The sequence below is a fragment of the Periplaneta americana genome, chromosome 4 (genome assembly GCF_040183065.1).
Source record: "Periplaneta americana isolate PAMFEO1 chromosome 4, P.americana_PAMFEO1_priV1, whole genome shotgun sequence".
Lineage (NCBI taxonomy): Eukaryota > Metazoa > Arthropoda > Insecta > Blattodea > Blattidae > Periplaneta > Periplaneta americana.
This window is the reverse complement of record NC_091120.1, coordinates 52,686,452-52,758,540: the sequence shown is the minus strand read 5'-3', so window position 1 is coordinate 52,758,540 and position 72,089 is coordinate 52,686,452. Positions and strand designations below refer to the sequence as shown.

Here is a 72,089-nt window from a genome sequence, read left to right as displayed (position 1 = left end):
GCAAAGCTGCAGCCACGTCTCTTCCAAGTAATGTAAGTACATAGAACATCCTTGTCATTATGAACATCCCAAATGTAAACATATTCTACATACATGGCGTATGAAATGTTGAACCATTTATATTTTAATTTATTTGAATACTATGTAGGACACATAACATAACGAAGTACATAAACTTAAAATCACAAACTCCTGGAGAATTGATGTTAATGAAGAACTTGTTCATTGTGGCCGCCGTTTTGCCGTAGTAGTTCTTCAAGATGAACGCACATATTCTGCAATACTTGTCGACACACATCTTCATCGATTGTGTTGCACACTTCCACAACACAGGCTCTGAGTTTCATCAGATCTCGAGGATGCTGACAGAAGACGTGTTCTTTCAAGAATCCCCAAAGAAAATAATCGCAAGGATTGATGTCGGTGGTGTAAGGTGGCTAAATTTGACCACATTGATGACGCTAAAGAAAGCAGTGGACATCACTCTTTCACCAAACGTTTGATGCAGGAATTAGAGAACAACATTGTATTTGTGTGGTCGGGCTCCAGCCTGCATAAACCACTGCGTGTGCATTGGAAGTCTAGTGGCATAAAGTGCAGGAAGAAAATGGTTTCGCAACATGCCATGTACCATTCCAAGATACACGTCGCCGTGTTGGTTCTGACACTGTTCCATTATTTTCAAATTGATGAGACAATCTGTAGATAGTGTTTTTAGCTGGGAGGCCACCTTGTGTTGAAATGTTGACGGAAACATGTCTGTATAACAGTCACACTCTTTGTTTCTTCTTATAAAAACCGTAACTTCGCTCGCTGTTGAATAAGCCGTCCTCTGTCCGCCATCTTAATCAACTGATCTGTGCTGAGCCCTAGCGGACTCTCCAGGGACTATTGCATTTACAAGCGCAGTTTGAAATATGTCGCTTTAATAATACAGCCACAACATCAAAATCAAACGGTTTAACGTTTCGTGCACCACCCTGTACATTTGTGACTAACGTGATACTTTCACACAGTTATAAAATAAGTTATGCAGTGACATCTGACTGAAAGATGCTGCATAACTATCTCAAAAATTAAATCTAAATTGTATCCATATTCACATACAGTAATCTTCACAATCGTCTGTAATCAATAGATGAGAATGGAAGAATGGCAGGATCGGACATTGGATTTTGCATTTATTCGTTTTTATTTATGAACATAGCCTACTCCTTCTCTTATTATGTGCAAGTAAATTTCCACAAAAGCAATTAGTTACAAGATCTGTCTCCTCACAGACTACTTAAACAGTACAATTTATAACTTAATTAAAATATCTCACTTTCTGGGAGTTTAAGGAATGTTTATTTTGTGTAATTTAGGAAATTAAAATGTGTTTTATTATTTTGGTGCAAAGAAAATTATTTCTTTTTTATACATACCGAGAACGCCAATAAAATATCAACGCGATTTTAATAATTAATAATTTTATATACTTCAATTAGCCCTATCATTGCACATGTTTAAAGACAATACATGGGAGATTCATGCACGACGTATAGCATTTTCAAAATGACCACCGCAAATGGCAATACTGTACAATGATTTAAACGTTGTTTAAAATTATTGTCAATAACTTTCTGGCACATGTGGTCAGATATAGACTCAATGAAGTTCTCCTCTTGTCTTCAACTCACAGATGGTTATAGAAGTGTTAAAACCATTTTATCTTAAACTCCCAAGCTTGCTTTGTGTTTTCCAATGGTGATATTAAAAAAGTTTAACATCCAGTTCTCTCATGTGTACCTATGTTAAACATATGTGGTATATGTCCATGGTAATTGCAAATATTACCTAGAAATAATTTAACAACTAGTTCGTCCAAACCGGTGTGAACTGGCTGAATATCACCACTGGTGTTCTCCAACAATACCATTTATATCCACTTCTGAACAAGAAATCATCTCTAAAGCTACAAAATTGCATGCTACTCTATATATCTCTATTACGACCTATACTGATTTACGCCTGTCCTGTCTGGGGTGGAGTTGCAATAAGTGAAATTAAACACTTCCAATCATTTCAAAATAAAATCCTACGAATTTCACTCATTTCTCCTGGGTTTGTCCATATCAGCCAACTACACAGAGAAACTGGTATTGACACAATCAAACAGTTTATTCATTCACAAACTAAGAAGTTCTATAACAACTTAGAAAATGTTCCAGGCGCTGTCCACTACTCTCTCGAAAGAAAGTTCACATTTCCCACCAGAATCAAGACCCGACTTCCAATGGACCTCATATTATAATCAAAATTTATCATCACACTTAACAGTTTTTTGTTCATTGAGGAGCCCAATCTAGGCTGGCCTCAATTCTATGTTCTGCATTGTATTTGTATTTCATTTAGAAGTTACCTGTATAGCACACTAAATGTGCTGATCGTTCAATAAATTATTAAAAAAAAAAACAATACCATGAACAAATGACTAATAGCTTCTCAATATTAACCAAATAAAATCGTTTATATTTTATTGGCGCTCTCTGTATTTTGAATAACTGTTCAAGAAAATAAACTATAAGCAGTAACATGGTAAAGGAAATGCGTAAAACGTATGAGAAGTATGTGTCATCCTCGTGACACTCATTTCTTTGTCGTGAACTCATATTAGCTTAAGCACCAATAGATTTGAATTCATCTTTGTAGATTATCCAATAAGTCGTATTATGATGAATGAGTAATGTGGTTTCAATGTTTCCGTCTTGATTTATTTATAATGTTAACCCAATTTTTTTTTGTTAACACATTTTAATTATTTATTTACTTTTACTTTTAATTAAAATGTGTTAACAAAAAAATATTTTTTTTGGGTTGACATTATAAATAAGTCAAGACAGAAACATTGAAACCCATTACTCGTTCATCTTAAGCACCAATGTTTTCTTCGATTGCCATGAAGAAAGTGTCAAGTATGATTGTTGATATTAATGAGTTTGAAAATTATCGTGAAATTGGAGTGAAGATACAATGATTACGCTTTCTTGCAGTTGATTCCCCCTCAGAGCTGGGTTTCTGCCACGGCACAACTGGCACACATGTCTGCAAGTGCCACAGGAAGCACGGAGAAGTCATCGCCCCCACCACATCAGCCCCCTGCCATTGCACCTGCTTCATCATCACCACCAACACCCCAGACCGATCCCGATGCACCCCTCAATCTAAGCAAGCCCAAGATGGGCTCTGGGACCAACCCCACTCACAGTCTCCCTCTGGGCCTTCATGGCTTGGGGGAGCAACCTGTAGCTGCAACGGCCCCTAAGCTCCTACCCCCAAGTCTGGTGATGCCAAGGGCCTTCCTTCCATACGCGGGCCTTCCACCACATCTCAGCCCTCTGCCCCCTTCAGCAGGTAAGGAAATATTTATCATATCCGATGTACTGTATGCAATTTGTTATGAGCAGGGTCCGGATTTTAATGACATATCTTTTATTTGGCATTATATAGACAATGCTCGCTTATTTTAAAGACTGATTATGGCCATTTTCTGCAAAAATGTATAATTAATGGATTATTTTTGGTCATATTTAGCAATTTTGGACATGAGTTTTTTTTTTTTTTCGTCGATAATGCAACATTTCCCCTTTCCATTTTCGTAAAAGTAACCTCTATTATCCGAGGTAATGAAAGGGGCGGGATGAATGGTTAATCGAAAAAATCGGATAATCTGTACCATAAAAGACTTTAATTAAGTGCATAACACAGTTTCGTAATTTTCTCTATGGCCTTGTGTTTCAACACGCTAGAGAAATCAGAACTTCTCTAATTTAAGCCTGGTTGTCAGCGACGGGATTTTAAGGGCAAAGGAAACTCCTTATGATGGCTGTCTGTGGAAAAATATGAATAGTAGGCCTACAGGTGTCATGTTGTAGATTTACGTAATTAATACACTTTACAGTTTCTTTCATTACATCTCGCACAGTTGTAACTTGAATCTCATATTCTGATGTGAGATGAGCCACAGTTTCTTTTCTACCAACTGCTCAATTATTTGCACTTTTTTTTATACTTAGCACAACAGTTTTCTTTTAATACCCATGGAAGATATTTTGCATACAGGTTATACACTACGGCCATTTGAACAGTAGACCATACTGTGTAAGAGTAAAGTAAAATAACCTGCTCTAAAAAAATACATACTAATATAGAGTATCCAATATCTTTTCTACAAAAAAAAAAAAAAAATGGACGAGAAAGACAGATAATCCGCCAATCGGTTAATAAGGTGACAGATAATCCCAAACACCTGCTATCTAGTAGTCACCTGCATAACTACCAGATAGGATAGAGATGCTGCCTAGTCAGTGCTGCAAGTCTCATAGGTGTTATTAATTAGTGGGCTCAATTCCAGGTCTTATATCCTTGCAAAATATCTTGGCTGTAGCAAAGAATCGAACCCATGACCACTCGGTTTATAGTCAGGCAAAATAACCACTACAATAAGGAGATTTCCTTCATATAACTACTTTGCCATTTTTTCTTCTGATTGTAAGTTCATCTAGAATTTTCATTTAATTACTGTTTTCAGCAATGTTTGTGAAAAGGGACTTCTAACGAAATGGATGTTATTGCAAGTGCTTTTTAGTGTCGTATCACAGCATTTCGAAATAATATAAATGTGCTCTAATACAAATCATTAAGAGCGTACATTATTTTAAAAACAACTACACATGTCTGCAAATATAATTTGATCGATGACAACTTTAAAATTAATCTATTTTGATAACAAAGAGTAACACAAATTCTTACTATTTCGATTTATGTTCTGCAGTTCACAGAACAGTGCTGCAACTGTTACGCGTTCGAAGTTAGAATATAGGTACTAAATTATTGAATGATCAGTTTGAGAAATATCATGAAAGACATAGAAAATAAGTTGGTATCTTGTTCTGTAGTGAATCAATTCTTATTCAATTTTAGGATGATTTCTTGTAAATTACAGAAACTTTTAGTGGTTTTAAGAACATTTTTAAAAGTGTTTATATCATCAGAATCCGGACCTTAGCTGTATTCATCACAAAGCCATATTACTATTTGTTTATGAAACTATTAACTACATTATGATATGAAATGTTTTAAAATTCCTCTCTCACTTTCCTACATTTTGCAAAATAGTTGGTTACCGTTTGCAGATAGTCCTACATAAAAATAATGAACATAAAAAATTTCACTGCATATTTTCTTTTAGTATAAAACTTGTGTCAATGGAATACGCAGAAATTTTCTCCAATCAAACTACATCCTCGATTTAGTGACATGAAGAATAATCAATAATCTTATGTTGTAGGTAAATTGGGGTTACCATCAAGTCCTGGCATGACACAAGGCAAGGAGGGACTCATCTCACCTGAGAAACATCCACACTTTCCTCTTCATATGTATGCACTGTCTGGCTCGCATCTCGGCTCCTCAAAATCTCGGGATGAATCTCCATTTAGCTCGGGCAAGGACGATACTGAATTAGTCAATTGTCAGAGTAAGTAAAACATGATGTTTTAGTGGGATTAGTTAACAGTATGATACGGGTAATCATTGTCGCTGTGGGGACTGACATTTTTTATGTCTTAATCATAAAATTCATCTGAAAATTCCAAAAATTTTTACAAGTTCGTTAAGTAAAAAAGAACTTTACGAGCAGTATTTTCAGTCACTTGAATTTATAATCATTTTTCTTTTGTCTTAAAATTTCGTATTTTTTTTTTCTCCTCTAGGAAACAAATGTCAAAAAATAATCGTCATTGTTGACGTCATATCATATAGCAGTACCTACTCAAAAAAAATTTGTATGAATGACAAATTCAGTGTGTAAAACTCCAACGAGTTGGTCTTTGGAAACATATTCATACGAATATTTTTTATTTAGTTTATAAATCGAAAATAATAAAATCTATTTTAGATTTTTATAAAACTAAATGTCTCCAAACTTGTTTACAGTTTGGGGTCCTGATCCAGGGTACAAAATGCCAGAAGAAAATAGCGAAAAAGGTTGGTGTTTAAGTTTCATCATCTGAAAAGTAAAAGCTCAGCTCTTAATAATTTTAAAAAGTAATTAACTGAAATAATTGAGTACAGTAATAATTTAAGTGTAAATTTGTTGAAAGCTTGATAAGAGTTTATATCGCTTTTCCACCATATAAAAATTTCACTTGTTTCTGCTGTTATGTTTGCAGAGCGGTACAATAAAATTGTTGTTTGCTAATGCTCTTGGCTTTCAATGTCCTCCATTTACCGTCTTGCATCCCAATAATATTTTCTAGCTGAGAATTTTCATCTGCATAATTTTTTGTGATAGCTTGACACTTGAGTACAATAAAACTAAATTAAGTTTTAATTAGTGAACTTGATAATATACTATACATGAAACATATATAGCTAAGCAGAAATTTTTCTTTTCCATTATCACCCTAATTTCTAATTCATCCTAAAACACAAAATTGAGTTCCTTTCTTGTTTATTAATAAATATAAGGCTTAAAACATTTACAGGCTTCAAATATGAACATCATTAAACTTATCAGAGAAGCTGGCATGTTATTTTAGAGCACAATAATGCATTATAACAAAATTAACATACTGAATATTCCAACATAGCAGAAAAATAAATACCATAGTTAGGAATAATATTCCTCAAGTAATTTAATACCGTCAGTGCTACATCTTCAATTGGTATCTACATTATCGTGCATTTTTATGAAACATTTCCTGACTTGCTGTTAAAAATTGAAATAACATCAGTATAGGCTATTCCCTTTCAATCTCGTCTCCCTTATCAGAAATGTAAGATGTTAGAAAATCAAATTTCTCGTTTTCTCTCTCCTCCCCCCTGTCACTTTCACTGAAAACAAAAGTAAATTGATGACCTAAAAATGTTTGTTCTTTTAATGTGTTTTCAATATTTGTTCAAATTAAATTAACGCTATAGCACATAGACGATTAAGAATCAAATACCATAGCTGCTGTCTACTGAAATATATTATAAACAGTTAAAATATTATATAAATTTGAAAACATTCAGTTCCTATCCTTAACGCTAAGAGACAATTTTATTTGTATCAATGTCAGGAAATTGTACCAATATTGAATCACTAATTTATATATGCAAGTAGGCCTGAGTCTGATGTTACTTATAGCATCAATTTTATAATTCTTGTTCATTTTAATCGGAAATGTTGCTTATTTATAGCTCTGATCACATATGAAAGAGAATAACCATTTGGATCTCCACTGTCGAAATTATTTTTTTTTGGTAACGACCGCTAGATGGAAGTACAGCTGCAAGCTATTACTCCATGCAATTCCATCAAGGTCATAACGTGACTTCTTTTGCAGTCGCTAGATGGCAGCATAGTGAAATTGATAAAAGTTGTCTTGAAAGTGTATTGGGTTGATCAGTCTGTTATATGTGATCAGGATTTACAGTCACAAAATAAACTAAGACGTGATATAACTGAAGCACAGTCTAGTATATACAGTCACAAAGCTTGAGGTGTGAGGGTGCTAGGAACAATAGACTGTGCCAGTACTATTTCACATTGTCTGTAATGAGACGATGTTAGCAATCCTAGTGGTTAGCAACTATCTATGGATGCATATTTATTACGTATTGAGCTTCGTGACTGTATATACTAAACTGTGACTGAAGTGTGTTTTTAATTTGTATTACTAATCAACTTTTAGGTTAAGATTTTTATTTCTCGTTTTCAGCTAAGATAGTCAGACAGCAGAAAAGAGAGAGTGAAAACAAACCTCATATAAAGCGACCAATGAATGCATTCATGGTATGGGCCAAGGATGAAAGGCGGAAGATTCTGAAAGCTTGTCCTGACATGCATAATTCCAACATTTCCAAAATATTGGGTAGGTAAATCTTATTTTACTTTTTAATTGTATAAAACACAGTTTTCTGCAGAAAGAATCTGATATCACCAAAAGAGGTATTTGGCATGACAACGTTGTGTGTAGAACAATTTATTCACATTCAAATCCTAAGTTGGAACAAGTTGAGGTTTTTCTGGGGTTTTCCTCAACTCATTAAGAGAAAATTCTGGGTAACTTTCGGTGCTGGATCCTGGACTCATTTCGCTAACATCACTATCACCTCACTCAGATGTTAGATAACCAAGTAGTTATAAATCGTAGTAAAGTAATCAATTAAAAACATATTTTACGTATCGCCCATAAATCTGTACCGGTAATAATGATGTATCGTAACACTTGGTTTCACCCCGATCCTTCCATATATTAAAGTCACTGTTGGCAGTCACTCCAGGATGAAGAGTTCAGTGTGAGAGGCTTGTAGCAGAAGCTTTTTTTGAGGCTTAGCCTACCCAAAAAATTTTAGTTACCAGTATTATACCTAGTAATAGTGGGCTATAAGTTTGTAATAACGATGTATCTCAACACTTGATTTCACTTCAATCCTTCCATATATTAAATTCACTGTCATTCCAGGATGGAGAGTTCATTGCTAGGCTTGTGGCAGAAGCCTCTTTAAAGACATGGCGACGATCTTGACTTACACGCTTGAGGGGGGGACCATGGAGGGGATATCGATTTATTACAGCTTGTGTTAGCCTCACTGTCACAATAATACATTGTGCTATATTGGTGTTATGTGAATTTGCTGGGTTTTTGAGTGTTAGTTTACTCAAAAGTGCATGCATGTGTATGTTACGTATTAATTTTGTATTAAATAGTTCATACTGAGAGAACATTGAGATCATTATTATTTTGTAGAAAGAGAAGTAGTTTTTTCAAGTTGGTCGTATGAAATAAAATGTACTTACAGAGTTAGGAGATTGACACCACATTTACATATTAAAATAGCGGATGAAGAAAGACAAAATAGAAATTTTCAATTTTCATGGTATGAGAAATATCTTTGGCTAATAGGGTGCTCTGAAACAAATAAGTTACATTGTTATACCTGTATTCTGTTTGGGAGTGAAAAAATGAGTGGTCGTCATCTTCTTGTGAGGTCTGTGTCACAAAAAATTTTGATAGATAAGCATAATAGATAAGAAACATCTGCTATATAAAAAGAAGGTAAGCAGATATTTTTCAGCCTACCTAGTATTTACACTTTAGCTTTGCCATTGTTACAAATCATGATTATAATAAAACTTTGAACATTTGTTTCTCTAAACTTTCTTTTATGCTCCCAAGCCCTTCTTGCATCTTACTCCTCAATTTCAATACTAATTCACTGAAATTCGAGAGATTCAGTATTTGAGAGAGAAATTATTATAATTATAGATCTTTTAGATTTTGCAAAACATTAATATTATATTTTAAAGAAAGACCTCAGTTCTCAACTTTATGAGCACAGTATGTAGAACAAAAGCAGTAACACTGTTTTAATGCATGTAAAATTCCATAGAATCTTTAAAAAAAAGGAGGAGAGAGGAAGAAAGAAAGAAACTCTCTGCATCAGCACTGGTAGCTTTAAACGAATAATGCATGCATGAGTATAAAACACTATTACCTGCATTAATATTGTATTATTTTTACGTACTACTTTAACCCCCATAATTTAGACCTACATATTTCTATAAATCGTGGTGAAAATGTATTGCGTAGAACTCTTATCTAAGAGTGTCAATATAAACAAACACTGTATCCTTCCTGTTTTCAACTTGAAAGTATATCTTTCCTTAGCAGAATTTTATAACCTTGTCAAGTATGACTGACATGAAAGCAGTTACGTCTCAGTTGTCAGGTGGTTATTACTTATTCTTGTTATCATTTAGCTGTGAAATGAGGTATACGTTGGACTGTATAGCCTACTTTTAAGTTATAAATTAATCTCTGATTCTGATAACATTGAATATAATTTTTTCACTAATTGTAGAGGAATTAAAATACCAAATAAAAATAATGATTACTGAAATAGTTATCAAGAATTCTTTTACAATTTTATCCAGTTAATAAATCCTATTTTTATCAATGACAAGAATGAAGGGTTGATAGAAAAAACCAGACAAGTCCAAAATATTAAATTTTTCAGAAGACGGAAAAAAACTGTCCCTCACGTTTCTCATACAATAAAATAATCTGACATATTTTTTATAGGTATCTCATATATCTCTCATTGGTAAAAAGTTTCACTGGATCTTTTATATGGTTTCTTGGGGAGGGGGAGGGGGAACATTTTGACATATCCACTTTTTACAGAACATTTTATTTGTACAGATATTAATTGAGAAAAAGTATATCAAATCATGTTTAATTTATATTGTCAACTGTATTAACATACAAACAAATATTTTATAAGTGTTTTATTAATTAAAAAACTTAATGTTGGCATGATTTCCTAAACAAGAAAAACAATATTGTTATGTTTATATTTTTCTCTTTCTAAATTTGTGTCCTTTAGTCTTTGAATTCTTGGCACATCAGGTATATGAAGTATTGAAAAATAATTATTCTAATAACAACACAATAAACAAATCAATAAAAATATTATTATTATTATTATTATTATTATTATTATTATTATTATTATTATTATTATTATTATTACTCATATTACAGGTGTTTTCACTCATCACATCCACACATTGTCGTATTCTGCCACCTCAACATTCTCCTTATTCTGATGACTTGCTTTTTTTGGATCTGGTTCATTTTGATCATTCATTTGTAAAACGAAATATTTAACCAATAACACCGACAATAACAGCTATTATGGCGATGAAATAAAAGAAGACTACAGTAATGCCATTTTCATGATATTTTTTTAACAAAAACTGGATAAGTTTATGACTTGTCCGTCTTTTGCTAGACAGACATTGGACTAATCCATTTTTTGCAGAAACGCTATACTTTCAAACACTCATTTCAATGGCACAAATCCGGTTTTGTAGAAACTTATATCAATAGATGCTGCTTGAAATGAAGTGAAAAGAACTGTACTATGCTCAAAATTGAAATTTTTGGACATGTCCGGTTTTTGCTATCAGCCTTTCAATTGTATTGGTATTTCTATTAATTTAAGTTGGGTCACAAATGCAAAGGAGAAAATCTTTCAGCATCGACTCTCATCTAATAAATTTCCTGACCAGTATCTTAATGAAAATGTTCGTCTCTCCTAAATAAAGTATGAGTAACTTTCCCACTCGTCCTAAGCTAGCAAACCATATGTTGCACGAAGCGACTGCGTGTACATGATAGAGTAATGTCCTGGCATGGCGCATGCGCTAGCGGAACTTCCCGAGTGCTCTCAGTAGCTTCGTTGCATTGGTTGAAGATGGACGTTCCTATTCCAGCTCCCGCTGCATGAAGTGCAGTCAGTGATAAAGTTTTTGAATGCACAGGGCACAGCACCGACTGAAATTGATCGTCAGCTGTGCCAGGTTTATGGGCCTAACGTCATGAGCAAGCAGATGGTGCGTTGCTCCACAAGGTCGTTTGTGATGATGGTTGGCCTCCCACTGCGCTCCTCGTCATGCACATTTTGGCGTCCTGCTGAAAATTGTTTACAGCAGCAACGCACCATCTGCTTGCCCATAGACCTGGCATAGCTGACGATCAATTTCAATCGGCGCTATGCCCTGTGCATTCAAAAATTTTATCACTGACCGCACTTCATGCGGCGGGAGCTGGAATAGGAACGTCCATCTTCAACCAATGCAACGAAGCTACTGAGAGCACTCAGGAAGTTCCACTAGCACATGCACCATGTCAGGACATTACTCTATCACGTACATGCAGTCGCTTCGCGCAACATATGGTTTGCTAGCTGTGGGACGAGTGGGAAAGTTACTTTATGGACGCGTCTCGTATTACATATTTAGTCATCTAAGTAGACACAATTATTGTCATTGTTTCTTGTTCACGTTAACTCTTGTTTAAAACTTAAAACTTTCGTATATTTCGCTATTCATATTCTTCTTTCAGTTTTGTTAACCAACACCTTAAATATAATTCATTTGTCTCCTATATCACTATCAAGAGTAAAATAAATTATCTGAATTACGAAATGATTTCCAGGTGCTCGCTGGAAAGCTATGTCAAATGCAGAGAAGCAGCCATTTTATGAAGAACAGTCCAGATTATCAAAGCTCCACATGGAGAAACATCCCGACTACAGGTATCGACCACGACCCAAGCGAACATGCATTGTGGATGGAAAGAAGATGAGGATCTCGGAGTACAAGTCACTGATGCGACAAAGGCGCCAAGAAATGAGGCAGCTCTGGTGTCGAGAAGGTGGTCCCGATATGAGTTTCCTACCACATGACATGGCTTCACCTGGGACCTCAGGCTCTGGGCGTCCTTCTTCCCCTTCAACTAATGGAGCAGGACCGAGCTCCTCAGAACATTCAACAGGTGGGAGTGGGCCATTCTACTACCCACCTGATAGTCTCTCTCCAACGGATGTGCTCAATTTCTCTCCTGACACGTCCATATCGGTGGCATTTGATGGGAGTCCCGGTGGCAGACATCACGATGATGACTGAGTACACAGACTGATTCCGGCAAGATATGGAGAAACATGGCTGTGCCGGCTGCCTCTATCATCACCCTGGTAGAGAGTAGCATATTAGTAACGTTAGCAACAGGTATCATTGTCAGAACACAGCAAGATGCAGAGGAGTAGCTAATTACTGGTCAAATTAAAAAGTTTTTAATTTGCGTTGTAACTTGAAACACTGTCCTGCATATTTTCTGTGAAACAGAAATATGATATGTAATTTTATTGTAAAAAATTGGAACTAAAATTGGTCTGTTTTAAGCCCGTGCAGTCCACGCCATGGTGTCGTGGTCTAAGGCATCCTGCCTAGAACTCTCATTATGAGATGCGTGCTGGTTCGAGTCCTCAGGGGAGAAGAAATTTTTTCATAAAATTTCGGCCAGTGTATGGGACCGGTGCTCACCCAGCATCATGATGCACTTGAGGACTACGATAGGTAGCGAAATCCAGTTGCGAAAGCCAGCTGTAATGGGTGGGGGGGGGGGATCATCGTGCTAACTACACAATACCTCCATTCTGGTTGGATGATCGTCCACCTCTTCTTCGGCATGTGAACGTGAGACCAGCAGCTGGCTGGTCGGTCTGGGCCCTTCAAGGGCTGACACCACGGATTATTATTAGGCCCGTGAAAATTTATGCTGAATGGAAAGTTTGCATTCTCCTTTTTTGTGGCCACATCATGAGAATTAACATCACTCTTTAGGAAAAACCCTCCGGTTAGTCCATTTCACACTATAAGGAAATAGTGTTGTCAAATTGTACAGCAGCTCGCATTCTTTGTTTCCAACCAGATGTCAGAACTGAGCAGCTTACATGAACTCTAAATTTCTATCACATTTGCTTCAGAAGCAGCAGCAGCAATGATAATAATAATAATAATAATAATGACAAAAGTCGTTGTTCACTGTCGTATTATTAATTTAAAAATTCCGTAAGACTAGGCATTATACATTGTATTTTAATTTAATTTAAAACTCCATAAATTCGACAGTGTGAAAAATACTCAGCACAATAATATGAATGTTATAAATTACATTAAATCACTTTGTTACACACTAAAACAACAACTAAGTTTGCAACAATAATTATGATAGTAGAAATGGAACTGAAAAGTAACAATGAAACTAACTGCCACACTGGAGCACAAACACACTTGTCATTACGAACCAAAGTTCTGTAGTATCGGGTACGTATGCTGTTTCTACGGCAATCCATTATTTCTGACATTGTGTTTCATTGATTGTTTAAGTTGTTAAACGAAGTTCATGTAAAATGGTAAAATTATCCATCCCTTTCTAATTTTGGATGGACTATAATAATGTAGATAATTTTCTTGTCTCGAGTAACAACACAGAGGTATTTCAAAAATATATCTCCAGGAAGTGCATAGTTTTAAAATATATCATATTGTTTTTATTGTATTTTATATCAGTATTGTTACTATTTTTTTAAAGAATACCAAAGTATGTGTCAGAATAAGATACATAATATAACTCAAGAATTTTGTAGAAGTACAAAACATATTCCTTACTTAACGTTTATCTACTGGCTTTTCATATATATATATTTTTTAGTATTGGCATCGTGGAAAATTGACTGAATTACTGTAAGGATATCCAAGATTACATTCATCAGTTGTATTCAAGTGAGAAATTTATGCAGTATTCAAATCTGTTTATTGCTGTGAGACTGTTGAATACAAGTAAATTTTGACTACTCTGTTATGGTGTTAGTAATTAACGCTTCTGTAAGAAATAACAGTAGCCTTTTAAAATATATATACCTTAGAGGTATGTATTTTTACCCGATTCTAATAAGCCATAGCATGTCGTGTTACAAAAATGAATGGATCAGTTTGTGGCCAATTTGCCAGTCTTTCACTTTTCTGCATCTTGCACGTGTTAAGTGTATGGTGTTGGACTCTTGGTCAGTTTCATAATAAAATCAGTAAGTTGTACACGTCACATAACGGTACTGTTTCAGTAGGCAGTGAACAAGTTAATTCTTACCGGATTGTTTAAACTCTCTTTCCTAGAATTACTTTCAAGCTGCTGAAAGTCTGGTTCGCAAGAACTTGATAATGTAGAAGAAAGAAGATGTATGGATTGTGATGGGTTCGGTTTCACAGTGCACTGATATCAAATATTTAAGTTATTTATAAAAATACAACCATAGCAAAATAATGTCTGTGTTCCCACAAGCCACTGCGCCGATCACAGCACCATCTTATACAGAAGAACATCACAAGGACACACAAGAATCTTCATCCTCCACTAATACTTTGTGAAGGTCTTAGGGCGAATTTGCTCGTGCCATTTTAACATACAGTAACGTGTTATCCTTAGGTTGTGATAAAAATTCAATGTGCCATGATTTTCCATGGTGTGAAGTTAAAAAGGATGCTGACAATTGTGCTCTGTGAAGCTATAAGCTTGGTTCCTTTTTTTCACTCCTCAGTAAATATCATTATTTTTGCGTTTGTCATTCTCAGAATATTTTCATTTCACAGCTCTATCCTCAAAACAGAGTTACGTTCAACTCCAGATAGCATAAGAATCAAATGTTTTCACCATTCAAATCATCACGTTTGAAAGGTACCTACATTTTCAAGGTAAATCCAATTTTACACCACTGATGTTTTCCATTGGGACTTAGACCGAGTAGGCTACCTTTTTTTCTAATGTCTACGAAATGCAATTATAATATTGTGTTTGCTTATCGTTCATCAGTTGTTGGACATAGAAGATTAGAATCATAAATATAAAGTGAGAGAATGGAACTCAGTGGCAATATATAAAAATATTTCATTTGATCCGCAAAGTTGTTTATGCTGAATTACATATTGAAATGGCTGGGTAGATAAATTATTTTTGTTATTATTGTAACAAAAAGGTAGAATTTCTTCACTGCTTTCTTCATAAACACTGAAAGAAATTTGAATCCAACAATTGTTAAAAGTGAAGTCCTAGATTAGGACAGTTTGTATTGACGTTATTTATTGAGTAACTTATCGCGCCGGCGCGATGTTAATTTTCATGACACTCAGTTCAGATACAGGAAACAATAAGATTTGTTTGCTTCGAGGAAAGCTGGTTACAAAATAAATATATTTGTAAGAAAACTGAGAACTCAAGTATCTACCCAACTACAATAAATAAGTGAATACGTGTAATATAGTTTTGTACGGACTTGTTTTTTTTTTTTTTTAACGGCAGTTTTCGACAGCGTTAATTTCATTCGGATGCAATATTTTATTTTAAGTTATTTTTGTGGTGTATTATATTTGTAGTTATTATTATGATTATTAATTATTATTATTTATATAATGTTAGTGTAATCAAAATGTAGAACAAAGCCACAAATGCAATACTCCTCTCACTAGTGTATGATAATGCATTATTCAAAGGCTACGAATGGGCATTATCTTACATATCTTTGGTTCCCCAGCCTGCCATAAACTGAGAGTGCATTTCTAGTATTATCTTAAATCCAACAGGCTTCACTTGAGGACATCAGATTCAAGAGTTGTGTACAGCATGAGCTCTGTACATTGATATTTCGACTGAACTGTCAAGGTAGGATGTGATATGTACTGTCATAAACCATAACCTTAAAAATTATGCACATTACGAAATTGTTTTAAACTATAATAAGAAAAGAAAAGGTTATTACAGAATACCAACAAGGAAAAAACCTTACAATATATACCCCACCCAGTTGTAATGTTGTCTTCAAGCCTTATTACCCTACAAATTGTGAATTTCTTGGGGAAGGGTTCAGATGGCCAGTAGTACTTCAAGCATGTTATACAAAGGAATTAAAAAAAAACATAATTGCAGATTATTTATTATTCCCAAAATGTGCTGACTGAACAATATGTTACGAAGAAAACAATATAGTTTTGTGTCTCTATTATGGCATCATTATATTTTATTCTCTTCTACAATGTTGATATTGCAACAGATATGACACCAGGTATTGTGACTGTTGGTAGGAATGGTGCTAATGTACTTATTATATTAAGTTGTCTTTCTCTCTCCTTTTCTTTTATTTTTTCACGAGACGTATCAGTCATTTTTCATGGATGTTAAGTAGAGATTCCAAAATTTTGTCTGTGTAATTTAAAACTGTGTAAATGGATAGGTATTGTAAAGCTGGTTGGTGACATTTTGTATGCAGACTTGAGAAGTTGCACTTCATTATTACTGTGTTACAAAATGGCGAGAACTAATTATTATCGGAGGTATTTTGGAACTCGCAGAAAATTGCCAGTCCATACAGTACCTTAAATATGTGATACATGTACATAATATGTAAAACTTTGATAGCTGCCATAGATATTGTTCTGTTTTGTGAATAATCCATTGTAAAACGAGTGCACTGGGCTGCAGTGCGAGCTCATGACTGGATGTCTCAGCCCCCAGCAGTCAACTTAGCATTTCCTGGAATGTATGGGCTCATGTTTGTGCCAAATATAGGAATCAACTTGAAGATAATGTACAAATTCCAAAGAAGTATGATTGCGAGCTTATGTGAATACGTAGCTTCATAGATAAGTGAAAAAAAATGTATAGAGCAAGAAGACACTTTGTTCAAATTATTATGTGGTGTTGTGATGTAGAACAAGAAATCAATCTAAAATCTCCCCCAATATATTGAAATTCATGTTGCCACATTTATGTTTGTAAATGGCTGCATGATACGACGAAAGCTCTGCCATTATAGATTTCAACCAGAAAACAGTCCCAACAGCTTGCCAGCCCTCATGTATTTATGCATACAAAAACTCACAAGAAACATTACGTTAAAAAGCTAAAAAATATGACCCAGTCCTATAATGTGGATGACATCAACATGTGTTACTGTCTTTATGTAAAATTCGTAGGCTAAATAAACAGAGATTTTCAAAATGTGGCCAATCTCATTGGCTACAGATCAGTACACAATGAGTTATGATTTAGAAATTACTTTCTTTTTCACTAACCATTAATTTTCCTTCCTTGAATATAGTCTCCTAAGAGTATAGTATACTGCTATACCATACTTCATATGTGATTATGATATAAGATGTATGTGCAGAGACCCGAAGTATAATATAATATACCTGCATTTGTGCCCTAACTGTAACCTGCAGAATTTTTCCTCATTTCAGCGACTTTTTTTTGAAATGTAGAAATTATGTTTAACTTTAAAAATGCAACAACAAATATCGTAGGGCTCAGGAGGATAAACAGACATCTTAAGTAATCTGACCATTCACTTATTGGTTAAGTGAAAATTATGCTAAAATGTTAAAATTCTTTTATTTCACTTCAGTATACTTTAACAGGGCAAATCTAAATGTATCAGAGGCGTTCAGTGTCCATTCATCTTAGAGTTTAATGATTAAATTAAAATTAACCTTAAATGTTTTAATTGACTTCTATTTATTTTTTATTGTACTATATTTTTAATTACTGGTCAGATTCTAAGAGTGTGTTTAGATATGTGCAGATGCTGTGTGTAAAATGTTGTGGTTTGTCTTAAAATCAAGAAGAAATCAATACAAATTAGTTCAGGAACATATTGTGTTTCTATAGAGTGTATAATTTAAATAGTTTTTACCCGTAAATTAATATTAATATAATTCTAATTTTCATACAAGCATAGACTTGAATAAAATGCTCGTATATTAAAGTGCATACTGAATTTAACGTTTTTGGAAGAATATGATTGTTAATAAAAAATATTATATACATTATTTCATCTTCGTCGGATATGGTTAAAGAATGCTGGCTCTTTCACATTTCAGTAATCGTTTAAAAAAGATATTATCCGAAGAAGCAGGGTGCATTATGCGTCAATAAGAGAAGCCCGACCTGAAATCTCCATGAGTCAGTGTGGAATTTGTAGTAAACAAAGTTGGTATTGAGACACGTTTTCTGGAAGTACTATTTCCCCAGTCATCATTCCATTAGTTTTCCAACTTCAGTTCATTGTCACCATTGCATGAAGAAATGCTTGCCCTTGACACAATATTGTACGAAATGTTGGGGCATATTTTTGGCTTTATACAAGGTGCAATAAATACAATTCCAAACTGCATTTGTATTTATTGTACTGTTAAACAAAGAGGACATGTGTGTGTCACTGAAGGTCATTGCTTCCATGCTTGTTGAGTCAGTCTATCAAACAACATCAGATTGTCTTTAAGAACTGAGCTTCTGCACATGATTTTGTGCAAATATGTCACTGAGGCAGCACATTATACTGCAGAAACGCTCTGCAGTATTTTCTTGTACATTGATTTCTTCTTCTTCTTCTTTTTTTTTTTTTTTTTTTTTTTTTAAGATTGATTTCCATAAATGTATTGTATATTTTATGTTTTTTACTGGGGGACATACTTTCCTCGTGGACCACACTGTATAGGGCTTTTACTGTATTTACCGGTACACATAAAACTCACAACAAATCCTCAATACACAACTGAATTTCAGAACACACACACCATTTAATTCCACACTACCTAACACATACGCACCTACCAGCAAAACCAGTAAGTCACTTGTACTCGAGCAAAACAAGTGGCGAAAATGGAAGATGCAAGGACCTCACCAATTCTGAAGATGGCTACTACTAAGCTTAAACTAGTCAAATAGGTATTTACAGACTTAGTTTACATTTAACATGTGAAAGCGATCATCATAAATATATTCCTAAAACTTCTTTATTAGTATTGTTCATCCAAGACACTGATATATACAGAGTGTCCCAAATTGATGTATACAAATTTTGAAACACTATTTCTCAGCAACGAGATGAGATAGAAATACGATTTTTGCAGTTTTGTATTCCTTAAGCCCGTACATATTCAAAATGACCCCCTTCCGTCACAGTACACTCCCAACAACGACGTACAACAGAGCAACATACCAACTGGATTGTTACTAATGGAATATCATTACAGGCATGTTCAATCTGAACTCTCAGTTCCTCCGATGTTTGTGGTTTTGTGATACACTGTGTCCTTTAGAGCTCCTCACAGGTAGAAGTCTGGAGGGGTTAAATCCGGAGATCGAGGTGGGAACTCTGCAGCACTTCCTCTTCGTCCTATCCATCTCTGATTGAGTGTGCGATCGAGAAAATTCCTCACATTGACATGAAAGTGAGCTGGAGCCCCGTCTTGTTGAAATTAAAACTCATTTTCATTCTCAAAGAGGTCATTAAGACGTGGAATCGTGGTTTCCAACAATTGAGCGGTTAATTGTGCCATTTAGTTTAAAATGTGGCTTCATCTGACCAAACAATTAATTCTTGAAAATCTTCCCTTTCATCATACATGTTCAAGAACACTCATAAAATTCCAGTCTATCTGGGTCATCCTCCATTTAGTGCATGGACAAGTCTCGAAATGTAAAGCTTTCATTTTTGAGCTCGCAAAATTCGATGAACACTGGATTTCCTGATATCAATCTCAAGAAAACATTGCCTCATTGACTTCTTTGGGGATTGTGCAGAAGCCTGCAGGACTGCATCAACACACTAGTTATCAGTGGAACTTCTCTTTCTTCCGCACTGCCAAACAATGTCTCAGTCTGCCATGAAATTTAAGTAATGTCTTTCGCACATTAATTAATTGAATTGCTCAGGCGCATCTAATTTCTGTTTCTTTGTTTCAGTTTTAACAAATCGTTGAGTTTATTGTGGTACACTCTGGATTTCAAGTAGCCCTACAGACAGGGTGTGAATTAACGGGGAGGGGATGGGGGATCCCCCCCCCTGTTGGAAAGTTATCCCCCTCTCATAAATTCACATTAACATCCCTGCCAGGGATAACTTCTATCCCCGCCTCACAAAATATAATTTTATTATTTTAATACGAGTATATTTTATAAAGTATAAAGTAAGCAAAGAAAATAATATTGATGTAGTATCATCACCAGCAAGCTGACAGCAATCAATAACTTAGGAATTACACATCTTATCTTAAGCCTGCTCAAGGATATAATTATTATTAAGATTAAGATGCAAGACAAGCAACTCAGTGCGACCAAGCGTTGAGCCGTATCGAATGAGGATAATAATAATAATTTTATGTATGGATTCTCTATCTAGGATTCTATCCGCCCTCATCAGAAATCTTAATTCACACTCTTCCAGGGTGCGAATTAACGAGGGGAATGGCAAGTTATCCCCCTCTCATAAATTCATATTAACATCCTTGCCAGGGATAACTTCTATCCCCCCTCACAAAATATAATTGTTTTAATACGAGTATATGTACTGTACTTTATAAAGTACAAAGTAAGCAAAGAAAATAATATTATCATCACCAACAAGCTGGCAACAATCAATAACTTAAGAATTACACATCTTATCTTAAGCCTGTTCAGGGATATAATTATTATTATGATCAAGATGCGAGACAAGCAACTCAGTGCGACCAAGCGTTGAGCTGTATTGAATGAGGATAATAATAATTTTATGTACGGTATTCTCTATTTAGGATTCTATCCCCCCCATCAGAAATCTTAATTCACACCCTGTCTATTACAAAAAAAGAAAGAGTAATTAGAATAATAGAGGGTGCCAAATCTAGGGAATTGTGTAGGACCATTTTCAAAAAACTACAAATAATGCTCAGGGCTTGTCAGTATATTTTTTTCTTCAATAAACTTCTCGTATGCAATCGTGAAAACTTTGTAACTAATTCAACAGTTCATAGCATAAATACTCGTCAAAAAATGACTTTCATACTCCATCAGCAAGTCTATCGTGCTGTCAAAAAGGAGTGCCTTATATGGCAGTAAAAATTTTTAATAGCCTCCCAATGGATATAAAAAATCAAACTTAAAACATAAGATTATTTAGGACCAAATTAAAGAATTACCTTATTTCTCATGCCTTCTATTCTGTAAGTGAATTCATGACATTCAACAACGCTTCATGAATATTTCTGTCTTGTATTAAGTATGATAGTAAAACTTTGTGTTGTATTAGTAGATTATTTCTAAAACTCTTCTGTATTTATTTCAACTAGATTGTGACTATAATTAATACTTTATAGTATTAAGATTTTCTTTTTCATTTGGCATGTTCCATATTCTAGCTGTGAAGCGATTTATGAATACTAAGGAATGTAAATAAATACAAAACAATACAGCTCTGCTATAAAATAAGTTACATTGCAATTACAGGCAATTACAGAGAGAAAATATTTATGACTTCAAACACTTGAAAAGTCAGAACAAACAAACAGTTAAAGCATTTAAAATTTAGAACGTAAGTTATTTCAAGAAAACGTGTTATTGCGTTGCATATATATATATATATATATAAATATAAGGTACAGCCAATGAACACGCTTATTAGAACTCAAATTACCAATGAGAACTACACTACACTGATAGTCAAAAGCATGGTGCTAACAACTGATATTTGATAGTATTTTATCCTACATTAGTTTCATTGCAAGGAGCTTTCTATTCCTCTCATTATTATATTACCAGTACTATTATTGCTCTGGAAGTTATTAGCGGTTATAGTAGGCCTACAGAGTGCTAAGGAAACATGGCAAGATTTGGATGTGGAAATATAGAAAGAATAAATGAAGCTATAAAGGATTTAAAACGAACTGGAAGGTCCGGGTTTTGATTCCGGGTAGTGTCGGAGTTTTCTCATTGCCAAACTTCCAGAACGGCCCCAAAATTCACTCAGTCTCTTATTAAATTGAGTACCGGGTTTTTCCCGAGCGCAAAATAGCTGTTCGAAAGTTTTCCCGACCACATTTTTTTTATTCTAGTGCCACTATCAAGAAAGCATGGAACTCTACCTCCATGCCCCCCATGCGCATGAACTGCATGTATAGGGGACATCTTTACCTTTTTATTCATTCATAGTTTTCTGTCCAAGGACAGGTCTTTCACTGCAAACTCAGCATTCTTAAATTTTTTTGTCTTCCTCTTTGTCTCCGCATATGATCCAGTTTAATGTCGTCTATCATCTGATACCTTCTCCCACCCCAAACTCTTCTCCCGTTCACCATTCCTTGCAGTGTATCCTTCACACCAGTGAAGTGATCAGTTTCAGCATATTTTTTCTTCAGGCACTCTTTCCAACACAGGTTTATTTGTAATTCCGTTTGTCCATTTACAGAGAATTTAAAAGCAACGAACATTAAAAGAAATAAATGAAAGTAAAACCTTCAGCGTACAGATTGCTATGGGAGTCAGCTTACAGCGAATGTGGGATATTCTACAATAACTGACCTGGTTGAGGTTTTTTCCAGGGTTTTCCCTCAACCCAATATGAGCAAATGCTGGGTAACTTTCGGTGTTGGACCCCGGACTCATTTCACCGACATTATCACCTTCATCTCATTCAGACGCTAAATAACCTAAGATGTTGATAAAGTGTCGTAAAATAACCTACTAAAATAAAAAAAAAACCTACAATAACTGAGATCATGTGAGAGTAGATACTGGTGAGAGAAGGAAAGCCAATTGCCATTGAAATGTAAGTGATGATGATAGAGGAGAAGCTAATAATCTGTACACTTAGTTTTACCAAAAATGAGTTTACAATAAAATTAATATTTTTAAATATAAATGAATTCTGTTTCACAATAAAGTAGTATGTATTTATAATCTCTGCTTTCACAGAAAAAATACTTTAATGTACTCATGTAGTAGGATTCAGTTGTTCGCAGAAGGAATTTTGTAGCTAAATTTCACATGTGCAAAATAGTTTTCACCAGTAATTTAATTTTCGTTTTAAACTTAGTTAAATTACGGTACCGGAAAACTATGTGGGTTGGAACTTTAATAGTGGAAACACTGCTGTAGAAGCGAAACGAGGTGGACTTTATTATTCTCACTTCTACCATATACTAGTCTATGTTTAACCTATCTCACAGTAAATGGACTTTCCCTTCTGACTCAAAGTGCATGCACTGTGGCAAGAAGAAGATAGTCTTGTGTGAGTTACTGATCTAAACTGTTGTGCATTTGCCATGTTCACAAAACAGGAACAGCGAAGTTGGTTGAAAATTCAATGTGCCCTTGGTCGCACAGCAAGACAATATCATGAAGATCTTGTTGAGACATGTGGGGAAACTGTGTTACCATACAGAACAGTGGCGAGGTGTATTAGAGCTTTCAATGAGGGACGTGAAAGCAAGGCAGATGTGGCTCAGCCACAAGTCGCCCTAGTGTCAGTGACGAGTAAGTGCAGGCTATTGCCGCGCTGTTAGACACAGATCGACGTCAGACGATACGTGAGTTAGGCCAAGAGATAGAATTATCGCATACGATTGTGCTGCCTCCCAACATTTTGCAGGATAATGCTTGGGCGCATATGGCACACACTGTAGCTGATCTGTACCATCGCTGGGATTGGGAAGTGCTTTTCCATCCACCATAATCACCGGACTTAAGTTCCTGTGATTATAACTTGATCCCAAAGATGAAGGAACCACTTTGTGGCATTCGATTTCGGACTGTTCCCGAGATTCTGCAGACCCAGTTCCAGAATGGTGAGTCAAAGACTATTGATTTTGCGTGCTCTATTATTATTATTACTAATATATTATTATTATTATTATTATTATTATTATTATTATTATTATTATTATTATTATTACCGGTATTATTATTATTACCATTATATTATTATTATTATTATTATTATTATTATTATTATTATTATTATTATTATTATTATTATTATTATTATTATGGATTTGAGGGAGGTGGGATATGATGATAGAGAATGGATTAATTTTGCTGAGGATAGGGACCAATGGCGGGCTTATGTGAGGGCGGCAATGAACCTCCAGGTTCCTTAAAAGCCAGTAAGTATTATTATTATTATTATTATTATTATTATTATTATTAAGTTACTATTATATTGTTATTAATATTAGTTTCTGTCTTGGTCATCAGTCGTCAATCTCATATCCTACATACAAAAAATATCACGAGTTGCCACCGAGATACCCTATGGCATTTTTAAAATGACGTTGATTCACGAAGACAGTATTGCATCTCGTAATAAGCCTAAATTATAACCCTTTTTAGACTTTATTGTCATTTCTTTATTCTCTCGACTGTCATGGTGTAATAAACTGTGTTAAAATGCATGACAGTAGAATTATATATACCTCATAAATTGTTTTCATTGTTCTATATATACTTTTAACACTTATATATCATTGATTAACTATTCAACTTCTTTACTGTGTTAATTTTTAGGTAATTACCTGGCTGACTAGTTTCGAAATGTTGTTTTTCATTGTCCAATTGGACAGTCATAGATTGTGTTTTTTTTTTGTTGTCTTCCACACTTCGATTTCCTTTCATCTGTTAGGTGGCGGGTTTTTATTGTCATGTAATACCATAGTTATATTTATGTCAAGTCTATTTTATATAGAGCAGCGTTCCAACCTTTTTTTGTCAGCAGGTCACATTGGCTAGGCAGGAATAGGTTTTCGCAGAGTACTCTCGTTTCCCCTACCAGTATTCCAGCATTGCTCCATTAACCATCATACGATGCACCAAGGACAATGCCTTCGTGATGGCTGAAAGAACTACAAGCTTCGGCGAGTCATCCAGTAGATGGGGCGCTTGTGTGAATGACTGAAGTAAAATGCCTGCCATTAGTTAAAAAAAATAATAATGTAAAGTGGAAATATTTAAATAATAATATAAAGCAATACTAATAATAATGATATGTAATTTGCTTCTAAGACGCAAAAAATTAAAAGGATGTATCACAGAAGCTGGAAATCGATACTGTTGGCAAACTTAAGAAATTCTGTATTATGAACATTTACCATTGAAGTTTTTGTTATTGACCATTTTCCACCTTCCTTCCCAATTCCGTTTTTGAGGTCATTTCTTACTTGTGTGTACATATGTGCTTACATGCGATACCTATCTACTTCACTTGCTACATTTAAAGCACCTATTGACTTCAACATAATCCTCACTGTTGCACATATTCCATCTAATTTTTATCTTTTTTCCAATTAGTTTTTTTCTCGTTTGTGAATTAACCTCGAGCACGAGGTTTTTTGCATTCTTTCTATCCTTAAAAATGAACTTCATCATTATCCTCGCTCATTCCATACACTACACTAACACGAACACTCACATGTTCATTCACCCTAGTACATGACGTATTTCTCCACAGATCTCGTTAGCCACGCCACAGATCACATCATGCATAGTGTAGCACTGCTGAAGTGGTGTGCAACTTGAAAATGAATCACAGTGCTGCCATCTATCTGCAGTATGCAGAACCAGAGTTTAAGATTAAAACAAATAACTGAGCAGTAATACTAAAAACGTTGTTAGAACTGTACCTCTAATATTAAAATATTCCACTATTATAAATGCTTAAGAAATAAAAGACGAGATTTGTTGGGGCTAATTCAGGAAATTGTAACAATGGCATATCATCCGGCAGTGTCTTGTCCCAATAGGAATACATTAGAAAATCTGGTGATTTAATATACTGCACAATTAGATGTTAATATTTTCAGGCATAGGCGGAGTTATGAGGGGGCATGGGAGGGCACTGCCCCTCCCAAACTTGCTTCAACTCTTTTTTTTTTCTATTAACGTTAGAAAATATTGAAATTTTGCATGAAGCAAGTAAAGTGATAGGTTTGGAAGTAAATCCAAAAAAGACAAAGTATATGACTATGTCTCGTGACCAGAATATTGTGCGAAATGAAATACTATAAAAATTGGAGATTTATCCTTCGAAGAGGTGGAAAAATGCAAATATCTAGGAGCAACAGTAATAAATATAAATGACACTCTGGAGGAAATTAAACGTAGAATAAATATGGGAAATGCCTGTAATTATTCAGTTAAGAAGCTTTTGTCATCTAGTCTGCTGTCAAAAAATCTGAAAGTTAGAATTTATAATACAGCTATATTATTGGTTGTTCTGTATGGTTGTGAAACTTGGACTCTCACTTTGAGAGAGGAAAAGAGATTAAGGGTGTTTGAGAATAAGGTTCTTAGGAAAATACTTAGGGTTAAGAGGGATGAAGTTACAGGAGAATGGAGAAAGTTACACAATGCAGAACTGCACGTATTGTATTCTTCACCTGACATAATTCGGAATATTAAATCCAGACGTTTGAAATGAGCAGGGCATGTAGTATGTATGGGCGAATCTAGAAATGCATATAGAGTGTTAGTTGAGAGGCCAGAGGGAAAAGACCTTTGGGGATGCCGAGACATAGATGGGAGGATAATATTAAAATGGATTTAAGGGAGGTGGGATATGATGATAGAGACTGAATTAATCTTGCACAGAATAGGGACCAATGGTGGCATATGTGAGGGTGGCAGTGAACCTGCAGGTTCCTTAAAAGCCTTTTGTAAGTAAGTAACTCTTTGCAGTAGACTGTGTGTGCAGCCAAACCCATATCTTTCGGAATTCGCGATGTGACTTTACTGTTTACAGATGTTAGGGTATATGTTCAGCTCTGGTTTGGCTAGGGAATGTCATCAGGTTTTTTAAATAACCGACGACAGGTGCAATAAATGTTTTCAGTTACACTTAGGAGTGGCTTTTACAAGTAGTGTTTATGCATTACCGGTTTTTCTAAATTTATTCTTTTAAAATTTTGCTCCAATAGAATATTGGCAAACGAAATCGAAAATTTTAGACAGACTAATTTTTTTTTAATTTGGCTGCATAGCCAATCACAAGAAACAAATGTCATGTGTCAAAGCAACAATGCCATTCAGTTAATTTCTTATGGTCAAGTTAACCCAGCGGTCAAGTTTACCCCAATTTGGGAAGGTAAAGTTCATTTCAGAGGAAATAGAAAGGTCGTGCACCACAAGATATACCCTATAAGATCATCTCTAAAAAAACTTGCCTACTCCTAAGCAAAAACTGAAATGACGCTCCTGTTTAAACACTCAATTGTGACAATTAGTCTGTCGTAGCTATATGGATACCGGTAGTGTGTTTGCTTTTCAATGAAGTGGGCCAATGGTTCAATTCTAGTGTTGGTAATGAGAGATTTATCTTCTATCCATGGGACTAGGTATTTGTCCCTTTTCATGTGCTGTCCTGTGTTATCTCGGCAATGGCCCTACACCATGCTGACCACATGGTCAGGGAGACCTGTGACGTGTGCCTGTCAAGTGTCGGTCCATTGCTACATACCTTCCTCTACACCGCACTGGATTGTAAGTCTATAGGAATGGAGGAGGTTAAACGGAAGAAGAAAGAAAACAATTGTAACAATTAAAATGTTGTCGTTATCCACGCGAAAATTTTCCTTTTCTAAAAGGGTGGGAGAGATGAATGAGAATAATTAAAATTTTCCAATGACGGACTAGCCACTTAAATCATAAGTAATTTTAGACGTGTACAGTGCTCTATTGAATTGATTGTCCAATCAAATGAAAATGTTTTTCTTATAAGGTGTTGCACAGGTTTTGACAGTAAGAGGGCTTACTTCATTTAATACAATAATTTATTTTCAGTTTCAGTAAACAGACGATTGCACAAATATAATGTATAATATAGGTGTCCTGCATGTAGTTGTCATTTTACTGAGACTTTCAAGATTGTCATACATGTAAACTATACATAAGTTGTGAAGCTCATATTTGTAATATTTTTACTTAAACAGAAATAATAAATTAGGTTGGCATTAAACATAATTGATTGTGAAAGGTTGGCTATCTTGAAAATGAGGGGTAAAAAAAGTTGCGAAACCAGTCTAGTGACTGAAAGGAACGTGAGAAGCGATAGCAATTATTTTTATCCGGGAAGTGTTTGTGGTAGTTGTTTCTACGCGTTCTCGCTTACTGTTTACTAGTTTAATAAATATGCAATATTACTTGACGCTCACGTGACGTATGCAGATTGTCTGATATGGAAAGATGATCAGTATATTAACTATAGTCGGCTCTGAATGAGAATATAGTATCCATCATGGTTAGTTCAGCTCGGTTGCCAAGAGTGCTGCTTCTGCGTAAGGTAGGTTGGATCGACCTATACAGTACGGTTTTAAGTTGTGTGAGATTTATAAGAAAATGACAAGAAAAGTATTATTCAAAACCTAATTTATATAATACACATAGGCCTAATAAAGTAACACAATCTAATGAAACTTGAGTTCGAATACAGGCTGATGCAATAAGTTTTAAAAATTGTAGGCCTACCTAATAGGTTATGACAGTTATGAATCCATACAGTTTAATATAAATTGTTACTGAATATTATGAATGTTTCCATATAGTTTAATATAATTGTTACTGGATATTATAGGCCTACAGTTCTAATTTGATTGTGTTGATTTATTAAATTATTGGAGTTGTGTTACACTCTCCATGAATGTAGAGATAATTTATTAAAGGAAATAATGTGAGTTGCTGTCATTGTCAGTGAATAGTTTCAGCAGTTATATATCAGAGAAAATAAATTCTGAGTGATGCCTCTGCTGATAGGTCAGGTCAACAATCTAATTGACAGTTTTATTGTAAATCAAAGCTTTATTATAAACTTTATACCTACTGAGAAATCCTTGAAACATTGTATTAGGCCTATGTACTCTATATTGTTTGCCAGAATCATGACAGTGTAAAATTGTAGTAGTTCACAGATTTACAGGTAAAAGATGAGCTATTAAGCAAGATTTTAAACAGGTTATCCTAATATAATAGGTACTGAATTAAATGGGCCATGAGAGTGACTAATACAGTGGCAGTAAATTGAGATGAGGTACCTAGGTATTTTATTAACCTATGGCTTGATTTGAATTCTGAAATGTAGATTCTGTTATTCTTTCCCTGCATTAAACGATTATCGCCAAATTACAATTATTACAACATTAAGTTTTCTTTTAATGTTACATTATGTTGTTAAATAGCCTACCTTCTAATCATTAATAATTAGCTACCGGTACCTATTACCGGGCTTGGGTTGGATCTCCCTTTGGTTTATGGTTTCTTCCGAGGTTTTCCACAGCCATGGGACTGAAGCCGGATGGTTTATGGCGAGTCCTCGGCATCAACCCCTTTGATTTGATTACCTGGTTGGGTTTTTCCGAGGTTTCCCCAACCAAAAGGCAAATGCCGGGTAATATTTTGGCGAATCCTCGGACCTCACCTTACCTCACTACATCTCGCCAAAATATTGTAAAAATTTGTAAGAATTGTAATTGTAATATTGTAAAATTTTGACTTGTTCCACATCTTAAAGCTTCATTGCTCATGTAAGATCTATGGAATAAAATAAATGAATTAATGAACTGATTAGCAGGTAGGTTACTTAATAAAGGAAGGAAATAATTCATGTACCCAACCTTCTGGATATTTTATTATACATACAGTGTCGTGCCATACCAGTATAACTTCATTTTTAATGAAACCTGAGATGAAGCACCAGTAAGAAATTTATTTTCGTTGGGCGTTGGAAGGCATATTAGCCAAATGAAATCAAGATTTGAATCCTGGTGAGACCCTAGGACAGCTTTTTTTGAGAACATTTAAATTTTCTTTGTCATCATTCTACAGTTTCTTTAAATACCCGTGATTAATCGTATAGGTGGATCAGAAAACATTAGGTAACTACTGTACTTCATCATTTCCCGAGCAATACGTAGGTCTAACCTTATATTTTCAAAAAGGTATCCTATAATCATTTCGACTTTGCTGCTGTTAAAGTTATAAATGTAAGTGAATTGTCGATGAATCCGTGGGAGAATTGCGTCGAATTTTTGGAAGAAGAAATATCAGCAAAAATTTGTGGGCCTCACGAAGTCCAGATTTAACACCATGCGATTTCTATCTATGGGGGCACTTAAAAATAAGTTTTATGCGAAAAACCCGCATACAATAAATGAGCTTAAAGACTATATAAGAGCTGAAATCGAGTCAATCAGTGAAGCAGAACTTCTTAAAGTAGGCTAATTAACAATTTTATAAGAAAGTGTCAGCAGTGTGTAGCAGTTGGTGGGAGACATTTTCAATGTCAACTGCCATTGGACATATACGTCAACTTATGTGCCTAACTTGGAGTCAGGCCACAAAGAGAAACATTGAAGGAGGAGGATTCGGTCCGGTGCTGTGGATTGAATTCGGCGTAGCTCAGTGGTCAGAGCGCTTGGTACGTAGAACCAAGGACCCGGGTTCGATCCCCGGCGCCGGAGCGAATTTTTCTCCTTAAATATTAATTGTCAATATTACAGATATTATTCTGTAGGACAAATTAATAAATCTATAATATTCTCATAGCTGCAGTGCATATATCTGTACAGATTACTGTGCACGTAACTGCGGAACCCCGGCCAAACAAGTCACTCAGCTGAGTGCGCTCCTAGTATAATGGCAGTTGACATTGGACATATACGTCAACATATGTGCCACAATCAGGCCACAAAGGGAAACATTGAAGGAGGTGGATTTGGTCCGGTGCTGTGGATTGAATTCGGCGTAGCTCAGTGGTCAGAGTGCTTGGTACGTAGAACCAAGAACCCATGTTCGATCCCCGACGCCGGAGCGAATTTTTCTCCTTAAATATTAACAATTTTTAGGTTAGCACATGCTTATGTTTGCTTTGTCATGTCTGTTACCTGTCAGATCTGTTACTCCATGTCATGTCTGTTACATCATTCAAAGCAGTGCCTTAATTTTTTCTAATTATCTATCATTAAAGAAACTAAGGCTGAAATATCTTCTCCTTAAAGGGCAATCTACTAAGATAATTGTCACAGAAAGAATGGTTTTCTGTTAGTTACTGAAGAAGTTATCTTCATATTAGGTAACAGATCTGATATTAAGATATTTAAAATATTTGTTCAGTTTTGATCTGAAGTTAGTTCTGTTACTATTCTAAGACCTATGCACTGTTTAAAGAATATCTGATATAAAAAATAAAGGAATTCTATTTCTGTAAAAGCTCCATTGTCTTGTTCTGTAACACACTGACATTTAGTCATGCCATCAAAGATTCATTGATACTTGTAGAGAATACTGTAAAGCAAGGTGAGTATACAGTGGCTGGTTACTATGGCAGAGACATTGCACTATATTAATACATGCAGAATATGCACTGAATAGTACATTAATTTTGACGTTCTCAATCGTCCATTCATTATACAAATTTTGCAAATGACCCATATACTGTATTAGTATTTTGAAATAAAAGATTAAGTTTTGATTAATTCATGTGCATTTGGAAAGACAATCTGTTACTCTGAAGTAATTTTCTTTCAGATGTTTGACTCATGAATGAACTCTGTAGTTTCTTTGCAGAAATGTTGCTACCCACAAGGTTAAACCAGCACTTTCGTTTTCAAATGAAGTGCAAAATACTTTTAAGGTACGTAACTTAAATCCAAATAAAGTAGTATTATTATGTAGATTTTTCATATAAAGTTTCTAATGACATGTAATTTGAAATCCGTTATGTAACATTTCGATTTCATGATTAGTTTACAGACTTAACTGTGCAGCTAGCATCTCCAGAACAATTGCAGCCGAAACCAGAAGTAACAGATCTTCAGTTTGGAAAAAATTTTACTGATCACATGTTGAAGATTCTGTATCATGAATCCCTTGGTGGCTGGCAGAGACCTGAAATTGTTCCATTTGAGAATATAGTACTTCATCCAGCAGCTAAAGTTTTACATTATGCGACTGAAGTAAGTTAATATCTGTTTTATAAACTTCATAGCGTTGGCTGCAAAATATTTTAGAATTGAAGCTTTTTGCATATGTTTCTTGAGACTTACTCTCTGATCATCCAATTAATGGTTATCTTTACTTTCAATCTTCACACTTAACCCATTGAACCTAGCTAAATTAAATAAGAGGAAAAGCATATGCGTACATATGTGAGTCTTCAGTATCTTGGTTAAATTCTGTGAAACTAAGAATGAATGTGTTTCCGGTTATGTAATTAAATTGGCTAATAAGGAAGTACGAGCAATTTAAGTTGTAGATAACTTACTTGTGAAATGTAGGAAAATGGAATGATTAGGCCTAGTCTAGTTTTAAATAAATTCTTAAAAAAAACACACACACACACACACACACAATAAACAAGTAGCTGATGGAAAGTAATAAAACAGGTTTTATATTTCATTATTACAAAATTCATAATTCTTGTTTCATTTTAAAATTCTCAGTCATTAGAGAGTAGTATTAATAGCTTGATTGATAATGAAAATTGACAGAATATACTTTATTTTTAAATAAGAGCATATATTTTATATAAATCATCATCGGCAGCTGAATGGTTACTATACTTGCTATTAGTCTTGAAGTCCGTTATTCAGTTCTTGTTGGACGGGCAAATTTTTAAGTACAATAAAAGTGCTTACTTCGGGATAGAAATTTAAGATACATTAATTTACTTTATCCTAGGGTGAGGGAATTTCAGGCAAAACTAAACTCAGCTTAGTTAAATCATCAATCCTTATTTCGGGGTAATGAATTCTCTCTGTAGGTACCCGACATCAAAAATGTGTTTCTCCACACCAACAACAAGCTGAGTGTATAATGTAGTCAGTTAATTTCACAGATAAAAGTGGTTCAAAACTACCTGACATTCATAAAATAAAGAATAAAGAAACATTAGGTTGGATTATCAAATGCTTCAGCTATGTGAATCAGGAGTATATGTAGTTCACGAACAAGGGAAATACATGTGGGATTAATCAATTACACACCTGAAGTTCCCTGCCTACTTGTGCCTGGACCTTTAACCTTTATTGTTCACGTCTATTGTACACTCTGTTCTTGTTACATCACGTTTCTTTTATAAAGACTGCATAGTAGTCAAACCCACAAGTTCACTTTTTCTTATTTATTTGCTGCTAATTAACATTAATGTAAGTATTTCGTTTCTTATTAAAATGAAAGACGCAAATTATTTGCCAAATCTTACGGAAATAAATTAATCGTTTTTTATTTAGAATTGTGCAAATGTACGCTCCTATGAAACAAGTTGCTAATTTTCAATTTAAGAAGTGAAAGAAATTCTGGAATGTTGTAGAGAGAGAAATAGAGAGAGAGGGAGAGACCGCTAAATTGAATAAGATTTCTGAAGGATTATTACGTCATACAGTACTTACTTACAAACTGAGAGAAAAAAGTCTTGAAATCGACAGAGCTTTCATTATCCGTTTTAACAATTCAATTATTTTTCATGTTATCAGTGATATTTCCATTATAGTTAATTTGCTTGAACTGTTATTCGAAAGACTTCATAGATGAAGTCAGTTGTTCACCAAAATAAGAAAACAAACTTTTCGTTTGTGTATTCTACACGAAAGTAATGTTTTATATTTGCATTTATAAGAAATGGATTCGGAACACCTCAAAATCTGTGCTTCATTGGCTGGTCATGATAATATCTTTGAAAAATATTGGAGTGCAAGAGGTCAAATGACTTTATTGTCAAACGCCTGGCATTAGAAAACAACAACATATTTGCATTTATAAATTGTGTTAAGTAATGTAATGAATTTGACACAAGTCATTGGTTGTTTATAATTAGATTTCCGGTATTCCACTTGCGTGTCAAGTAAATAAAAAATATTATGAAAACAAACTGTGAAGGGGAAATTTGTAAAATGTTATTGTATTAACTGACTTCTGTCTGCATAAAAAGGGAGCTTCTATATCTAATGAGAACTTAAAAAGAGATACCCCAAATGGTACTGCTGTTCTATCTGACTTAAAATATTATATGATGCAAGAATCTGTTCTGAAAATACATTTGCAACTTCCTTTACTGAATATGATGTTTTCACAGGAAAATACATTTTATTTTACTTCATTTCCGTGACAATGAGAGTTATACTTCAGTCAAAATTATTTTGACTGGCTGGTCGAAATAATGTTTACTAAAGCGTGCACTAATTGTATGAAATTACAAACTACCCACCCATTGAGGGTAGCCCTTACAGACTCAGTATATCCTCAAAAAATAAATATACATATGTAAACATAGATAATGAAATTTTAAAAAAGGAACAAAGAAAAGGGTATAAAAAATTACAATTGCTGTTAATGTGGCACCATGTGCTTAATCAGGATTTAACAGGATTTTTTTTAACATTATTATCACAATGTCATCCCTCAGAGATGTTGACAGAGCAAATTGCTGTCAAAATTCTTCGAAATAAGCTGGTATAGTCCCTCGAGTACCTATGAGCAAGCCATATACCTCAACATGAATTAAGGCATATTTCACCTTGAAATAGTTCGACTTCTTCTCATGATGGTCCTCGACTGACTGGTGACATCCTACTTCAAAACGTATCATGGGGTCCACAATGATGCCCTGTTTAGTGTCAGCATTGTACGCTAAAATATCGACTCTTGTCCTTGATCCATTTTCAGCTAGACAAGAGATTTCTTCTTCTACTATCCAGCCCTTATTTCTTAATGCGGCAGCAATTTTGGATCTTATAAGATGACTGTAAATCCTAAAATATTTGAAGTTTTCATTTGGGATTATATTTCTGTATGGCAGTTTTTTTTCTCCTGAAGTTCTAAATTGGAAGAGATATACATTTTTTCTCTCTCTCTCTCTCTCTCTTGTACGGAGGAGGAACCTGAAGGCTTGCATTCCAGCCTGAGACTTATTGTGCTTACCACTCCTATACTGTGAATGTTGGGTAGCCGAATGGCCACGCTCTTGTACAAGTACAGCACACTGCACCGTGAACTGAACCCAGGCTACGATATAGATGATGATAATGATGATACGCAAATTAATCATGGCGAAATGAGTCCAAGATCCAATGCCGAAAGTTACCCAGCAATTCTGTTTCAATTGGTTGAGGGAAACCCCTAGAAAAACCCAACCAGGCAACTTATCTCAAACAGGATTTGAACCCAGGCCCGCTCGTTCCACCTCAGACGCGCCAACCATTACTCCACAGCGGTGGACTATACTTTATGTTAGTGTTAATTAATTTTTTCCCATATGTACAAAGGGTTTTGCAGACATACTATCTACACTGTTTAATTTATTAATTACCATATGCTAAAAATATGAAAAAGAAATTCGTTAGAGTTGGTTTAATGTACATTACCACTGTATAATTTTTTTAAATAAATATATCTTAATTGATCAGTAAAAGTGATCATATTTCATGTGCATCATTCCTAGCTGAATTGACATAGACATATTGAATATGAATAAAATCTATCCAATAGTTCAGGAAAAATAGCTGTTCGTAGACACGCCCAAACCAACTTTGTCAGCACCAGGAATGCTGTAAACATGTATTTCCCTCATATACAGAAATATTTGTGTGCATTAAACTCATAGATGACCAGAACTAATCGTTATAGACTTTTCTGAAAAGAATTCTTTCTGTTGGAAAAAGAAATAATTATACTGTAAGTTATCCTTTTAAGCAACTATGCATTTTTAGAGGTTTTGGTAATTATTAACACAGGTTTCACTCTAATATCATCCACATCGTTGAATTTATTGATTTTATAGACAGATTAATATTAATTTTCTTATAGTCCAGCATTTATAAAAACTAGGAATTTGGTTTGTGAAGTTGACTTGAAATTGGAGAAGAATTAACAATTAGAGATACATTGCTAGCACTAATTTTAGACATTTCACTTCATAATTACTTGAACTTCTTGAATTTTATGAACTGAAAATAACTATGTATTTTATGACATTTTAGCTGTTTGAAGGTATGAAAGCATACCGTGGTGTGGATGGAAAGATAAGAATCTTCCGTCCAGACATGAACATGGAACGTATGAATCGTTCAGCATTGCGAGCTGGTCTTCCAACATTCGATGGTGAGCAACTCATCAAGTGCCTTTGTCGACTCATCAGCATAGATCAGGAGTGGGTACCCCATTCTGAATCGTCCAGTCTCTACATCCGTCCAACACTCATTGGCATTGATGTAAGTTGGCTTTTTCTGCTTTTGTGTGTATGTGCGTGCGTGCGATTTTTTTTTTTTTTTTTTTTTTTTTGGCAAATACAGTATCAAAAGTAAAATACTGATTTTTTTTATTGGTTATTTTACGACGCTTTTTCAGTTGCTATGGTTATATAACATATGAATGAGATGAAGGTGATGATGCCAGTGAAATGAGTCCAGGGTTCAGCACTGAAAGTTACTCAGCATTTCCTCTTATTGGTTTGAGGGAAAACTTCAGAAAAACCTCAATTAGGTAACTTGTCCCAACCAGGATTTGAACACGAGTCCATTTCACAGTTAGGCATGCTAACCTTTACTCCACAGCGGTGGACCTAAAAGACTGTTGAGTGGGAACAAATGTTGAGAGTTTTTTCGTTATTAAAAACTATGGCAGAAAACCTTCCACTGGGCATAGTAGTAAAGTAATGCATTTATTAAATTCAAATTTCCTCCCCCCCACCCCTCCCAAACTTCTAGTTCTACTAAGAATGAAAGTTCGAAAGTTTCATATTCTCGAGGTGCAACCTGTTTCTATGAACAATACTCTGGGAACCGAGTCATGGTGGTATAACCATTACATCATGCAGTATACATTAGCTTATCCGGAAGCCAGAAGGTGGCAATTCCACCACTGGACTTACGTCCTTCTTGCTAGCAACTAGTAGTAGGGAAACTCTTTTCCTTGTAAGTTTACAAATAAACACAGCTGAATGGAACACATTTACGAACTATCTGCTAATAGTAATTTTACAGAATTTTAGCTATTTGAAGTTTGTAAATATTTGTACCAAGATCTGATAAGACACTGTCATGAAGTACCTCTGCTGTCTGGGTAAGTGGTGTGTGTGAAAGTTCCTAAAAGAAAACCTGTGCATTGTTGTCACCTCTTGTGTTACCTCTTGAAATAATTCTTATAAATCTATTGACACCCTAAAATTTTTATGTAAAGCAGCTTTTGATTTGAAGTTTACTTTTTTGTTAAAAATTATTAAACTCAATTTTGAAAACTCAGTGACCATGTTGTTTTATTGCTTTTAAGCTCAAAGTGATATCCAAAAAGAAGAAAATTTCTGTAACCAACTTTAATGAAACTTTTTGTGATATTTTTACGTGAGGCTTTCAAATAAACTACAATAGAAGTGGTTGTATATGATAAACATACATTCCAAATCAATTGGCTAACAAATATTGAATATTAACAAAATCTGTCCGATAATTGAACAGAAAAGTCTCTACCTAGATGAACAGAACAGATGTAATAGCACACCAAAAGCAATTTAATTATATTCACTTCAGATTTGTAAACTGCAACTTGATGCATTTATTTTAGTAGAAAAAACATATTACTGAAACAAGAGACACCTCTCCATCTTTCCCAAAAATTTTGCAACTCATGAGCTCAGAAAAATCCGAGATGTCATGCACCTTATGAATAGCTGGGAAGTTAAATTTTGTTTAAGTTGACAGATGATGAAGATTGCTGTTCCTGAAGTTTAAATGCAATAAAATCTGAACAGTACAATCATAACATAGAAGAAAAGAAAAAATTATTTTTTACTCAGCCCTAAAGGAAATATATCAAAATTAATGTAAAATTTGGCCTAGAGATAATCGGAGACAAGAAAGGCGTTTTTCTCAGAAGTCTTTGACGCCCATTGTCACGTTCCAGTTTTGAAATGTGGTAATACTGACGTTTCGATTTCGTCATAGGGATATCTTTCTTTTTTATTCATGACGTTGATTACCATCCTCTTAGGATGGAGATCAAGGTCAGGTCAGGCTATCAGTTTGAGGTTAAGAAAACATATATGCATGGTAATTCCAACAGGCTCGTACATCCAGACACATGTAATTAAGTATAGTAAAGAATCTTCGAGAATTAATATTTTGCTAATATTGGCACTCATAAATTATGTTAATTTTCGGTATTGTTTACTTTACGAATCCTGCCATTATTTGTATTCTTATTAGATAATTAGTCTGTTGATTGATATTGTTTTAAATTCAGAATTCGTTAAATGCTGAACCGGAAATGTAATATTCTGTAGACGATGCATTGACATTGTCATATCTTACTTCATTCCATTCTGATTAATATTAATCGATATTATATATTTTATACTAAGTTACAGTGTACATAATTGCTTGGAAAATGTTTAGAAATACATTACTAGTGTGTAAAAGTTAAATGTTTAACCTCTCTTATATTTGCGTGATACGAAATAACATTGTATTTAAAAGCATATTAAGGACACCTTCTTCTTTGTATTCTTTTTCTTCTCCTTCTTCTGCTGCTACTCTTCTTTATCCTCTGATTAGGATGTTAGCCTGTTCAGGTAGGTGGAGAATCAAGCCATCTTTTACAGAATCATTCTGTTTTTTTTTTCTCTCTCTCTCTTCCTTTTGGGATGCCACAGCCGTCAGGTAAGACAAGGAAATGGAAACTTATCTCTTGTAATGTTAGCATGTCTTACCATAAAACGACCCAGGTTCAAATCTGGTTGAGACAAGTTATCTGGTTGAGGTTTTTTCGGAGTTTTTTCCTCAACCCATTAAGAGCAAATGCTGGGTAAATTTCAGCACTGGACCCTGGACTCATTTCGTTTGCATTATGACGTTCATTTCATTCAGATGCTAGACAACCATAGCAGTTGATAAAGCATCGTAAAATAAAATAAATTAAAAACTTATCTTTTGTATCGTTTACCAATAGCTTTCTCCAACTATTTTCTTTAGAGCATATGTGAGAGTTGGTTTTATTACAGTTTTTCTAGGAGAATAACTCACAGTAATGCTTTGCCTGATGTTGGTGTCGATATATACTGGGTGTTCAGTTCAAAATGTGTCATGGCTCGCTGTATGCCGTCATGTGGCTAGCCGATGAGCCTAGAGAATTCAATCTTCCTACACTTCCGCAGAGGTGTATAACCTGTGAGGCAGAGAAGTTGCCTAGCAAGTACAGCATTCATTCTGAAGAGTCCGTACCGATACGTACTGTAACGCCGGTAGTGGCAGGAATGTGAACTGTTTGGAAATACGTACTGTCGGGATATGGGGAGAGAGTTAAGACGATTACTTATGTATTTGTTGACATTAACTTCGACGGTCAACATGGACACGGAGCATTTGATTTGTGTTGTGGAATGTTACCGTACGCAACCGGTGATAACAAATACCCTGCGTACGACTTGCCGGCGCAAAACACAGTTCGAAAGAGATTATGGTAGCACACAGACCGTACAGACCACCATCTGTTGCTACGACGTTCAAGTTATACCGTACACGTTCTCAAGTTCAGATTGAAGAACGCCTTAAATAATAGGCAACTTCTCTGACATATAAGCTGAAACTCGTTTCAAATCGGTGACCCAACAACAGTGACGTCATGACACACTTTGAAATGAACACCCAGTAGATTCGTAATTTTGGATGTTTCTACATGTATGATGAGATCCAGAAACATTTTTGTTTTGTTGATTAAGATTTTCGTGTTTTACATGTGACAATTCAACACGAAAAGATAAAGTAAGTAATCTGTAGTGTCCATTATCCACAATGAGGACCGCTTTTTTTAGAACAGTTTGTTTTAATTCCTTTGTTACCGGTACCAATTCTATAGCACTCTTTGTGCTTGATACCTATTATAACCATATTCATAACTATGCTAACTAAGCAGTGAATTCCGCAATTAAGGAAATTTGTGATTGCGAATTTCAAGGGGTATTGAAGTATTAAAGTTCTTTTCAAATTTAAATTATCTCCATTACAAAGCAAGGTTAGTGATACAGATACAATCTCAATATTTCCTTAACATATTTTATTCTGAAAACTATACAGACATATTCTCATGATCCCAGTGTAATGAGTAATGACATTACAGCATAGTGGCCTGGTATGAAATTAAAATCTTATTGTCTCTAGGTTTTCTTTTCTTTTCTTCAAAACCATGATTTCATAATCATTATTTTGTATATAGTAAATACGAAATTTCATTTGTATTATTACAATGTTTGTTTTTGTACAGTAAAAAATTACCAGTACGTGTAACATTGGATTTTCTAATTCAAGTATATGTGATTAAACAAGTAGAGTACAACATTTTAGCAAGAAAATTGTTTTTAAGTGGTACAAACACTCTGTAGTGTATATAGAAATGATGTTGCAGATATGCACTGACCAAAAGGAAAGAGAAAAAATAAAATCCAGCAATCATAAACGAAAATAAATTAGTTGCAATAAGACATTTGTTAAGTTACAATTGTTGGAGAAATTTTAAAAACAGAACTGTTGAAAATGCAAGGAATTCAATGGGAAATGAAATGATCCAGATTTATTTCTTGGTTATCGCAGAAGACCAGCTGTTGAAAAATATGAACTTGTCACTGAACTTGAGTCTTTCTATAAATTTATATAGACTGAAAATATGAATATCTTCAAATTGATGTTACTTAGTGAACCTAAACAAATGGCTATAGAATTTATCAACCTCTATGTGAAACTATAGCAGTCAGTAAAAAAGCACTACAAAAAATATTGGAATGCAAGATAACAAATACCGTAATTAACATATAGCAGAACATTAGGTATTAGCTATTAATAAGCTAATAACTGAATGAAAGAATTACATATAGAAAGGAAGACATTTTAAGATAATAATATAAGCGTGTTTCTTGACTCTTGCAGAAGATAGTAGTATTCCTCTTGATATAACTTGTTTGTGCATTTCTAGATTATGTTTGAAGATAATACGTTACTCGTATGTGATTTCACAACCTGCATATTGTGAAAGTGCTGTCATGGCCATATTTGAAATTAAGTTGCTTAAAGAATTCCATTCAAGGTTTTAAAATTCAGATTTTCACAGTGGCTTTTATAACAATCCTTGGGTTGTTTCCATGTGTTAAGAAGTAACTGAAACATATTCCAGTTTTATCAAGAAGGGAGTTATCTTGAATGACCCCAACATCAGAATTGGCAGTTACACAGTGTTAGCAATGATAATGTTATCCACATTGATTTGTCGTAAACTAAGAAACCTATTACTGTTAAGCAGTTGCTATCTGGACGTGCGAATGTATTTTTAGAATGATTAATATGGTATGGTGAAATAAGTCAATTAATTAATTAATACATATTTCAATTTGTTGTCCACAATGGTCTAGTGGTTATTGTACTTTCTCTGGACCCAAGTATCTTGGGTTCAAACCAGTCGAGAATGATGGATTTCTGAGACAAAAGAAGAAATCTAGAGACTTCCTTCGGGAGGAAAGTAAAATTGGGGTTCATACATCAGACTAAGTTCGTAACATATAGGAAATTTACAGCATTTGTCCAATTAATGTCATAAGCAAAATATTAAACTGTTTTTGTATTATCCATTTGCATTTCCTGATAAGGCACAGATGGCTTTGACAGAAAACCTGTGATGACATCCCTGTGTTAAAAAGAAAAGTAGACACAATACGAAAATTGCCATTATCTACTAATTACAATTCTTGTCTCTCATTCTAATTAATCCTTTCCAGCAAGTGCCTTCATCTCAAGTGAAATTTAACTCTGTTAGACTAACATAATAAAATTATAGAAAAATATTAGGTGATTGTGTCTGGAGATATTAGAAATTAATATTTCAGTTTTTATTCTGTTGCATAGTTCCTATTTTAGACTAAAATTCATACGAATCTTGGCAGCTGTTTGTAGATGATGCTTGTGAAAGTGTAATTTCGAAGGATAGAATTAAGATTATTGTATTTTTTGTTAAAAAATGTAATTTATATCTGTAGATTATAAAATGTAGGTAGCAACGAAACTGGCATGTCATTTGCGAACATGTTTTATTAATTTTAAGAATAACTGTTGGACTTTCAAACACATTTTTTTTTTTTTTTTTTGTTTTTTTTTTTTTTTTTTTTTTAGGGAGAAGATAATAACTTTGTCCAAAATAGTGTTTCTGAAACTTTACCAGTTATATCCATTTCTAACTAAATATAAAATAACCTTACTTACTACTTACTGGCTTTTAAGGAACCCGGAGGTTCATTGCCGCACTCACATAAGCCCACCATTGGTCCCTATCCTGAGCAAGATTAATCCAGTCTCTATCATACATATCCCACCTCCCTCAAATGGTCTCCCCAAAGGTCTTTTTCCCTCAGGCCTCCCAACTAACACTCTATATGCATTTCTGGATTCGCCCATACGTGCTACATACCCTGCCCATTTCAGACGTCTGGATTTAATGTTCCTAATTACTGTATATTAGGTGAAGAATACAATGCGTGCAGTTCTGTGTTCTGTAACTTTCTCCATTCTCCTGTAACTTCATCCCTCTTAGCCCCAAATATTTTTCTAAGCACCTTATTCTCAAACACCCTTAACCTATGTTCCTCTCTCAAAGTGAGAGTCCAAGTTTCACAACCATAAAGAACTACCAGTAATATAACTGTTTTATAAAGTCTAACTTTCAAATTTTTTGACAACAGACTGGATGATAAAAGCTTCTCAACCGAATAATAACAGGCATTTCCCATATTTATTCTGTGTTTAATTTCCTCCCGAGTATCATTTATATTTGTTACTGTTGCTCCCAGGTATTTGAATTTTTCCACTTCTTCAAAGGATAAATTTCCAATTTTTATATTTCCATTTTGTACAATATTCTCGTCACGAGACATAAATCATATACTTTGTCTTTTCGGGATTTACTTCCAAACCTATTTCTTTACGTGCTTCAAGTAAAATTCCTGTATTTTCCCTAAACGTTAGTCGATTTTCTCCTAACATATTCACGTCATCTGAATAGACAAGCAGCTGATATAACCCATTCAATTCCAAACCCTCTCTGTTATCCTGGACTTTCCTAATGGCATACTCTAGAGCAAAGTTAAAAAATAAAGGTGATAGTGCATATCCTTGCTTTAGCTCGCAGTGAATTGGAAACGCATCTGGCAGGAATTGACTTATACGGACTCTGCTGTACGTTTCACTGAGACACATTTTAATTAATCAAACTAGTTTCTTGGGAATACCAAATTCAATACCTTACAGTAATTAAATTATTGCTATGATTAGCACTTGAAAGAAACTGATACTTTTCAAAGAGCATTTTCCCTTTGAGGAACTGTAAATGGTAGTTTTAGTCAAAATTTTTATCATACATATGTTTTTATGTCGTTTCATGGAATTATATATTTATGTCTATTATTGACATTCTAACTCCATGATATTATTACCTTGTGCTGTGAAGTCCATAGCTTTATTGATGAAACATTGGTATTATTTTTGCAGCCATCATTGGGTGTCGCAGCGTGTGGTTCAGCAATGCTGTATACTATTCTCTGTCCAGTGGGTTCCTATTTTTCTGGTACTGGTGAAAACCCAGTGTCATTACTTGCTGATCCTCGCTTCATACGTGCGTGGCCTGGTGGTTGTGGAGACAAGAAGATGGGTTCTAATTATGCCCCAACCATCCAGGTTCAGGTGAGTAGGGAAGCATATTCTTGTTCAAGAGTCCAGAGAAAGTAGCAAACACAGCTATACCTTTATCAGTTAATTAATAGCATGTCCAATGGATTGAAATATGATTCTCAGTCAGGTTCTCTACTATAATCTTTTCACTGTTAAGATACTAACTACTGCTAGATAAATTAGATTATTATGGAATTAAAGGTGTTGCAAACCAATGGTTTCACTCATATCTCATAGATAGGAAACAGAAAGTTGAAATCAATACAACTATGAAATCTGCATCGACATGGGGAACTATTAATAATGGAATTCCTCAAGGATCATTATTAGGTCCCCTACTTTTTCTAGTGTTTATAAATGATCTTGCCCCCCCTAATAAAAGATGTAGGTCATCCCATATTATTTGCAGATGACACAGTAATTACAGCCAATAACTCCAACACATCCCAATCTTCAACAGAGGAAATTCTCTTCAAAATATGTGACCGGTTCTCAGTCAATAAATTGGTATTAAATTGTAACAAAACTAACATAATTCAATTTAAATCCTGTCCAAATTCAACCTCGCAAATTTCTAGCGCAATAATTAACAATAGATCCCTATTAGAAACAACAACAACCAAATTTCTTTGCTTAAAAATCGATAATGTGTTAAATTGGAAAAATGATATTAAAGAAATTACCCCCAAACTGAATTCAGCTTGTTTTGCTATTAGATCTATGCAAAAGATAGTAATATCAATACCTTAAAAACAATATGCTTTGCATACTTCCACTCGGTAATGAGTTTTGGAATAATATTCTGGGGAAATTCCACAGATAGTAACAGTATATTTCTATTACAAAAAAGAGTAATTAGAATAATAGTAGGTGCCAAATCTAGGGAATTGTGTAGGACTATTTTAAAAAAGCTACAAATAATGCCCATGGCTTGTCAGTATATCTTTTCATTAATAATCTTCCTTGTATGTAATCGTGAAAACTTTGTAACTAATTCAACAGTTCATAGCATAAATACACGTCAAAAAAATGACTTTCATACTCCATCAGCAAGTCTATCGTGCTATCAAAAAGGAGTGTGTTATATGGCAGTAAAAATTTTTAATAGCCTCCGTATCGATATAAAAAATGAAACTCAAAACATAAAATTATTTAGGGCCAAATTAAAGAAGTACCTAATTTCTCACGCCTTCTATTCTGTAGGTGAATTCATGACATTCAATAACCCTTCATGAAATTGATACTAAAACTTTGTGTTGTACTAGTAGACTATATTGTAAATCTCGTCTGTATATATTCCAAGTAGACTGTGACTATAAATTAAGATTTTATAATAGTATTAAGTTTTTTGACTTGTTCCATATTCTAGCTGTGAAGCAATGTATGAATACCATGGAATGTTAATAAATACAATACAATACAATATGTATTTACATGCAGAAGCTCAAGTGACACTAGCTTGTTACAAGAACAGACTATCTCCACAGTCTAGTATATACAGTCATGAAGCTTAATACATAGTAAATATGCATCTATAGATAGTTGCTAACCACTAGGATCGCTACTATCGCTTCATTACAGACAACGCAAAATAGTACCTGCACAGTCTATTGTTCCTAGTAACCTCATAAACTCAAGTTTCGTGACTGTATATACTAGACTGTGCTACCTCGGTATTACTCTTTGTATTCATCTGCTTTGTTAGAAAATTCATAGTATTTACAAATATAAACGTATTTTTTCTTTTTCATAACATTGTACTTATGAGTAAAGTTATATGTTTTGTCGTATATACAAACTAAAATTCAAATTTTCTTTTAAAATACATACAAGGTTATGGTCCTCAAACACAGATCTATATTTTCCTACGTCGTGTGAATGTTACAACTAGGAGCCAATCGTGGGTATGACAGCCACATGCTTGTGTTTACATTAGTATTATTCTAACAGTGAGGAGATTATAGACAAAATAAGTGACACATAAATTTCCTTTCTGTTTCTCTCCCAATCCATTTCCGAAATTACTTCATTGGTATTGCCATTGGCCATTTCCCTCTCATCCTTTTCTTTATAGAAGTAAATTGGTAGGTCTCATGTTATAAATTTGCGACATGTACAGGAACCGTGTCCTTTGTAGAGAACTCCATACAAAGACTCACATTGAATTTTGTCGCTGAATAAAACTACAGTTGAAAATGTCATTAAATAAAATACTACTAGTACTTGTCATTATCACCACCAAACCACCATCATCACCAATAATAATAATTTTTTTATTATTTTTGCCTCTATATTATTAATATTGTTCTAGACAATAGCTATTAGCCAATAATAGATTAGCAGAAAGATTACTATAATACAACAATATTAGTGATGATGATACCAGTAAAAAAAAAATAATAATAATAATATAGTACGATAATTATTTTATAAAATTATTTAAATTCTAAATTTATAAAATCATTCAATCTTCTTAATGTATCTAGCTGTTTGCTGACAACGTAAAGTTCACTATAGTCCACTGTAGTCTATTCACTTGTTTTTCACGAGAAATGAGGGGTATTTTGATCGGTATTCATTATAGATGCCTGTTGCTAGTAGCCAGAGTTGAGTGTAGTCAATATATACTGCAGGGCTTTGTCTTCTGAAACTGGTACTGATGATTTTAATTTATAAAATAAATTATAAAATTTATTGTTACACAAGTTGGTAGTTTTAATGCAACTGGAGACAAGGAAAAGAGATGTAGAATTACTGTTACAGAAAAGATTGTGAGTTCTTATCCCTGTTGTAGGAACACTGAAGCTAACCTTGCTTATCAGAGAAAGATTCACAGGCTATATTACTGTTAGGATTTAGAATAGAAATAGAGAATACAGATCAGAGTTTGGAATGTAAACTGTGACATTTTATATGATCACAGTTTTTCCCATAACTATTCGTGAAGTCTTTGGAAAGAAATGTGTATCAACATAATACCATATTGGCCTGAAAATAAATCGCACTTTTTATCCAAATTTCAACTGTGAAAACTTAAAGTGAGGCTCATATTCACTACCTTGGTTTTTACAACATATCATATCCTACGCTGTTTAAAAATGATGAAGTGAACAGTGAAGTCAGTAATGACAACATTGTGGACAGTAATAGAGCATTGAAAATGTATTAGGTACATAACAATAGGCCTACTGTGCCTTTATACTGGTATAGGCTTAGTCTCTGATAAAAAGGAAAAAAACAGTTTGTTACTACTGAAATTTAATCATTGAAACCTTTTCATAACAAAAAAAAAGAATGTGTTGAAGGAAGGAAAATCTTGCGGTAGATATATTGTTTTACAAATACTAGAAAGGTGTATGGAATAAAATGTATTTATCATTTATTTTCCATTGGCGAGAATTAACGATAAAGTCATTTTCTTTCTAGCTTCCCAGTACAATAGAAGAACAGTCAAAAAGACCAAAACTAAAAATCATCCTGGACCAGATAAAATATGGAATAAAATTGCTACCGGTAATTTTTCTTCTATTTCTCTGATTTTTGTCTTTTTCAATCCTCGAATTTTAAGGGTGCGGCTTATTTTTGGATTAATACAGTAGTGATGATGATGATGATAATAATAATAATAATAGTAATAATAATAAAACAAAAAATATTGATTATTTTTCTCATATACTGTCTGTGTCTCAGTATGAAGCCTTACTATGAGCTGGACGGTATTTTATATGTAGTACAGACGGAGAATTGATAAAATGATGGAAGGGGAGAAGGGAAAACTTCGAGGAAACATGCCTCAATATCATCTTTGACTAGCATAAATTCTACTGAACATCCCGGAATTTGAATCAGCATCTCTTATGCAGAATCTCCTGTCTTAATGTCATGATAATCATGATGATGGTGACAGTGGTTGTTCAAAAATTAATTTTTGTTTGTCTTTTGATTTTAGCAAGAAGCTCAAGGTCGAGGGTTGCAGCAGGTCTTATGGCTCTACGGAGAAGAGAATCTCATCACTGAAGTTGGTACCATGAATATTTTCATGGTTTTCATTAATGATAGAGGAGGTAATTTCCAGTTTCACTGTTTTTTTCAATTACTGATGCAGTTTATACACTCTTTGAATGGTTAAATTGAGAATAAATTCCATATCCTCACTCAACTTTAAGCAAAAATTCCAGAGCTACAGAGGGAAGCTTACAAGAAACGACACTAAAGAATGCAGGTTCACTTTGACTGTGTGTGATGTATTGATTAGACTGAGAGAAAATAATGGTTTATTTATGCCTTGGGTTTAACCAGTGAAAAACTGCACTTCGGTTTATTTCAGAAAGCCTAGTACAATATAACAATAAATTTGAAATAATTTACTCATAGAAATTCTTAAGACAGGAAAAATTGAACTAGTTCGAGAATGAAAAGTTAATGCTTTATTTACTGATGTAGATCATTTGCAATGTCATAGCAATGTGGTAAATAAAGGTCTCTTTCCTTGTTACTTTTTAAATTAAACTTATTGCTCTATAATATTTACAATAATGTGAATTAAATTTATTGATACAACTGCAATTTTAAACAATTATATTAGATTATATAAGAGATGCGACTCTTCATTTAAGCATTAAAGAATAGTAATATGCGTTACAAGAGCGGTATGTTGAAGTTTTCATGTTCGAGGAAAAGTTTGAAAAAGCGAAACGTAGTTGAGCTTTTTTAATTTCCGAGAATTGAAAGAAAACATACCGCTCGTGTATCGTACATTATTTTGTGCGAAGATCGTTTATTACATACCTGAAAGAAGAATTTCTAATTAGTTGCAATGAAATCTCCATCTTGGTTTCTGTTCAATGACGGCAAATTTGCAAAACAAAAATATCTATCTTCAACATTGTTGCTTTAAAATGTTTTCTGTGTTTACTATACTCCAGCAGGCCGTGATATACGTTTGTCTTTTTTTTTCCCCCAGTCTATGATGAGTCTGGAATCTTGTTGATTTTTTCACGGCTTCCTTAATGTTACTTGCATCACGAATGCAGTAACTTTAGTGGAGTTGTAGAGTTTACTTAATTTTTGCAAATATTTAAAAACAATAATTACTAGTGCAATTTAGGTGAAATTGCAGTGGTAAGTTTCCAATTTATAATTATTACTATATTGAACGTCTCTAAAAATAATATGTTAAAAACCTAAAGCAGTAAAATGAATATGTCACTTAAGCGGTAAGAAGAGGGAAATTGTTATGTGTGTTAGGTTGGGAATACTGAATGTGGAATTTTAGACTTTCCGCGGATTGGTTTTGTGCGGAAACCAAGCAAATACGCACAATCTCGCACAAAGAATCTTACAGGGTAATGAATCTCAAACCATATATATATAATTTTTTATTTGTAATCTACTGCTCTGGAGTAATGGTCAGCTTGTCTAACTGCAAAACTAGCTGACCCAGGCGTGAATTCTGGCTGGGATAAGTTGTCTAGTTGAATTTTTTCCGGGGTTTTCCCACATATCTCTAAGAGCAACTAACTTTTGGCACCAGATTCCTGGCCTTATTTCGCCATCATTATCGTCTTTATCTTCATAAATCCTGTCTACGTCTATACTCATTACTCATATCAAATCATACAAAGCAAACAGAGTTCGACCTATTAGATGCCTCATTCTCAGAACAGGATCTTCATCATAATTGTCAGAAAAGTAGGCAGGGGCACAAATGGCTAAATATCAATAAGTTACATACATACATACATACATACATACATACATACATACATACATACACATACATACGTGTTCTGCCCATGGGCAGGTCTTTCACTGCAAACCCAGCTTTCTCCAATCTTTCCTATTTTATGCCTTCCTCTTACTCTCTGTATATGATCCACATATCAATGTCGTCTATCATCTGATATCTTCTTCTGCCCCAAACTCTTCTCCCATCAATATGCTTGGCAAAAAAGAAAAAAGCTTGCCTTTTACATGCGTGTCAGTAACACTTCCCACTCGCATAAAATTAAGTTGTTAATGCTTTGAAATTCTCATTTTTTATCAGCTAAGGGAAGATAGAGTTCAAGTCATATAAAAAATTAAGTATGAGTTGTGATTAATAACAGGTATGATTGGTTTTAATTCTTAATTATTTTATACATACAGTGAAATCTTATGATTACATTTTTTAACATTTCACATTGAAAAGAAATTCTGGATTTAGAAACATTTATAAGAGCATATTGTTTCTTTCTACATTGGGCAGGAAAGATGTGCAAATAAAGTACTACGCAACTGAATAATGTACGTTTTAGATTCCATTGTTTGTGTAGAGTGTAGCAAAAGCAGAAACAGTGCTAGCTATCTTTGGCGTAGTGCTGTATATATGCAGTCTGTGAAGAATGAAAAAAACTATTACATAATGATATAATTTCACTTCTAAAACCTTTTACACAAAATAAAGTCTAGTAGTTACTGTATTTGTCCCTGGACCCATGTATCGAGGGTTTGAACTGGGCTGAGAGCAATGCATCTTTGAAAGAAAATTCTTAATAGTATAGTATTTCTATCACCATCTGTAGTTCCTACTTTGTTATGAGTAGGAAATATGCTAAAATTCTCTGCTAGTCAGCATCCTAGTTTATGTCATCGTATAAAAACAGTAACAGGTATCCCCATTTCAGAAATGGATTAGCAGAAAAGTCTTACTATATCTAACATTGGAAACAACAATTTTCGTACAAGATATTTTACTAAATACATGATAACACATCTGGTAGGTATTTTCTATAGTGAGTTTCTTTATTTCTCTTGTTACAGAAAAGGAACTGGTAACACCACCATTGGATGGTCTGATTCTCCCAGGTATTACAAGAGCATCTATTCTTCACTTATCACGTGAATGGAATGAATTTCCAGTGTCAGAACGCAGAATTTCAATGGCAGAAGTTATAAATCTTCTGGGCCAGAACAGAGTAAGTTCACCACCAGTATTACGTACTTCTTCATGCAGAATGTGTGATGTTAAAATAAACTTGTTTATTCCGTAGCATAATAGTAACATTGCAAAGAACTCGTAATATGTAATATTAATTGTTCTGTAACATATTAAGTGTAAGAATACAGTAATAAGCCCAGTGTAAATTGGCTGTCGTGATACATTGGCTTGACTTTTTGAGAATGTGTCCTTACACTTAGACTTGATTTGTAAATTACTTAGACCTAGGGCTAATTTACTAAAAGTCTGTAGTGAGAATTCGAAATGAGGTTCTACATTGTGTACATCAGTCATCTACACATATTGGGCCTCACAGAAGATCCAACCTGCAGAAAATGTGTGATGGTAATTGAGTTATCACCTCACATTCTGTTGAATTACCCAGGTTTAAGCCATTTCAGGCGTTGATACCTTTGGAAACACATGTTGTCTTCCTAGGAGATTCAGGAAATCAAACCCAGCACCATCATGAAGCTGGTCACCCACTGCATTCTCCTGGGATGATTGTTGGTTTATGGGGCACATAGTGGGCCATTTGAGCCTAAGTGCTTCTCTGTAATTGTCTACACCCTCATGCAGAAAGGAAGAAGAAGGAGAAATGCATGCTATGGAAGAAAATTCTTTTTGCAGAAGTGAAGGAACTTTACAAAATTTATATTCACTGATAAATAATGTTTTCGAAGGACATTCTTTCCACTGCATTCTATTCGAATTTGTTGTGTATTGGTCTTTTTTATATGGGGCTTTACTATATTTGTATTTATGAAATTACGAATATGTTGTTTTTGTTGTTTTCTAATGCCAGGCATTTGACAATCAAGTCATTTGACCTCTTGCACTCCAATATTTTTCAAAGATATTGTCATGGTTAGCCACTGATGCACAGATTTTGAGATGTTCTGAATCCATTTCTTGATTTGAGTTCCATTTTTTCCCTTGAGATTGTGTTATCAAATTTTGTTTGTTGAAGTCTAAGTATGTAGATTTAATAAATCTTTTCACAGAGGAATATGTAGATTTAGTAACAGGTCTGTAAGTAGCAGTGCTGCCCTTCTTTGCTAAAGCATCCGCATTCTCGTTTCCCAGGATTCCACAATGGGATGGTATCCATTGGAATACAATTCTTTTATTGAGTGTTATTAGTTGAGAGAGCATTTCATTTATTTCTGCTATTTGAGATGAAGGTGTGTGTCTAGAGACTATTGATAGAATAGCTGCTTTGGAGTCTGACAATTACGAATATACGAAATTGGGAGATGCAGGGTGAGGAAAAACGGGCAAATATGCACCCCAATTTTTGACAAAAATCAGGATACTTTTATATTTACATAAATTTTCAATCTAGTATACATTTTTTTCTCAAAAACGAGATCTAAAATTGGGAATATGACAAACTATTATGTATTTTTTTATTGATGCTACTTCCAGAAGTATAATATTCCAGCAATACTATTGAGTGGGTGATTACAGCTTTGGCTTATGACAGAAGCTTGGGTTCAACCCCCTAAACTCTATTTTGAATTCATAAAGCTCTTTAATTTTATATAATATGTAATGTATTAACTGAAAACTTGACAAAAAGAAAGTATCTTACAATTAAAAAAAATTTAGGCTAATTAAACACGAGATTCCTTTCTTACAAAACAAAACTTCAAACAACATCACGAGTATTACATTCCTGAAAGGAGCATCAGTAAAAAATATTTACAGTATTGTCATATTCTCAATTTCAAAATTCAGAGAAAAATGTGCATGATTGGAAATGTATATAAATAGGAAAGTATCTTGATTTTCACCAAAGAATTGCACGGTGGAGTGCTTGTCTACCATTTTTTTTTACCCCGAATAAATATAGTTTTTATTACAGTAATTGATACACAAGCTACAAAAACAAAAACTCATTTTAGTAATCTATGTTTATGAATTAATTTCCACAGTAGTATCATAACTGCCAGTAGAAATGTTAGTAATAAGTTGAGGAACACATAATGCTTAAGTATATTGTGTAGTGATATAGAAAAGTCATATTTCATGATCTCTCTGTTCATAAAAATAATGTGGATGGCGTAAATTCACCATAGATATTTAAAAAGTTACACTTGATCCGTAGATGTATGATAGATTTCTCACTTGTTTACAGTTGCTGGAATTGTTTGGTGCTGGAACAGCTTGTGTGGTGAGTCCTGTTGCTTCAATCATGTACAATGGTGAGAATCTTCAAATTCCCACAGTGAAACAGGAGTATCCTTTGTATGCAAGGTTAAGAAAAACATTGACAGATATCCAGTATGGTTATGTACCACATCCGTGGGCTGTACCAATTGACCCCTAGTGTGTACGCAATACCCTGTACTTAATTTATTTTATTCTTATCACTTGAAGTATAAGTGATAAAAATTATAGTTTTCAGTATACTTCAATTGTGACGAAAGACATGCTGTTTAAGAAATGTAGACTACTTAATGTGAATATGTTAAGTAGTTTTTGTTTGGAGTTCCGATTTTCATGCAGATTATTGAAATGTACACAGCTGATAATACATAGTTCCTAAATATGCCGAAAAATCTGAGACTGTATGTTTCAAGAATGTAGCAATTTGTATAGTTCAGTAAAAAAAAAAAATCACTGTAGAAGTGTGAATGTTCTGCACATTTGTACTATTTATATTCAATACATGCAGCATATTTTATGCTGTTAATTCTTATAAATTTACAGCAAGGCTGCAACGAATTTTAATCACTTTAACTTGTTACCTTGTGAAATTGAGTTTTAAAGGGTCCCTTACTATTACAAATCATGCTATGAAGGCATGTAGGGACATGGAGGTAAATCTCTACACGTACGTGTTCTTGACCTCTACTATAGATGAAGGTGTGTGCTCACCTTAGATCTCTGAACTGTTCGATTCTCCAGAATGAGAACATTGACGACCATGGGATGGAGGGAAGTTTCAGGCAAACTAATAACTAGATAACGAACACTGTATGAAGATGTAGAATTTGTAATAATGTTCACGGCTGATTGTTTAATCTGTATTGTGAGCAGTACTATACTGTAACACATTCCAGTAATGTGTTTTACACTTGATGATTGTTACAGAGAATATGGAAGCAGTTACTGCTAGTAAAATAATTGTACTTGTGTAAGATTATTTTTGAGGAGTCTGCATCTTTTGTGATGGTTGATGGTTCACCATTTTATCGTGAGCTAAAGTTTCGTATAGACTATTACTTTTTATACTTTAGTTCACACAATTTCTGGCTACAGTTGTGTAGTGGATAGCAAAACAAATACAAGGCACAGCTGTTCATATCAAATGAACTATGATACTCTCTGTAGTGTAACTATCTCCAAAGAGAGTTTTAACCTATATGAGTTGATTACAAAACATATAAACTTTTTCTATGTTTTATCTTCTGAAAAAAATATATTACATTATAAACTGAATTGGATAGAACAATTAAAAAGAACCAACAATGACAACGTGATTCATAAAAAGGGTGGAAATATTGACGAACTGGAAAGAGGGATAATTATATAAACCAAGAAAATGGTAGTGAGATCAGCTTAAACATTGAAGTGAAGGAAAATAACGATTCATATAGGATTATTGTTTTTTTTTATTTACATGTGCACATACACAAGAGACATTCGAAAATTTAAATTAACGTTTTTTATTGGGTAATATATTTAAATTATTCAGTTATTTTACATTAACATTGCTTTTCACAATGTTTACAAGCAGTTTCCAAAAGTATGTAATATAAAAGACAAGTATGACAATAATGGCAAATATATGTATAATGATATCAAAGAAAGAGGGGGGAGGGAGCTTTCGACAAATTATCTTCCATTTGGTATCTACCAATTTAAATTATAGTTTTAATTCTACTAGACTTTTCAATGGCGATATCTACAATTATAAAATCTATGTAATCTATTCCACAAAATTTTGATGCAACAAACACGTGATCCATGTCTCTTGCTCCTGTCCATATTTTAAACAAAATAAATTTAATAATTAAAAAGTTGTTATAAGTGTCTATTAATATACAATATTTATTGCATTTAAATGTAAGTTACTACAATAGAAATGGACAAACCTTGCCTTTATGACTAGAATAATGTCAGATTGTAGATTGCTAATGTCCTCAAACTCCTTTCTTTATATACACATATAAAAATTTGCGTTGGCTGGGCATACCTGGTTTAAAGTCATCAGTTTTTGGGTGTATTTGAAAAATGGGGGCTTTACAAAAATATAGTTCGAATTCAAACAATTCAATCTCTTTTCCAATGATAAAAGAACAAATTTATCAGCACATAAGATAAATGTGCCAAATGCTGTCATTTCTGTACTGACTTTGAAAGAGTTTATAGAATATGAGTACAAATTTGTGGAAACTACTGTAGACAATTATTATCCAGTCTCACAAAATACATTGTTCACACAATAGCTTCCTTTGATCATAGTTTAGAGAGGTTTTGCTTCCTTCATACAAAAGCTGAGCATTAATTACCGTCACCTTCCCACTGCCAAATTTTAATATAATGTCTTTTACTAACTTGATATCCCTATTTGAATTAATTATTGTGTAAAGTTAGTAAATATTTTAACAATAAGTAGCGGTCAGTTGGCACTATGTCTAGCAGTTTCAGAAGAGAGCAGATATGTTGGTAGGCACTATGGTGTGGTGACTTGAAGTACGTAAAATTTAATAGCAGCCATCCATCCAGCTAACCTCATTGAGTGAGTGTGCTGAATATGCTATCGTCCTAGAATTCACCAATAAAACACAAATAGCATTCAAAGAATCAGATCTACAGTCCCTATATTCAAAATATAAATCACGTGAACAATGAGTACAAATAGGAAGAGTCAATTCTTTTTCTAACTTTAGGAGAAATGGAGGGTAACGTGAAGATTGTCAATAACAATATTAAAGAAAAGTGAATATTATTTAAGAGAGTGGCACTCCAAATTTGGTGTTAGAGGGGGTAATAAGATGCTTTCTACTCCCCTCCCCAAATATACCTCTTAGGGAAAGACTGTTATTTTACTTCCCTCCCTCAAAAGAATTTCTCCTCAGTTTTCCAGCAATTTAACCTTAGGCAGTTGCCTGGTTTGCAATATATGGCTACCATGTGCCTTCATGACAGTTCTATACTACCCTCCGAAGTTTGGCATCAAGTTACAAAAGACCATTCAGTGGAGAATCGAATCAGTCAGCTATCCAATATCTTGTGATGGAGCATGTGTTTTGTGATATATCATGCCGCAACCACAGAAATTATTACCTATAATAAATCATCTATACGCGTAATAATGGTATTTCTGTAAACAGTGTGTCTTTTAATTATATATTCAAATAGTAGTTTGGGATCCTATTTTCCCATGAATTAAAAAAAAAAACAATAAATAACGTAAATTTACGATATTAATGAATTCTGAAGTCTTCACAGATTATGATAATGGCAGAGATCTTCTGGGTCTGAGAGACAGGGTAAAATATTATCGTGAAGTTACTTCATTAACTTCATAATCTGGTGAAATTCTGTATTTAAAAAACATGAACAAGACAGGAATGCACATTTATTTAATTTCAAGAAACGTGTGTAATAACAGATAAATGTCATTATTTTGTATCGTTTGGCCATTTACAATTGTTTCGTTTTATCATTAGCATTTTATTTTGTTAAAAAGGAGACGATGGGTGAAATTTGGTCATTTTCAGTCAAAAATCGCATTTTCGCTTTCTTGTAAAAAATGAATCTCTTATTTAGGTATATGTTGAGTAATTTTAATGCTCTGTGGTGCTCGAAAGCATAAAAATTAAGCACTTTATAAATGGCTGCACCCTTGAACTTCAATTCTTCAATTCCATGCAAATTTTATAAGCTGCTTACTCACACTTTTTTCAGCACATTTCGTTAGGTTCGAAGTGTAAAGGCTCTTACAGTTTTGAGGCTAGGAACATTAAATTTTTACTGCATGTTCTGTAAAGTATGGTTAACAAATTAGAGTATCAGATTTTTGATATGTTAGTTAGTTTTTAAACTAAAAAATAATTTGTATAACAATAGGTGCTGGAAAATTAAAAAAAATAACCTTTAACAAAATTATATTTCTTTTCTCTATTCTAAGGATATATTTCTAAAATATGGATGGATGCTTAGTACTTTTCTAGGTACATCAAAGATACTGTAATTTTTTTCTAGAACATATACTTAAAATTTATACGAAGAGAGAGATTTTGAGAATATGCCCCAATTTTTTTTTTCTTTAGAAAAAGGACATAACTCAGAAAATATCTGGGTGACATGGATGAAAATTTATAGCATGCATATATATCATATGTGTGCCAAAAATGAACCAACTAACTCAGAAACTACAGAAGTTATAAATTTCACCCTTCTCCTCCCTTAAGAGCAGTTTTGCAAACTGCAAAAGAGAATTTCATAAATAGTAGTCATATAAATCAAGATTGTAACATGTATGCCGACCAGTAATAATTAAGCATCAGTCTTTTATATGTTATTTTATAATTTTTGTATCAAAAGTTTTCAGTGTTTTTTCTCCATAAACGATTTTTGTTTCAGTCTAATCTTTTTTCTTGAGGTAGTTGTAATTAAACTAACCTTTGCAACACCGTGTACTCGTTAATATAATTTAATCACTTATTAAACCAATATTGAATAAACCATCGAAATGTCACTCACAATATTATAGGTTGAAATAAGTTTCATCTTTGATGTAATTTGTAAAAGTGTTGTTAAATTACTGTATTGGTATGTGGCAATGAAAACCCATTTCGAATCTTTTGATATTATAAAGGAAATATTATATGTAGTATAAATTTGTTTAAATGACGATAGGTGTAAGAGTATTGTATAGTAGTAACATGACTTCTTTTTCTTCTCCTCCTAATAAAAATTAGAAAGCGAAAACATTTTAAGGAGGGGTAACAAAGCTGGTAACAACCATCTGCCTTCATTTAATACAGCTTTCCCAAGTATATCTGTATTTTGTCATTAGGTTGATATGTTACATCATAATTATAAGGCAGGCTGTTATCCCAGTAAACTGCACCATATTTCTTTCTTTCTTTTTTTTTTCTTCATACTCTCAAAAGAAGGCAGCTCTTTAATGATGCGTGTGTCAGTGAATATGAAATGGTGTGCCTGTATAAAAATGTAATTAGTAAATTACTTTGGAAAGGTGGCATACATGAGATTTGTGTTCCTAAAGTTAGGAATTTAAAAGAAATCTATAAAAAGTCGTGTTACAATCTACAGTATTTTGCCTGCTGGTCACATATATGATGACATTTTTTAGCATAAAAATATTATGCCAAAATTTGAGTTTACCTTCCCTCCGTGATACAAACTTGTTAATGACATCTTAATTAAATAAATGTTCGTTCCTGTCCCCTTTTATAACGAGATAAATGAAATCCATATTTAATTTTTAAAGTGAATGAGTATTATATGTGTTTAATGACATGATATAGTAGTAGTTTCCCTGTAGTTACTTTACGTACTTAAAGTTATGAATGAATCATTGTATGAAGATTATTAGATTCATGAATAATATGCATATTGACCATGCACTGTATGTGTGTTTCATAATAAATCAAGAATAAATTATGAACATACGAATACAAATTAAAGCATTTGTCAGTGAAGGGAATTCCTTATTCATATTATTGAATATGGATTTTTAATTAACATAATTTCAAGCCATGTGACACTTCTACATTCACGAGCTCAGAATTTTATTGTTCTCCATTGACCTTGAATCACTTACGTAGTTAAACTTATGGAGACACTTTGATAAAATAGTTAATATTCAGGATAAAGGTGGAGTTACGCTGAAGTTAATGATCACTTCCCTTGCCCCAAAATATGCTTCTGTTTGTCGACATACCAACAGTCACAGAGATTCAGTTAAATTAAATTCTGTTGTGTTCTATTTTTCATGAATCTGAAATCATGTATATAGTGAGGAATGATTTAAAAGTGCAATGAAAATTTTACACAGCGCATATATTTTACATGTGCCAAATAACATACACATCAAAAGAGTACATTTTATGTTAAGAATCATTTTCATTATTTTATATAAATATTTATGATACACTTGTATCATTTCTGTGAATACGTAATAACCTGTGTGTTATATGTCGTTAACATTAGGTGGGTAATAATAAAAGAAAATAAGCTCGAAAGTACTGTATTTACCCGAATATAAGACGCATAATTTGCAATGACTTTTGCAGGATTTACCGATGTTTTTTAAAGGTATTTTTGTTCATGACTTAACAGACAATTAATTTATTAAACTGTGGTTCTAGAATTGCAAGTTTATTTCTGCAAAACAGATAGATCCTCTTGAAGAAATTAAATTTGTATATCTGTATATAAGTAGAGTCTGAAACACGAACTATGTTACTAACTGCATTTTGAAACTGAAATTTTACTCAGAGTCATCACTGTTAATTTCTTCTTCACCATCTTGTCAAAATCATTGTCACAATTGTTATTAGTGTCTTTCACATCTTGCTGTAGCATGTTGTCATTTACTGCCATCTAAGGCACTGGAGATGCAGCACTTTTTAAAATCCTTCCCCAAGTAGTGAGAATTAATTTCCTCAGTATGGCTACTGATATCTTCAGCTTCACACCTTGAATGGGGGCATCTTTCTCCTTCAGGAACTAAAGATTATGCAGCTGTCTTAGATGTTAATGACCATATCCAACACCTATAGCTGTTATGTCATGCAGTCAGATATGACAACGAGAAGTCGGAGGAAATGAGACAAGCCAACACTCACCTCTCGTTCTTTAAAGGACTCTAACTCAAGCATTGAGAAGGGAACCTACTTTCTGCTTCCGGATGACCTTGACCCCGTCTAACATGATGTTGTTGATCATCCAGCCCTTTTCCTGGCCCTGGAAGACTGATTCTGCAGGCAGTTTCTCTTTAATAAAATATTTCGTCTCAGATGATATTTGGTGGCAGCTTACATTCATCAGTGAGAACATCTAGCATTACAATAATTTTCGCCTACTCTTTGCCAGTTCCTGTAACTATTACGGATTTTGCTCCCTTCCCGTCTATAATTTGGTTTTACAGCATATTATAATATACTAGCATCTCATTGGCACTATTGACATGGCCTGACATGTGCAGATGTTTCTTTTAAAATGTTATTACAGGCTGGAACTCCGGAAATTCTTTTAGCATATTCACTGTGAAGTCTGCACGAGTGTTGTTTAATGACGCAGAACTAATCTTGTCCATTTCATCATAACGAACGCACCAGCTGATAATGGCTTTGAACTTCGGCATATTACATACTTCTCGTGATAGTTCCACCAGCACCATCATGCGTGTAACTTCTGCATATAGAAATTGGAAAGTCTTCATTGTGATTTTCTCGCACACATTCAGTATTATAAATTCTAAAACGTCGTATTTTAGATTCACTGAATGATTTCCGGAAGTTCATGTTTTTCTTAATTTTACTCAGTCCCATGATCTCTGCATTCTGGCTCTTTACCTGCTATAGTTTTAATATTTCATGATACGAATCTCATAGTCCATTTCCATTCTGATCATCTGGTTAAACCTCCTGGTCCGAGGCCACAGTTAATTCTTTAAATAATTATTTGTACCACCACATAGTTGGTTAGCTCAATGTGGAATGATTTATTGGGTTATCTTCCCCTTTATTTCCTTGGTGTTCAGGATTGTGGACAAGCATTTTTTCCTATCCCAATTAAGTATAGTTTTTCCGCCAGTACTTTGGTGACTGATTGCAGTAGTTTCCCACTGGGTGATGGGGTCACCTCATCCCTGTAGCTGACTTATACCAAATGTAAAGAAAAAAGTATATAAAACTATACTAAGACATTTAGGGCGGCCGGGTAGCTCAGTTGGTAGAGCAGCTGGCTACGGACTGGAAGGTCTGGGGTTCGATCCCAGGTGGCGACAGGATTTTTTTCTCGTTGCTAAACTTTCAGAATGGCCCTGAGGTTCACTCAGCCTCCTATAAAATTGAGTACCGGGTCTTTCCCGGGGGTAAAAGGCGGCCAGAGCGTGGTACCGACCACACCAACTCATTCTAGTGCCAAGGTCATGGAAAGCATGGGGCTCTACCTCCATGCCCCCCAAGTGCCTTCATGGCATGTTACGGGGATACCTTTACCTTTTTTTATTAAGACATTTAGTAAGACTATAAATAAAGCCTAATAATAATGAGAAAAAACTTTCTCTTGTTCCCTCTCTTCTGCTAGGGGATGAAGCTGGAAATAATAATTTGGAACTTCTTTTTACACCGCGCAGTTTCACATTATTGGGAACAAACAGATGATGGGAAGGCAAGCACACTTGAGATGATATCGAATGTATTGACTGGTATGAGTATTTTTTGAGACAGATTTAAGGTGACCCCACTGCCACTTTTTTTTTTTTTTTTTTTCAAATGCAACAATTGAACAATTGGAAGAAAAAACCTTGTCTTATATTCTGATAAATACAGTATACCAGCAATGGCTATTAAGATTAGTCATGTACAGTCTTAGAAAACAATTTTGTCGCACATATACTTTATAAGACCCAGAAAGGAGACAATGCACATGATCAGTGGATGAGCAATCTGGTTCACAAGAGAATGACTAGTTGAGGTAATAAAATTAGTTTTGTTTCGTTGTATGTCTGATAATGCACACTGCCTCCTTTCTGGGACTTATAAAATGTCTGTGTGACAAAACTTTTTTTTAAGACTGTACATTCACATATTCACTTGTATGACTATTAATGTTCTATCATGAGATTTCTAGCATAAAATATTTATGATTGGGGAAGAAAAACCACTATTAAAAATGTGAAACATTTTAAATACTACTTGAAAAAAGACATACGTTTATCATGTCACTTTTTTGCAAGTTTTTATTAATAACTATTTTACATTGACACTAGTAAGGTAGAATTCTTATTTGAATTTATGTCTTTATGTATAATAGTATCGTTTCATATTTTTTTAACATTGTATAAACATAGAATGGAAGTGCCAGATGCTGTAATATCAGATGTACATTGGTTTTAATTGTACGAACACTGTGATTGAAACACAGAAGCATGGAAGATATTAATCATTTAAATATCTTTGAAACAGCAAAATGAAAATTCACTGTGTAGTTATTTTAAGGTAGATATAGCATTTCTTAGCAAGATGCTGTCATTACTTTATATATAACTAGTATCATGTTAGTGTTGTCAGCATAGTTTCATACTAAATTTAGTCTGAAATTATTTTATCTTTTTCATGGTTTCTAAAACATAAAGACAGAGTTATTGAATTTTTTTGGGAGATAATGCACAACTCTTCAGGTCAGTTACTCTTCAAAATAGTACCACAGGATATTCACAATTGTCCTTCAAGCTTATCTGTGGATAGTAATCATTAATATATGAGTATTTTAGTGAATAGCACAGAAAATGGTCATCTAATATAACTGTTTCAATATATTGGTCATTTTACATCAGTACAAAAAATATACAATTTCATTTATTTAAATTCATATTTCTGAAATTGGTTTGCCTTGAAGGACAGTTACTTGAAGTGTATTTGTTTTATATGTCAGTTGAGAAATTTTTTGTTCATTATGAGTGGAAATTCTTATTCTGGCCATAAAGTTTTGTTTTTCGCCACCTTTATTTCTTTCACCTCTATGCTGTAAGAGATGCAAGGAGGAGAGATTTCAATCAAGTAGTTATTCAGTACATTCTAATTAATGGTCAGTATGAGATAGACTTAACAGACCAGAATTCCAGAGTCTGTTCATTTCTTCATTCCCTTATTAATGATGAACTGCCTTTTGTATTTCACTGCGTGCAGATTCCATGAGTCTTGTGACGACATTGAGTTAGTTAATACTTTGAATTTAATGTATTGAAATTAATCCTTGATCTGAGACTATTTCTTTGAACACTTAACGGATTAAAGATCAGTAATAAGTCATTATGAATAGCTTTATTTCCAGATCTGAATAAAAAACCAACTAGGAACTTAAAAATTCTATGGATACCATTCTCTTCCATTTGATGCTACAAATAGTTCAGCTGTGTCATACATCGTGCTAATAGAAAAATAGATATCAAGGTTTATGATATGTAATTTATGTTTAGTATTGGAATTGATAATTCAGTCTCTTGTGCTATTTTAAAGATGCTATACAATAGAGAAACCTTTCTGCTAGTTTCCAGCCTCTGTCATAATATTTCCATTTTCTTAAATGTTTATGCAATGGGTGGAAAGAACAAATATCTCTGACTACTTTCAGGGACCAGTGATATTAATGAATAAATCTCAGGGGATGTAAAAGAGCAGCTGAGCTGTAAAAGCAGGGTAGAATAATGAGTGATAAGGGAGTTGGGTAGAGATTTTTTTTTAGTCTCTGTCTCTTTTGAGTAGCAGACTTTGATTAAAGTGATCATCCCACCAACAAGTCCAAGCAATACGAATATTTGTCATATTTTACTGTGTCAGTTTTGTTTTAATTTTTTGATATAGCTTTTTATGTATATATTTCTCATTATTCTTATATAGTAGAGAGAATATTCAATAGTTTATAGCTGTTACACAAAGAATTTTACCATGATAAGTTTATGTATGTATCAAAAGGTGTTTATAATCCTGATATAATAATTCGTTTTAACTACTGGGTGTTCAGTTCAAAGTGTGTCATGGCTCGCTGTATGCCGTCACGTGGCTAGTCGATGAGCCTAGAGAATTCAATCTTCCTACACTTCCGCAGAGGTGTATTACTTATCTGCCAGAGAAGTTGCCTAGCAAGTACGGCGGTTCATTCAGAAGAGTACATACCGATACGTACGGTAACGCCGGTAGTGGCAGAATGTGAACTGTTTCGAAACATATACTGAGGTGAGTTTTTTTCTTACTGTCGGGATATGGGAAGAGGGTTAAGACGATTACTTACGTATTTGTTGACATTAACTTCGACGGTCAACATGGACACGAAGCATTTGATTTGTGTTGTGGAATGTTGCTGTACGCAAACGATGATAACAAATACCCTGCGTACGACTTGGCCGCGCAAAACACAGTTCGAAAGAGGTTATGGTAGCACACAGACCGTACAGACCGCCATCTGTTGCTACGATGTTCAAGTTATACCATACACGTTCTCAAGTTCAGATTGAACGCCTTGATTAATTGGCAACTTCTCTGACACACTTTGAAATGAACACCCAGTACTTACGTGTTTTTACTTAATATTAGTTATGTTTTACTATTTTCGTATAAAAATAATTTTTTGTGTCCTGACTTTTTATTTTGTTGTAATACATGAGGACATTGCCCATTGTCAAAATAAATGTGAATTACATATAAGATTACGGAAAAAATTAAACACTGGAAAGAATGTTTCTTTTGAAAAATTTTGGAGATAATAAAATTGTATCTTTGTGAAAAATAGAAACATGATGACATTTTAAATTCATCAAACATTTATAACAATAACGGAATATAACAAATTATACTCTTAATACTTGTTACAAGGTGAACAGGGACCATGTAGCAATATTATTTTCATTGAACAGCATTTTTTTGGTTGTGACTTGATATTGTAATGGGCAATGTCTTAGTAACCTATTTAATGCAGTAGACATTTTTTTCCATTTCATTGTGAAGCAAACAAGCAGAAAATTTTATATTTTTATAGTTAAGTTTTTATATATAGCTTTAAAATTATTTCCATTTAAAATATAATTGAAAATCTGAACACTTTTGTGGTGTTAGTGTAAAAGCTTTAAGTTCTATTTCAAATATAAATATTTCAGTTCTATTTTGTAAAAACTGAAATGCAGCTATGTGGAATATACATAAAGAAGTTGTCAAAGGATTTGTAGAGTAATTTAATATTCTTAATATTATACGAAGACTGAAGAAAAAGACAAATAATTGGTGTTAGCGAAAGTACAAATGAGTTCAATTCAATATAATACGTGTTTAGCAATTTACTTTTTTCCTCAATCAGAAATGTTATGGGTGTACATTTAACTCTAATTTTTACCTTATTATAAATCAGTAGAGTAAGTAGTTAATATTACTTATGAATTATAAAATATATTACAGATATGTTTAATGGAATTGAAGCAAGCTGGTATAGAATGTTAAGTTACAACAAATGAAATGTTTTATTGATATTCATTTTCCTACAATGGCTGCAGTGATGGATGAAAAAAGAAAGGTATCGTTTGTACAGTTGGGTTGTTAAATTGACAATTTTTCCATTTCCTTTTAACAAGTTTTTCACGTAACATTGTGTATATACAAAAATCATCCCATACCTCATTGCTGTAATTTTATCATTTTACCTCATTATTTATACATGTATTTATTTTTGTAATTTGTCCTTTTGTATACATTTTTGTTTTTAAAATTACGTAGGTGTATGCTCTGAGATATAATTACATTAGGGAATGTAACCAGTAGAATGTTTTTTTTAATCTCGTATATAATAACATTTTTATAACGTAGTTGGTAAAATGTTGAAATCATAATTTGTAAATCTGGTATATATGTATTATAATAAATATTATTTTCTAAAATTGTGCCTTACGTAATTGATATAATCTTCCTTTCTTTCTTCCTAATGATTTTGTTTTTTCTTTTGCCATCTACCTATTTCATTTCCTTCCTTCATTCTATCAAACTAAAAAGGGAACTGTTTATGACCTCATGCCGAAAACTTTCCTCAAACTGCTCACACTTTTGATTTCCACAATATAGCAGATGACAAATACAAAAAAAATAAATAAATAAATAAATAACTAAAATAAAAGTAGCAGCTCAAATTGTAAAGTTGCGAACAAAGCTTCAATAAAATAATATAAAAAATTGAGTATTCTGCGACCTTGAGTAAATAATAGATAGTGCTCACTCAACTGGTGAAGCACATTATGTGCATGATCTTATCTCATGTGTCATGTGACCAGGTAGTGGTTCACGAAACTGGTAATTCAACTACTCTCTTCAGATATGTGCCCTTGTTTCTTAACCTTTTGAGTCCCATGTCGGGTGACATCCGACACTGCAATATCCGCGTTGTAGTCCCATGGCGGGCAGCACCCAACACATTTCTCGCGCAAAGTGACAGAGATATTTAAATCCGTGTCCCATGTCGGATGACATCCGCCACTGCAATATCCACGTTGCAGTCCCATGGTGGACAGCATCCGACACATTTTTCGCGCAGACTGACTGCAGTACTTAAATCAGACCGCAAAGGGTTAATGTAAATTTTTCAAACCTGTATCTTTTTTTTTTTTCTGCTGTGAAGATGTGTGTACAGCTGTAAGAGTAAGTTTCGACACGAGTTCATTAATAACTCCTTTGTAAGACTGAATTTACATAAAAGGTGACCTATGAGATACATTAACTTACAGGACGGAAACACTTTCTTCATGAACGTGTTCGGAAAAAAATAGTAATTGTGAAGTTCAACATATTTATTGAATCGATTATTTTTAAACCCCATAAGTCAAGAATTGTAAACTTGCAGGGAAACGAAAAAAAAAAACTGAATAAATAAAGTGGGATGTATTTGTAAAAATATTTGCTTGTGAAAGTTAAATCTTCAGTGAAGTCACGAAAGCATGTCATTAACTTGTATATAATATTAAATTTGCTGCTAGACAAGTTAAAATGTTCAGACTTACGAGATTTCAAAAAGTAATGAACAATATTATGTTATTATATTAAGAAAACCATTAAATTCAGACTCCATTTACATATGTGTGTTGCAATAATTTGTTTACTTATATTGTTCAAGTGTGGAAAATGTTATAAATATTTAAATTAACAAGTTGTGCTGAGGCACACAAGAAAAAAAATATTCAATGAAATTACACAGAAAAAGTTTCAGAAATGGAGATCCTCAGTTCATTTCCCTTCAGTTATGTCCCAATGACACACACTCTTCAAGTAACTTTGAATTTCCTCTTCATTAGGTAAATATCTCTGAAGTTCTCAAGTCCTCGATTTTATTTACATTTATTGGAAAACTGTGTAAGTATGCTCGCTTTTCTGGCATCACAGTGATATCTTAATCTTGTTACCCTTATATAAATGATTATTTTTTTCATTCCCTTTTTCTTTTTAACAGGTTCATTTATCTCGCTATCATATACTGAAGAGTTGACCTGGTTGGCGAGTTGTATAGCACTGGCATTCTATCCCGGGCCAGGTCGATGGCATTTAAGTGTGCTTAAATGCGACAGGCTCATGTCAGTAGATTTACTGGCATGTAAAAGAACTCCTGCGGGACAAAATTCCGGCACATCTGGTGACGCTGATATAACCTCTGCAGTTGCAAGCGTCGTTAAATAAAACATAACATTCCACTGAAGACATATTGATATAGAAAAAAAAATGTGAATGAATATTACAACAAAATAAACACAGCTTGCTTTACTGTATGAGTGTCTGCCATGTTATCAACAGCTGACATAAGGAATGCACTCTATAGCAGTGAAACATACTCGTATAGGTTGAGAAACCCAGTTTGCCAACAGCTAACTACAGGGAAAGCATTCTATATCAGTATAACATGATTACATTGAGAAATCCCATCAGTCCGTGACTTACGGAGTTTCAAAACCAAAGCAATTGCATTGTGCTCACCGCCATTCTATACCCACAACAGACTTGCGGTGTTTCAACATAAATTGATGTGTCTAGGCTGCGCCTTTCATTTTTTCACATAAAACGAAAATGACAAAGTAAGTGACTTACAAGGTTTTAAAAATAACCAATTCAATTACTATATTACAGTACTTAAATAATCACAGACTAACAGAGTTGGCTGGTCAAAATTGCACCATAAATTTCATCTTTCGTTATATAAATCACATCTCGTTTTTGACGCTCTTCTGAGGTTGAGGAGAATGCATCTTATAGGCTAGTGGATACATTATTTGTTTGTATTTTACTAATTTTATTTGGAATATAAAATGATTGCAGTTAATTTATTTACTTAATGATTTACATTATTTTTCTCATGTCTAAAATTGTTCACTTAAATTCTTGTATTGTGTACATTACATCATTAACAAGAAGAGTAGTATATAATGGCTGCCAAATAACTTTAATACTGCTTTTATTTAATTTCTTGTATAATCCGTATGTAATGTGATTGTTTAGTTTCACATCGAAATACTGTTGTAAATAACATCTCTCTCACACTTTCTACCTCTGCCTATTTGCTTTGTTTCTGTCTTTCCCTATAAAGGAAAGATCGATATTTTATTTTATACAACTGTAAATATAATTGCACTTTGCTTCGTTTCTAGTTAACCATTTTTTATTACAGTGTATACACTGGCTGCCAAGGAAAGTGGATCACTTAATTTTTTTAAGAAACATATTTTTATACCAAGTCTAGCAGCAGTGACCTGTACAGCTCTCCACTGCTTGCACAGGAGTGTTAGACAGTAGGGTACATTCTCTCTCCAATGAAATTCATGTGTGTTTCATATTTTTGCGAAAATACGTTTGTAGCATTTCTATTTTGTCTGTGAACAGCGATTCCTTCTGAACATTTGGACAGATTTTGTTCATATGATATGATATGATATGATATGATATGATATGATATGTTATGTTATGATATATGATATGATATGATTTATGTTTCTTTGCATCGGACCATGAAAGTTTTGATAGATATCTGAGCAGAAACATGAATATGATACGAAATATATGATACAATATAGATATGATAATGATATGATACGATACAATATTTGATATATATGATACAATAAGATACGATATGATAGCCTATGTGTAAAGCTATTTTATGTAAATTTATTCAAAATTAACTTCATATATCTATTAATTATGCAGCATTGATGTCAAATGCTCAACTTTTGTTATGATAAAGATTGTCTTTTCTATGTGATTTGGAAAACGAAACTTATTTTTTATTCGAGCGTATATTATTTCATGTATGTATGTCCTTTGAACAATAGTTCAGTAAAACATTATAACCAGTAATATCACTTGCAACATAATAAAGCAACTGTTTGTTGTGAATCGCGTAAATTTTAACGAATAAGTATTTGTCAATTTAGTGACACTCATTCTTTTCATTACTACTGATAAAACTTATTGTGGAACAATTATACAGTTTAACAGTGAACTTAACAATTATAATGCTAAAGTCAGAATATAAAACTTTCAATTTCTGAAGAAGAAAAAAAAAAACATAAAAAATATGAAGTAACAATAATAGTGTAAAATATTAATTATCCCTGAGATCCCTAAGGAATCTTTTATTATATCAATGATTATTTCACGCAAGGAATTTATCGTGAAACCTAATCCTATAAAGATTTTTAACTTCATTGGCATGTATTATGAATTGTTCGTAGGATTGACTTAAATAGTTAATTCGAAATATTACAGGTTTTTCCTGAGTTGATAAGCATCAGATCATTGATTTTCAGTGGAAATGGCATTGCAATTTTTTTTAAACTAATGATAAGTAATAAGATTATTTTATGTGTTAATATTCACTGTCTTTACTGGCGTAATTGCCTCATAAATCGTTATTGTTGTTTTCTTTGTGTTAATTGTGGCATCAGTTATTGCCTTGATTTTTTAAACTGATGAATAATGTTTAAACAGCACATATATTGCATTAGATATTTATTCATTGTGATGAAATCAACTTGATGCTTATCATGCAGAGGTCTTTTACCACATTCATTGTCTTTTGTTTTTTCAATGTCATAGAATTTAACCTTTTGCTAAGTTTATCAGCGTCTTGTTTTAATGTCAAGAATATTTTCTAGTTAGTGTGACCTGTATCCTTGATAACATTATAATTAATCATGTTAATTTTCTTTATTTCTGTTACGTGAATTGTGACGGAAATAGCCCGTATTTATAATGCTTCATCATTGTTAGAATTTATTTGCAAATTACGCATTGTTTAAATTCTTATAAAAATGAAAAGAAATACAGTAAATGGAACAATAATTACCGTATCTTATGGAGGCAAAAAAAAAAGAGTACATTCCTAAATTTCTTTCGCATAATATGTATACAAGATAGAAACAGTTTCATTTGCTGTTGGATATAGTGTTTGTTTAGTCAACTGTCCAAAGACAGGTCTGAATCTCACAAGTGATACTAACAAGGTATCACTAATGAGGCAACTATGTCAGGAGATAATGAGATAGGGTGACCAGTTTTTTCCCCCTCCATTACATACATCGCCAATTAGCTACCCATTACACTAATCAGATTTCAGATGCGTACAAACAATTGTTTTTCCTCTGACACATATCATCAAGTGAGATGTACTGCATGATAAATAGATGTGGGCTACATAACAGGCAGAACCTCTATCAGAGACAAAGTCCAAATTCTATGAGGGATGTTTTAAGAGGGTTTTGCATGTGTTGCCACGAGATTTTGTTGTTGTTGTTTTCTAATGCCAGGCATTTGACAATAAAGTCATTTGACCTCTTGCACTCCAATATTTTTCAAAGGTATTATCATGACTAGCCACTGAAGCACAGATTTTGAGGTGTTCCGAATCCATTTCTTGGTTTGAGTTGCACAATGAGCAGTTAGGGGACTGATATATTCCAATTCTATGCAGGTGTTTGGCCAAACAATCATGGCCTGTTGCCAATCTAAATGCAGCTACAGACGATTTTCGTGGTAAATCGGGAATTAACTGTGGATTTTGATGCAGAGAGTTCCATTTTTTCCCTTGGGATTGAGTTATCAAATTTTGTTTGTTGAAGTCTAAGTATGTAGATTTAATAAATCTCTTCACAGAGTAATACGTAGATTTAGTAACAGGTCTGTAAGTAGCAGTGCTGCCCTTCTTTGCTAAAGCATCTGCATTCTCGTTTCCCAGGATTCCACAATGGGATGGTATCCATTGGAATACAATTCTTTTATTGAGTGATAATAATTGAGAGAGCATTTTAGTTATTTCTGCTGTTTGAGATGAAGGTGTGTGTTTAGAGACGATTGATAGAATAGCTGCTTTGGAGTCTGACAATATAACTGCATTCCTAAATTTATTGATGTGGCATAGAAGATTCCTGAGACATTCACTTATTGCAATGATTTCACCATCAAAACTTGTTGTTCCATATCCAAGAGATCTATAAAGTGAGAAGAGACAGCACGTAACACCTGCACTGGCACCTTGTTCTCTGGAGATCAAGGATCCTTCGGTGTATAAATGAAGCCAGTTTTGTGAAGGGTACCTAATATTAATTGTCTCTAAAGACAATTGTTTCAGTATTTCAGTGTTTACTTCTGATTTCAGTATTTCTTCTGTTAAATTTGGATTATATTCTATATTTAATAGAGTTAAAGGGTTTGGTTTAATTTGTAAGTTTTCTTTTAAATTCGGGATATTAATTTTCTGTTTTAATTCTTGAACAATGGATATGAAGCTTTTTTGAGTTTTCAATCTACAAAGAGGACTGTATGAATGCCAATTGTTACCTGGTAATCTGATAAGTTTTTCATATTGAATCAGTGCTTTTTCTTCTATTGTTATTTTGATGCTGTTAATATTAGTGAGGAATCTCATAGAATCTATTGGCGTTGTTTTGATTCCACCAGTAATGAGTCTGAGAGCTTGGTTTTGAACATATTCTATGTCGTTTATGAAAGGTGAAGTAATTAAAATTTCTCCGCAGTATTGTCAGCACTGGCTGTATAAACATTTTGTATGTAGTGTTCAAAGTATTCCTAGAGCATCCCCATTTCTTTCCTGCTAGTCTTTTTAGAAGGGAGAATCTTTTACGAGCTTTTTCAGAAATGTATTTCAAATGGTTGCTCCATGTTAACTTACTATCGAAAATAACTCCAAGATATTTGGATTCATAAGTCCTAGGAAGGTGTTGGCCATTGTATTGGATATTGAATTCTCTTTCTTTTTTACCGAGTGAAAATATTTGGTAGTTACTTTTGCTTAAATTGAGTGTCATCAAATTTGATGTATTCCATTCATGTAGTTGATTTAGAGCTTTAAGAGCAGAATTTTGAATTTTGTCTCTATGTCTGTAAGATCCGGAAGTCCACAAAACTATATCATATCATCTGCAAATAGTGCTGTTTTCATGTTTGA

General features: G+C 33.7%; 2 protein-coding genes across 11 annotated transcripts in view; both read left to right on the top strand.

The window, feature by feature from the left end:
* LOC138697814 (transcription factor SOX-5-like) overlaps window positions 1-17,462 on the top strand; it is a 970,705-nt gene extending 953,243 nt beyond the window's left edge. For 7 of the 8 annotated variants that reach the window (XM_069823343.1, XM_069823339.1, XM_069823341.1 and 4 more), the window contains 6 exons: window positions 1-32; window positions 3,033-3,393; window positions 5,330-5,518; window positions 5,977-6,027; window positions 7,746-7,898; window positions 12,033-17,462. The exon at window positions 1-32 is cut by the window's left edge and continues 163 nt beyond it. In XM_069823343.1, the coding sequence (XP_069679444.1) occupies window positions 1-32; window positions 3,033-3,393; window positions 5,330-5,518; window positions 5,977-6,027; window positions 7,746-7,898; window positions 12,033-12,502 (1,256 nt within the window). In that variant the 3' untranslated portion in view covers window positions 12,503-17,462. The remainder of the gene's footprint in view (window positions 33-3,032; window positions 3,394-5,329; window positions 5,519-5,976; window positions 6,028-7,745; window positions 7,899-12,032) is intronic. The other variant, XM_069823346.1, reaches the window with a different exon arrangement.
* Window positions 17,463-28,253: 10,791 nt separating this feature from the next.
* Window positions 28,254-65,532, top strand: Bcat (Branched chain amino acid transaminase). 3 transcript variants are annotated; one of them, XM_069823335.1, is made up of 8 exons: window positions 28,254-28,512; window positions 31,780-31,857; window positions 31,970-32,179; window positions 36,200-36,430; window positions 43,736-43,927; window positions 47,865-47,979; window positions 50,717-50,871; window positions 53,035-65,532. In XM_069823335.1, the coding sequence occupies exons 1-8, from the start codon at window positions 28,468-28,470 to the stop codon at window positions 53,224-53,226; spliced, it is 1,218 nt and encodes a 405-aa protein (XP_069679436.1). In that variant the 5' UTR covers window positions 28,254-28,467; the 3' UTR covers window positions 53,227-65,532. The 3 variants fall into 3 exon arrangements, with proteins under 3 accessions (XP_069679436.1, XP_069679438.1, XP_069679437.1); XM_069823337.1 differs by having other exon boundaries at window positions 28,255-28,512; window positions 31,791-31,857; XM_069823336.1 differs by having other exon boundaries at window positions 28,255-28,512; window positions 31,752-31,857.
* The last annotated feature ends 6,557 nt before the right edge of the window (window positions 65,533-72,089 follow it).

Coding starts and splice junctions, on each gene's coding strand:
- Bcat (XM_069823335.1), top strand. CDS start 28,468: ATGGTTAGTTCAGCTCGGTTGCCAAGAGTGCTGCTTCTGCGTAAG. Junction 28,513..31,779: donor GAGTGCTGCTTCTGCGTAAG/GTAGGTTGGATC, acceptor TGAACTCTGTAG/TTTCTTTGCAGAAATGTTGC. Junction 36,431..43,735: donor CAACACTCATTGGCATTGAT/GTAAGTTGGCTT, acceptor TTATTTTTGCAG/CCATCATTGGGTGTCGCAGC.